At 53.3% G+C, this 70,316-nt stretch overlaps 1 long non-coding RNA gene and 1 pseudogene across 1 annotated transcript; both read right to left on the reverse strand.

Moving 5' to 3' along the window:
- Nucleotides 1–19,310: 19,310 nt before the first annotated feature.
- Nucleotides 19,311–45,188, reverse strand: LOC125612738. Its single transcript, XR_007343215.1, has 4 exons — nucleotides 45,176–45,188; nucleotides 44,749–44,757; nucleotides 39,529–39,535; nucleotides 19,311–19,429 (listed from the first exon to the last, which is right to left on the reverse strand). It is a non-coding gene; the product is annotated as an uncharacterized LOC125612738 (long non-coding RNA).
- Nucleotides 45,189–56,639: 11,451 nt separating this feature from the next.
- LOC125612764 lies at nucleotides 56,640–56,735 on the reverse strand (annotated as a pseudogene).
- Between the last annotated feature and the right edge of the window lie 13,581 nt (nucleotides 56,736–70,316).

A 70,316-nucleotide genomic window follows, 5' to 3' on the forward strand; every position in this document is an offset into this window, starting at 1 on the left:
AAGTGACGAGTTTCTTGGCAGAAGTTGCTTGAAAACCCTAAAACTGTCACACTGCATTCTCTGTACCCCAAAATGCTGAGCTGTTCTGACCAGCATGGATGTGCGCTTGGTGGTCTGCAGAGGGCGAGGGCCGCAGCACCAGCGTCTGTGACAGATTTTGTTGGCAGGCTGTAACTTTAATCACATTTATATCAAACCCCCTCGGACGCATCGTGGACGGGATGCAGAATTCCTGTGGTTTCCAAAACATGTCTCTGTATTCTCTGGGTGTGTGTTTTGGGGGATTGTAAGAAAGATATCTTTCCCGTCTGAGATAGGGGCACCCCTGTATTTGTTATCCTTTGGGGGGCATGTTCCCAGGCTGGGCAGGGCTGTGGGCGGAGGCTGGGGCTGTCTCTCCTGTCTCCGGCCCTTGCCATCAGCAGGGAGGACTTTCCTGGGTGGCCCATCAGTGCAGGAGATTGGGATGGAGACTCTGAACTCCACACGCCTCCTCACCATCTGAGGACCAGCCGGTCAGGACGCCATGGAGCAGCACAGACCTTCCTCTCGAGGGTTCAAGAGCGCTGCTCTTCAGAGGCCACAGACAGTGTCCCAAGCTCTGCATGTTCCCTCCCAGGGGACCTGAGCCAGGGGCAGCTGTGCCCAGTCCTGCTGCCTGGCTGAGAGCTGAGGGGTGGCTCAGTGGGAGGTCTGCAAGTGCCAGTGGGGCTCGGAGGACTGGCACTTCCGCTGCTCGGCCCCTCCTGCTGAGCACGGGCTCACTAGTGTTCTCCTTTAAGACTTTACCAAACGGGGCTTGAGGGCTTCCTGAAGATGATCTAAGTTTGCCTTCAACCCTGGAAAGGTTGCCTGTGGGGAAGGGGTGGCAGCCCATGTGGCCCTCTCTGGGTAGCCGATGAGGTCAGACTGAAGCTTGGTGACCTGTTCCTCTGCTCATGCATGAGGGACCTTGGCCTGGCCTCGCCCAGGTCTCCCCCTGCAGAGGAGTCAGGAGTGAATGTCATTCTCCAAGATCCAAACCACAAGCCCAAAGGCAGGGTCCCCTGCACCAACAGTTTTACAAGATTGAGCGTTGAAATGTAGCTTTCTGATCACACATCACGTGTGAAGGTCTTTTTAGGCTGTGCAGAACAAGCTGTGCTTGTTGGGTGACTCAGAATTGGATGGCCGTTTCTCCAGCCACGTGGGGAGGGCCACACCAATATCTCAGCCATTGGGATACACAAAGCCATTCGCCTCCATCTCAAACGGCCCCAGCCCGGGGGCTGGCTCTGGGCCTGTCTGCTTGTGCTTTCCGCGGGGCATCTGGAACGGCAAGAAGGAGGGAGGAGAGGGGCTGTCTGTCCATGAAGAGGTGTCCCACCAGAGACCATCCTGTGGGCAAGGACCATGCAGCCCCAGTGCCTGGCCTGGGGTGTCCAGCAAACCTCAGGTGGACAAGCGGCGAGTGGACGCCACCAGCACTGGCCCCGGGGAGAAGAGCTGGGCACTCTACTCAGGTGTTGTCTCTGTTTCCACCTTTGTTTTCCTGTGAATTCTGTCTTCTTTAGCCTCCTCAATACAACACAAGTTGAGCACTATCTCATATCTCCTCTCTGTTGTCGAACAGCTTGTGTGTTCTGGGGTGTCCCAGGGCTGGGGAGTCTGCACATGTCCCTGGAGCCTGACTTGGATCCACTCATGCAGTAAGGATGCATTCATCGAAGGCCTGCTTAGTTCAAGGGCCTGTGCTCTTTGTTAGTGGGTGGAGGTCAGAGGGTGGGCAAGGAGGGCACACAGATCAGATGGTGGCTCAGTGGGGAGTGGCCGAGGATGCAGCGGTCCACTAACCTATGGTGGTCAGCACCAGCTTACAAACAGCTCCACGGAACTGGGACGTGCATGGAAACGTTCCCCAGCCAGAAGCAAAGGTCAGTGTGACTGAGGGCGAAAGCACTGACTGGAAGGAAGGGCAAGGTGGCGACGACGTCCCTTGGCCCAGGGTGCCGCACCTGCAGCCCCCACAGAAACACACAAGGCAGCCAAGCTCCTGCAGGGACAGCTTCAGGGGCCACTTGGCAGCAGTGCCTGGACCCAATGCCCAAGGTCATGTGACCCCCCGACCCCCCACTGCCAGCTCCCTTCCTACAGCGCTCCTGCCGTCCAAACAGGTGAGCGTCCGGAGGCTGAGCTCTGGGTAGGCAATCCCGGGACGCCCGACCTGAATGCTTGAGGGACTCAGGGAGAAACCGGCTCGAGAGGCAGGAAGGCATGCACGGCCTTCCATAGCTTTGGAGGCCATGCCCGCAGAGCAGCCTGAGCGGCAGGTTCAGGAGGCGTGGAAAGAGCAGGCCCCTCCGATAAGTAAGCGTGGTTTAATCTTTGATTTTAAAGTTCAGTTCTGGGGAAGATTCTGAGAAGCTTGCTCTCTGGAGAGCTGCCCCAGAAGGCCTTCTCTGGCCTCACTCTTTGAGAGTGCTTGCTGCTGGAGTGGCCTAAGCAGCCTCTGCAGGTCACTATGTTGCAGGACTGTCCTTGCTGCCGTGGTCAAGTGCTCCAGGTGCTGTGGACAAGCGTGCAGACCCTGAGGACATCATGACACACAGCAACTTTCCACTTGCCGTTGCTCTTGATCTGTACCCACTATGGGGCTTGCCAGCCCTTTGACAGATGACTCTTTTGGGGGCCAAACTAAAACCTATCTCAGACTCTCAGGGAACTGCCAGGAGGTCAGAGCGCAGACTGGAGGCTCCGTGGGCACCCTCTTGACTGGAATCTTGACTATGATGGACTGGTAAGTAGAGGTAATGCCCTCAGTTTGTCACCTGCACTTTCTAAAGCTGCACAGGTCCTTAAGATGCAGGGTCACGTGACTGCTCCCTGTAAGGGGAGGGCGTGTCCCCTGTGGCACCTGGTCATCCAGGAGAGGAGAAGCAGCTGTCTGCCTCCTTGCCTAGGTGCGCCGGTGATTCTTCTGCAGGCCAGCTGCTGTGTGAGCTCTCCTTGCCCATCTGGACAGAGGTGGACGTGGCACAGTGAGGTGGAGATGGCAGTGCCAAGAGAGCTCGGTCTCCAGAGTCAGTGATTACACTGGAACTCTGCCCGGTCCCCTCCATGGGTGAGTGGAGGGGGAGGCTCCCTTATGCTGAGGTCTTCTTGTCCAGGAGCGAGAGATGCTCCCCTGAACTTCCCCACAGAGGAAGCCTGGCCGGGGCCTGCCTCACCCTGAGTGGAGCAGGAGTCAGGGCTGGAGATGGGCGACAGGGAGGCCTGCAGCCCCGCCCCACGAGCTCCTTGCTCAGGGCTGCGTCCTGTCTCTGGGTCTGGCTGAACTTGGGGCACTGGCTCTCGCTCCCCTGGCCCTTCTGTCTCCATGCCGTTGTCTGTGGACAGGGAGGGCCGCCACTCCATGAAGCAGGAGTTCCAAGCACAACGAGGGGCCTGAGTGGGATCAGACCGTCTCTGGAGTGTGGAGTGCCTTCCTGGAGCCTTGTGTCGGCCACCCTGTCCTAAAACTTGGGGGCCACGGGCATCTCCAGTGATGCACTAGGGTGTTGTCCTCGCTTGCCCCATCCAAGGTCAGGCTCCCCTTCCGGGCAGCCCCTGGGTGTGGACAGTTGGTCAAAGAGGGTGGTGGCTTCCCCAGACTCAGGGGCTCTTTCTCCCAACAAGACTCTACCATTCAGTGTTGCTGATCCGAGCTGGTGCTGCCAGCAGTCATGTCCTTTGGTCTCTCCTAGTCCCTTTTAGCCACCGATGGTGCAGGTTTGGAAATGGGCCGAGATGGTGTGTTGGCTCTGCAGCACCGCCGGTCACTTGAGAGCAGCGGTGGTTCCAGAAAAGGCAGTCCTAGGTGGTGTCCCCAGGGGGAGCCAGGCAGGAGATGCAGGTGCACAGGGACAAACCGACCCCACTGCAGCCCCTGCCCCTTCGTCTCTCTGCCCACTGCACAAACTTCTCCAGGAGGCCGCTCTCCTCTGCCTTCACCCGGTCAGGCTTGCACTGTGGTCTCTGCCCCACCCACCACCGGTCCCTGCGCTCTCCAAGGTGCTGACGCACCCGCGGCGAGTCCTCAGCAGCGGGGCTTCTCTATGCTAATGCTCTGAGGCTGAGCTAGTAAATCCTGCCCGGGAGCAGTAAGGGCAGGCCTCCCAGGGAGGGGCACAATCTCCGACCCTGTGGCTCTGCACACTGCTGGCCACCTCTGCTCCTCCTCAGCCCCTCCCCACCCCCAGCAGGCAAAGCCTCAGGACTTTGCATCCCCAAAACAAACAAACAAACAACAACAACAACAACAAAAAACCCTGTAACCCCGGGAACTCCTGGGCTCTCTCAGCAGACAAGGTCCCTCAGAGGTGGACAGGAGGAGCCCCCTCACCCTCCTATTAGGGGGGTCTTAGGTTGTGGGGAGGCAGAACTGGGAGGAGGCTGGACAGGAAGGCACATGGGGAGGACCAGCCCAGAGGGAGGCAGAGCGGGCAGGGCTCAGGCCAGCCCCAGCCATCCACACCGCGTCCTGGGGCCTGGTGGCTGAGGAAGCTCTTACGGGTTTTCCAAAACCCTCCATTGCCCTGTGTGGGAACTGAGGGGCTAGACGGAAAGCTCTGGATGATTTCTAGGTTCCACAGAGAAATTGTTCTCTGCCTGGAACCGCCTGCCCTGTGCCCTCTCTACCCCATCTGATTGTCACCCTGCCCTTCTTGGAAGCCTGGCAAGGCCCCATCTCAAAGCCCTGCTGGTTCTCCTCTATAGAGGGGTCCCCATTACACTCAGACCCCTGATATGGCTTGTTCTATAGGAACCTGTCCTCCTCCTGTCCCCAGTGGCCACCTGCGACACCACCTTTGGATCTGATGCTCTGGACCCATGTGGGGCAAAACATCTGTGCTGTAGCAGAGCCCAGCCCTGTTCACAGCCTTGCTTTCTGAGGTTGCACTTCCTTGTGGGTGGGAAATATTAATGCATGCCTCGGTTTTTCAGAGAGAGGGAAGGAGGGAGAGAGAGAGCACATTGTCATAACTTTTATTGCAGCATATGGTTATAATTGTTTTATTTAATTATTAGCTATTGTTGCTAATCTCTTACTGTGCCTAGGTCATAAGTTAATCTTTGTCCTAGGCACCCATGTAGAGGAAAGATCCCCACAGTGCACAGAGGGACGGGAACTATCTGTGGTTTCAGGCAGGTGGTTTTGGGACATGTGCCCGGTGGAAAAAGGTGTCTACTGAGACTGTGGTTGGAGAGGGGATGGTTGGCATCTGAACAGTTCTACAGAGGTCCCAGCTGCTGGAACATGCTCTGTTCTCTGGAGGACCTGTAGATTTTGTGTAAATAATTCTTTTTCTTGTTAATCCCTAGATGTTAGATGACTAGAGATATGAAGCACAATACAAATAAAGCCAGAAGCATCTTTCTTAATTAAATTTGAAGTGCTAGTAATTATCCATATTATTAAAGCACATCTAATCTACCTCATGTTGCTGACAGGATCAGCTCTGGAGGTTGGCACTCCCTCCTTCACAGTGGCTTAAACTACAGAAGACATTCAGCCCAGATGACAAAGCGAGGTCTTCTGGGTTCCACTGCCTGGCGTGTCTGTGTCCAGGGACACAGTGGGGGAGCCTTGCCCAGGAGTGTCCCCTTGTGTGGCTGCAGCGGCCCTGAGAGTCACGGGAACTGTGAGCTGTGCTTCTGGTGGGACTGGGTGGGCTCTGCCTCTTGGGGTCTGCATGGCACGAGTGTGTGCTGCCTCTTGTGTGCTGTCACCTCTGCCCTTGGCCAAGGTGCAGCCACCATCAGCCTACAAAGCAGGTGGCCTGGAGGTGCATTGTTTGGAGGTCTGAGGACTGTGATCTGGGGTCAGAATATGGTTGAAAGGCATGGCCAGTGGAAGTCTGGGGCTCAGGAAGTCTGTGGACACCTACTCCTGGTCTACCCTTCACAAAGAGGCAGGTACCAATGATGGGAAGCCTTAGACCCTGGGAGGCCAAAGCAGAGGGAAATTCCAGCGATGGGTGTGTGGAAGGCAAGCAGGAGACGATTGCTCTGATGACTCAGGACCTTGGGAAATAAAGACCCCAGAAGGCAGATGATTACTTACAAGAACTTTTAAAATGAATCTTGAAACCTCAATTCCATGGTTCTCTGGATCATCTGGAAAATCTTTTCTAAAATCTTTTTGCTAGTTAATTGTATAAGTATTAGATTTTACAATATTTTATGTATAAATACCAGGAATATTTCAGATTTAAATTAAATTATTTATATATGAATATACTTTTAGTTTTTAGGAATTTTCTCAGAGCTAAGCAAGATTTGGATGTGGAAACTTGATATCTGACAAAATAAAAGAAAACCTGAGTTTGAGGCAGCTTTGAGAAGCACACAGATGGAGATGCCGCTCTCTTTAAGCCTGGCAAATGCATTGCAATGTGCCATAGCACATGTGGCTTGTCCAGCTAATGAAAAAATGTCACTTTGCAGTTTGGGTCCAAGCCCTCGAGGACCGTGCATGCTGGGAGCCCAGCTGCGGCCAGGTGAAGGACGTCTGTGACCCCTGCCCTGCTGCGTCCATGGGGCCCTGGGGAATGAGGTGCTCCTTGGGCAGCGTGAGCCCTACACGCTCTGCACTGTGGACTGTGCTTGGCCAGCTCTTGCCCCTTCCTGCAAACACGCAGGTGTCTGGCTCTGGACTCAGTGCCCGTGGAGGACGTGGTGGGGAGCAGGCAGAGGGAGGTGGGCACTTTCTCATCTCTGGTCTAGCTTCATTCCAGGCTGGGGGAGCAGCTGTAGGAGGAGGAAGGGGGCTCAGAGAGCAGGGGGTGGGGGCGTTGAGATCTGTACCTGCGATGCCCTGAGCAGGAGGGCTGGGACTGGCTCTGTGGAGGAGAGGCCGTGGCTCCCCAGAGACACACGTGGAGGGGTGAATGTGTCGAGGGTGTCCTCGGGTGCTTCTGGGGGATGACAAAAGGGCACTGGTGTCCCCTGCCTCCCAGAGGATGCCTGTTCATGTAAGACAGGGGATGGCGATGCCACTTGAGGACAGGAGGAGGGACACATGGTGACACTCTGAAGGGCTGAGCTGCTGTCCCATTGCTGCTGGGGTTGAATTCATTGCTTCAAGAAAGTTCACTGGAGGCTGAACATAGTGTGACCTCACTTGAAAACAGGGCTGATAAAACTAGTTGAGAAGAGGTCATTTGGAATAGGGTGGGCTCAAATCTGGTCACTGATGTCCTTATGAGGAGAGGAGAAGACACCCTGAAAACATGCTCAGGTGACAACGGAGGCAGCAGTTGCTGTGATGGGGCCACAAACCAAGGAACACTGGAGCCACCAGAAGCTCGCTGAGGCAGGGGGGACCCCCTCGAGCTTCTGGAGAGAGAGAGGCTGGCTCACAACTTGATTTTGGATGGAAAGAACCAATTCTCTTTCAAGTTCCCCAGTTTGGGGTACTTGGTTACAGCAGCCATAGGAGTGGACCCAGCTGCCACAGAGGTGCTGGTGGAGCTCCTGAGATCCCACAGCAGGTGCTCGGTGGAGGGCACAAGGTCCCAGCAGGGACGCAGGTGGAACTTTCAGCGTCTTGAGGTGGTGCTGGACCTGGCCGAGGCCTTTAACTCGTACGTCTTGTACATCCAAGTTTGTACAGTCCGGTTGGTGGTGGTTGTGTGTCTTCCTCCTTTTCTTTTGTGTTCTTTCTATTTTTCTCAAAGACTTAAGTTTTTTAGAACAGTTTTAGGTTCAGAGTAAAACTGAGAGGAAGGTAGAGAGATGTCCCATCACTCCTGCCCGTGCATGGGCACCTTCCCCCACTGCTGACCCCCCACTGGAGGGCACATTTGTTATGAAGGACGAACCTGCATTGGCACATCATCACCACCAAGTCCACAGGTTACATTGGGGTTCACTTTTGATGGTATATGTTCCATGGGTTTTGAAAATGTTTAATGGCAGTATCCACCATTGAAATACCACACGAGAGTTTTGCCGTCCTAAAAATTCTCCGTGCTCTGCCTATTCATCCCCCTCTGCTCCTCAACTCCTGGAAACCAAGATCTGTTTGTTGTCTTCGTAGTCGCCTTTCCCAGGACTTCCCAGTTAGAATCCTATGGCACCTGGCCTTTCCTGACTGGGTCTTGAATCTGGCCATCTGCATTTAAGATCCCTCCATGTCTCTTCATGGCTGCGCGGCACATTTCTTTTCAGCATGGAGTCACATTTCCACTGTCCGGATGTCCCTCAGCTTCTCTCTGCGTTCACCTACTGAGGGACAGTTGGTTGCTTCCAGGTTTTGACAATTATGAATAAACTGCTACAGACCTCATGTGTAGGCTTTTGTGCGGACCTAAGCTGTCAACTCCTCCGGATAAATACCCAGAGTACAATTGCTGGTTGCATGAAAAGCATGTGTTTAGTTTTCTAAGAAGCTGCCAGGCTCTTGCAAAGCACCCCGGTCACTCTGCATTCCCACCAGAGACGACTGAGATCTCATTGCTCATGTCCTGACTGTGCTTGCTGTTGTCAGGGTCCTGGACTTTGGCCACTGTCACAGGTGTGTAGTGCTACCCATTGCTTTAATTTGCAGGTTCTCCTGCCTTTTTCAAACTAGTGGGATTTTCTCTTCTTCTAAATATCCCTCTAAGTCTCTGGGACTTTCTTCTGCTACTTCTGCTCACCCAGCTGCTGTCCACTTGGCAAATGATGCTGCAGGACAAGTCTGGTGCCCGGGTGGCCTTTTTGCCTACCCACCCCTCATCATTGCAGGGACCCTCAGATAGCTAGGCCTCTTGCCTTTCCATCTTGGAAATGTGAGGATTCAGAATAAGATTCCGTATCGGCATCCTCTAGAGGCATGGCTGCTTCCTGGGGTCTCTGCATGAGGAGTTGTCTTCTCCCGCCTGCTCCCTCTGCTTTCTGCCTCCCTGTGTGTCTGCAGCTGCAGCAGCATGACCAGGCTGCTCATGTTCCTGCCTGCCCTACCACCCCAGGGAGCCTGCTGGGGTCATAGTTTTAGAAGTATCTCCTTAAGTGCTCTAGAAGAAAGGTCAAAATGGAAAGTTAAAAAAAAAAAAAAGCAACAACAAAGCTAAATTGCAACTCATTTGTTCTCAGCTTGGAACGCCAGCATCTGTGCTGGGCAATTAGGCTTAATGGGATTGCCCCTCACAGAGGGCAAGTGGTTGACCGTGGATATTGGAGGTGCTTGGGTGAAGGGCACGGCAATACTTCTCCTCTTAGAAACACCTTGTTATCCCAAAACGTTAAAAAATTAGCCCTTGGGGGTGACCTCCTCCGTAGACTGTGGCCATCATTCTGCAGTCACACAGTGCAGAGCCCATAGGTTGGGGACTCGGGGCTGTTGGAGGAACTTGTAGTGAGGGTGATGATGGGAAGCAGGACCATGTGGTTTGCCCAAGTGCCCCACCTAAACACCACTTAGACCCAAGGCCTCAAAGCTCATTGAATAGCTGGGGAGGGGTGGGTCAGCAGCTTGCATCAGAGGCAGGGAGAGCCTGGTGAAAGGGGAAGAGGACCGTATCTCCTTGCCCTTTGAGGTTCAGTGTCATCCATGTGTGTCTCAGAAGGTGCTACCCTCTGAATCTCATGAGTGAAGTCTTCAAGCACAGATGGCCCTCCAGCTTACAGAAAGTGACGGCAGAGACATCCTGGGGAGGTCTGCCTTTGGCGTCTCTCCTCGCCCAAGTTCCCACTCTGGAAATAGGTTTAGAAAGCTCAGCCAGGGTCTCCTCCTGTCCTGCCCACCCCTCCAACACACCCCACCCCTCTTTTTCTTCAGCGTGTCCTGGGATGGAGCACACCTGAGGTCAATGCTACGTCGTGCCACCCAGGCTGCTGATCAGGAGTATGCTCTCTGGAAGGAAGCTAGTCTCCAAGGCAAGCTCCCGGGACACTGTAGACCCAGGTCTGCTAACTTGGCCAAGTGGGCTAGAGCTTTGGCTTGGAGCAAGGAGTGGGTGGGGGCTACAGTACCCCAGACTGCAGTGTGGACCCTGTGGGCACATGCAAGCCCTGACTTTGGTACTTCCTGCTTTCTTAATTACAGTGACCAGGATTCAGGCTCATGAAACGCCAGGTGCAAAGAGCTGGGCTTGGAACAGGGGCCAGGTGTGAATGCTGCTTCTGTCATGGCCCAGCTGCGGGTGGAGGTTTCCTTCTGGGTGTCGGGTCCTCGAGGACCACGCCTCCTGCACGAGGTGAGCATGCACTAGTGGATGCACCTTTCAGAAGCTGAAGATGGGGTGCTACCACGCTCGTCTGCTGGTGGGTGCTGCCCTGCAGTGATGGCACATGCCGCCAGCAGTTCGTGTCCAGCCCCTGTACGAGCCCTGAGTGGGTGTATGTCCCCAGAGAAGCTGGGGGGAGTGGTCGCTGGCCTGTTGCTCCTGCCCCTGGAGCTCCCTGCTCAGATTGGGGGCCCTTGGAGCAGTGCTGCTCGCTCTTCCAATACCCTGATCTCCACTCCATGAGTTCAGTTTTGGACAGGGATGAATTTATCTTGCTCAGGCCTCTGTTGGTGACAGTAGTTAATGAAGAGACATTTCAAGGCATCTTCTGAACTTGTGAGTTTTGAGACAAGAACAATAGCTTCCCGAAATCACTTCCTCAAACACATTTCTGAGCTGCAATTTACTTAATCAACAGGAGCCAATAAGCATAGCCTGGTCAGCTGGCTACGTCCCTGCGGCTTGTCTCGGCCCTGGTGAGTGAGCCCCAGCTCCACAAGCCCACAGCTCCTTCCAACTGCACGAAATCCACCACTGTGAGGGCAGAGAAACTCACTGGCTCTGGCTGGAATCCCAAGGTAGGAAGCCCAGCTCTGTACCTGTGGTCCCCGGGCCGTGAGGGCTCTTCAGCACAGGTTGAGCTTCTGTGATGTCAAGGTTCAGAGTGAGCCAAGAGAGTGTGGCTCAGTAACACACATGTGGAAGATGGTTGTTCTGCTGGGCCTGCGTCCGTCACCACTTGGTGTCCGCGAAGGCAAGCTCCACCCCGACATGTGCCCCACTATCGGGGAGTTTTAGGGTCCTGACATTGGCTCAGGGCACCTCCCTGAATGCAGCTGCCCGAGAGCCGGGGAAGGCTTTGCCTAGTATCCCAACGGTTCAGGCTGTTTCGTGTGGCCTTGTGTCCGGTGACCTCACTTCTCACATCTGCGTCTCAGTTTCCCATGGACACTGTGGTGCAGCTACCTGCAGCCTGGGTGATGGATCCTGCATTCTGGTGGCAACAGTGCCGTCCTCACAGTGGGAAAGTGCCGCAGTCTGGCTGGGCACAAAATAACCGAGCCGCCACACAGCCTTGTAGGTTCAAAACAGGAACTCCTTTATTCTCCACACGCCCTCGAACGCCACGCATGTGGCCTTTTTCCGGGACACGCCACACACCAACCGGAAATCCCACCTCCGGAAATCCCTCCTCCGGAAATCCCTCCTCCCACACTTCCCCAACCAATGGGAACTCTCCGGGAATTCCCCGCGAGAACTCCAAAGTAGCAGGCCTGAGAGGGACATCAGGGGTCTAATATACAATTGAATACACAGCCTAACATAACCATTATCATCTCAGTGGCTTGCTGGTGTCACCTCTCAACCACTCTGTTCTGGCAAAAATGCCGTTCATTCCGATTCGGCTATGGCTCTCAGCAGGAAAGGTCCTGGGTTGGAGGACCTCTGGGTTTCCCTCTGTTCGGTAATGTTACTGTTAATTCCGAGAGTCCAGCGGGCTGCTTTGGATATGAAAACACCTCCCCCTGATTTCCAGGCCCCCTGGATCCCCTGACATTTCCCCTTCAGTGGCCTTGCAGACACCCATGCCCTGGCCCTGAGGACTGAGCACACCTGACACGGTATTTTAGTCAGCTTTGCCACCACCTTGTGCAGGGACCAAAAAGCTGGACAAGAGCGATTTTAAAGGAGGAAGAGGTTTTGTTGGCTCATAGTTTTGGAGGTCTCAGGTGGGGGGGGACCCCGTGACTCTAGGCCTGAGGTGAGGCAGCAAGAGGGTCAGCACTGAGCCGGAAGGCACCTGGGCTGGAGGGTGGTGAGCTCGGGCACAATGGACTCCAGAGGTGGGAAGATGGCCATGGACGCTCCCCCAGAGCCTCAGAAGGAGCCGGCCCTGCCGACGCCTGGGCTTGGAGTTCGGCCTCCACCAGGGAGAGGCCAAGTTCTTCAGCCACTGAGCCTGTGGTGCCCTGTTGCGGCTGCTGTAGGGGACTGAAGCAGTGATCCCGACCCGCTCTGGGCAGTCCTGAGTGACATGCGGCTGGGTGGAAGGGGGCCCGTGAGGTTTTGTGTGAAGTCAGTTTCAGAAGGAGTGCTGATAAGTGGCTGCGGTCCCTCCTCCCCACTCCTCTGAGACGAAGCCCACTGTGGCCCCCAGCTCCTCAGCTGAACGTCCACAGGCACGGGCGATCTTGGCCAAGAGCAGTGTTCGGGGAAACTTCAGGACTGCTTTCATGCAGCCTCCATTGATGTGTTTAAAGTAAACTTTGTAAGGAAAACAGAAAAAACTGTTAGTGTTTTCAAAGATGCCAGAAAAGGCACGAAAGCGATGGATCCCGTAGATGCTCCGAGGGGGGAAGGGGCCCTCTCCTGGCTCTCAAACTTGCCTGTGGCATGAAAGGCTGTCTTGTGGTTAGGTTCCTTTTGGATCTCGTGTCTCAGCATGTCCTTTATTCACGTCCCCCTTGTGGACTTCATGGCAATGAGCTGGTGCCAGACACATCTTCAAGACGCCGCTGGAGAGGGGTGGGGTGAGGTCCTGGCTGAGTGGTGGGCAGCGCCTGACCCCTCTATCCCTTCCCTGCCTGGTCTTGGCTCTCCCTTCTGCAAAGGGCGGGGTCCAGTCAGACCACCCCAGGGTGGGCCACTCTGAATTCTGGAACTTCCTGTGCCATTTGAGCAAGAATTTAACAGGACACACATCGTCCTGTAGCTAGAGATTTCCAAAGGAGAGTCTTAGAGGTACGCTGTCCTTCCAGGTCTTCTCTCCTGAGAAAAATAACAACAACAACAAATAAGATTCCAAACATGTTAATAAGCTACCCAAAGACCACCATTCATCATTCTGATTGAAACCTTTTAAACTGCATAATTGTGCTCTGTTTTTCTTGGTTCCCGTAATGAAGTCACTTTGGGGGCAGCGGTGATTAACTGCAGGCCTGATAGAGTATGATCCATTTGTCTTGTGTCTGCTTTTTTGGTTTTGCATTTGTCTTAGCTCTCGATGTGGAGTGAATTGGATAGGGTGTTGGTGCTGCCAGCAGAATGACAATTACTGCCTCCTTAATTTCATCTGAAATTAGCAAGGAATGATGAAGCTCGTGTTTTCTCTTTAAATGTGTTGATTTCCCCTGCTCACAACTTATGCGACAGCTCACTGTAGTGTGGGTCCTTATTGATCTGTGCTTCAAAATGAAATCTACAACCCTATAAATACTGTATTTACAAAAAGTCCTAATGTATGACTTCTTCAAAGATTTATGAGGTTTTTCAACTAGATTTTGTATAAGGAAAGTACAGACCTAAATTTGATGCGTGTAATAAGATCAGAGGGACTGATTCATTGGATTTTTGGTGCTTTGTAGAGAGTCAATAAATACAGTTCTCTGACCCTTTGAGACTTTGGGGGCGTGAGTTCTCTATCACACTCAAACACACATTGCAGGGCAAGAATTCTTGTTGAAATGTTTCAAGAAAATGCATAATTCAGCAACCTTAAATGGAAGTCCTCGGGATAATCCACCCTTTCTGATGTGAACCATGTGTCACCCTCCTTGGAATTCCCAGCCTGAGAATATTATCTCCAACTCCGCAGGTCAAGAAGCGCTTTTGAGTCCCTTAATGGTAAGTCATAAAGGGAAAGGTGTAGAAATGATTGCTTGTGGCTTTGAGGGGACGTCTCTGAAATCATGCAGATCTAGATGGAATAAATAGAGTGTGAGATGGGAGAATGGCCTGCTCTGGTGAGCATGAGCTGGACCTGACTCCCGGTGAGAGCCTCCCGTGTGGGGAATAGACCGCAGAGCCCGACAGCAAGAGAGGCCAGGGAGAGGCCGCCCGCGGGTGGCAATAAAAAGGGCTTTCTTTGTTCTTTGCCATAAAACCAACACTGTGCTAACGACGAGACCTCAGAGCCTCCCGGTCACCCTGGGGTGGCTTCTCAAGGACCTGTGTTAGAGTGCAGATGGAGGCGGGCTGGGGCTGCTCTGCTCTGCGTGCTCAGCCAGAGCTGACGTAGTACCACACACACCAGACGCTCCATGGCCCCACGCTAGCCACAGCGGCCCTCAGAGGAGCTCTGGTTTCACGGAGAATTTGGCACCGTGCTACAGCTGATTCGCCTACACTGGTGATGGAACAGGCTGGCCCCTGAACCTGGATGCCACGTTCTCCTCGAAGCTTGATCCAGTGAGATGCAGACTGAACAAGGTCTTTGATAGGCCTCCTGGTAGGTTTTTCTGAAAATCATACGAGTGATTCAAATTTTTTATACAATTGAAAACAAGAATATACAGATATTTTAAAAATGAATACCTCTCCCCCTCCATTCACCCAGCACCTGTAGACAGATAAGTTTTCATCTTTCTCTGTGTGTTGTTTCAGGCTTCATTTTACATTGTTAAGATAAGGGGTTGACTTTACCTTGTTTTGCTTTTTAAAAAAAATTTTTTTTGTAGTTGTAGATGGACAGAATGCCTTTATTTTACTTACTTTTATGTGGTGCTAAGGATGGAACCCAGTGCCTCACACATGCTAGGCAAGTGCTCTGCCACTGAACCCCAGCTGCAGCCCCCTTGTTTTGCTTTTAACCAAGCTATAAGAGATATGCAATCAACTTCACTGATCTAGCAAATGGTTTGGTGCACCCAGGCAGCTGCCACTCACACAAAGGTAGCAAGCACTCCCACTACCCTGGAAGGTCCCGGAAGACTCCATCTAGGAGATAGGATGTGACGCTGTACTGATCGCAGCCTTTGAGGTTCAGGAGGCTCAGTTTTCCTGTTCTAGGGCTTCCCATTATGGAATCCCACATCACGCACTCTTGTGCCCCACTGGGTGTCAGCCAGATGCTTCTCTACTGTGCCACTGTGTCCCACAGACACCACAGCTGACAGCCGGTTCAGTTCTGAGTCAGGGTGTTGTGAACGTTGTTGCACGTGTCTTGCACGTGTCTTTTGGGGTGTATGCATTCCTTTTCTTGGGGACCTCCTCCAGGAGAAGCACTGCTTGGTCATATAATGCATACAGTCATCCCTCCATGTCCTCATGGGAGTGGCTCCAGGACTCTCCCGGACACCAAAGCCCACAGCCGTTCGTGCCCCTGGTGCGAGTTGCATAGTATTTGCATGGAGCCTACACAGTCCTCTCCTTAACTCATCTCTAGATTATTTGTAATTCCTACTATGACGCAAATGCTGCAGCCCCTGTTTTACTGTATTGTTTAGGAAGTCATGGCGGGAGACTAGTGACCTCTGAGATAGTGAACTGTCTCCTAGGCCCATTGTTTTTAAGTTCTGATCTATTTATTTTCTTCATTGCCCTGGCATGGTCTTTCTAGCACAGTCTCTAACGGAATTGATGGCCATGGTCTTCCCAAACCCACAGGAAGGGGGCTTGCTGTTGTGCATCAGGCGTGCTGTTAGCAGCAGGCTTTTCAAAGACAGGCTGTTCATGGTGTTTAGGAAGCTGCCTCCTGTCCGTCTCCCGAGCGTCTACACTGTGGTGTGGACCGAACACGGACAAGGGCTTTCCTTCATCTGCTGTCCTTTCCTCTGTTGACGAGGTGAATGACGTCTTTGGTACCTGAATGTTAACTTGACCCTGGTTCTGGAGTGAGCCCCCTTTGGTGGTGATGTGGACCCCAGACTCACCTTGCTAATGCTCTTCTGAGGATTTCTGTGCATGTTTGTGAATGACATTGGTCTTGGTCTATAGTTTCCTCTTTCTTTTGTGGTAGTATCTTTGTCATGTTTTGGTATCAGGATCATAAAATCAATAGGGAAGATTTCCCCTTTTTTCTCTAAAAGCACAATTTCAGTTGGTGTCACCCTTTGTAAAGGTCTGGAGAGATTCGCTTCTGAGTCATGGGCCTGGCTGGCCTCTGCCCCCCTCTCTCTGTCTCTGTCTCTCTTTCTCTCCCTTGGGCCTGGATGGCCTCTGCCTCTCTCTCTCTCTCTCTCTCCCTCCCTCTCCTTCTCTATCCCTCTCCCCCTCCCTCCCTTTTCCTCTCTCTCCCTCTCCCTCTCCCCCTCCCTCCCTTTTCCTCTCTCTCCCTCTCCCTCTCCCTCTCCCTCTCCCTCTCCCTCTCCCTCTCCCTCTCCTTCCCCTCCCTCCCTTTCTGCTGGGCTGGGCTGGAACCCACCAACTTCTGGGTTGTCTTTATAGGAAAGCTTCTCATTACTGCTTCAGTTTTTGGAAAACCAATCCAGGGCTATGTAAATCTTCTATTTTTCCCTCATGCCAGTTTTTGAAAGATTTGTTCTGGAAAAATTTGTCCTTCTCATCTAAGTTTTCAAATTCCTTGGCATAAAAATGTTCCTAGTATCCTTTGCTGTCTCTGGTGACACCCCGTCCCTTCAGGGTCCTGCTGACCCCTCCGCCTCTTTTGCTCACCGTGTGTAGGAGGGGTGACGCCAGGTTGTCACTGCTCTCTCATGCTGAACATATTAAAGCGACGCGGTGTGTCTTGACGTATATAGACGTAATTAGATGATTCCTACAGTCAACAAGTTGACCCATCCGTCTCCTCACTTAGCTACTTTTTGTGGTAAAAGCCCCTGGAATCTGCTTCCATGGCAGGTTCCAGCTATGATACGATATTATTAAGCAGAGTCCTCATGATGGACTGTCCATCTTTAGACTCGTCCTTCCTGCTAACTTGCGAGTTTGTTCCCTTTGGCCTCCTCCTCCCACCCCCTCTGGGGCCTGGTGATCCCTCTTTTGCTCTCTGTGTTTGGACTTTCACAGATTCCACAGAAACTCTTTCCTTTTGAAGGCTGGGTAAAATTCCTACCTGTCCATGTCTGTCTGTCTATCTGCCATCCCTCTAGCTGGCACTTTCTCTGACCATCCACCTGGTGGTGAGTGGTTGGGTCATTTCTGTATCTGGCTGCTGTGGACAGTGCTTCTGTGAGCCCGGAGTTCAGATATCCCAACAAGGTGCTGATTCCGAGGTACATTCCCAGGAGACGGATCATTGGGAGCTTTATTTCTAATTTTTGAGACCCCCATACTGTTTTCCAGACCCGTTTACCTTCCCGCCAACAGTGCCCGTCTCTTTCCTCCACACCCTCTGACTTTGTTCTCCCTCGTCTTCTTGACAGTGGCCATCCTAAGGGGTGCTGGTGACTTCCCATGGCACCTCCTCATGGTTCGTGGTGCTGAGCCTCTTCAGACACCCCCTGGCCCCTGGCGCGTCTTCTTAGGAAGATGCCTGTTCAGTTCCTGTGACGTTCCTAATGGCGCTCTTCCTGTTTTGCTTCAGAGTTGTGGCAGTTCCTTACCAGCTTTGGATGTGACCCTGAGCAGACAGATGGCTCGCAGACGTCCCCCCCACCTGGAGGCTCCTTCCACTCCCGCGGTCACTTCCTCTGCTGGGCAGGTGCTTTTAGTTTCGTGTCGTCCTAGTGATTGTGGCTTGTGTTGCCTGAGACCCCAACCTTCTTGGGAAGGCCCAGTCAAGGGCATTCCCGCCTTTTCCTCTGGACTTTGAGGTTCTGGATGCTGCATTAGATCTTCTTCCATCTGAGCTGATCTCTGCGTAGGTGTGAGGCAAGGTGCAACTCCTTCTTCTGCACGTGGACGTCCGGTTGCCCAGCGCTGCTTGCAAGAGAGACCGTCCTTTCTCCACTCTGTTCCTGGTGCCCTTGTAGAGGGTCAGTTGACAGCTGTGCTGTAGCTCACTTTAGGCCTCTGCTAGGCTCCGTTGTCTGTGTGTCTGATTTTTTCCCCACTTCACGCCTTTTGACTGCCCTGATGTTGGAATTTACTTTGAAATGAGGAAGTATGGTGCCTCCACTTTTTCTTTCCATGATTGCTTTGGTATTCAGGATCTTTTGAGGTACTGGGAAAGGTTCAGAATTATTTTTTCTACTTCTGTGAAAAATGCCATTGGAATTTTGATGGGGATTGTCTTGAATCTATATATTGCTTTGGGTAATATGGATATTGTAATAATATTAATTCTTCCAATCCATGTTCTTTTGAAGGTAATCTGGCTGTTTTGTCTGTCCAATAATAAGATTTTCCTCTTCAGCTGGGCAAGGTGGCACAGGCCTATAATCCCAGCGGCTTGGGAGGCTGAAGCAGGAAGATCACAAGTTCAAAGCCAGCCTCAGCAACAGCGAGGCACTAAGCAACTCAGTGAGACCCTGTCTCTAAATAAAATACAAAATAGGGCTGGGGATGTGGCTCAGTGGTCAAGTGCCCCTGAATTCAATCCCCAGTACCCCCCCCCCTAAATAAATAAAAATAAAACTAAAAAGATAATAAAAATAGATTTTCCTCTTTATCTTTGGTTTTAGTTAGCTGGACTATGACATTTAAATGTACTTTGCTTGTATGGGTCTTTCTGATTCTTGCTTCACTGGGGCTGTCAATCTGTGCATTAATGGCTTCCATCAGTTCTGAATGATTCTCGGCTCTTTTCAAATAGCGTTCCTGCCCCGTCATTTCTCTTCCACCCTTTGGGGCTCTAGTTCCACGCACGTCAGACTTGTGGCACGTGATAGTATTCCATGTCTCCCATGACCTGGTCTATTTCTTCTGTGTTTTCTTCTGTATTTCATGTGCCCCTTTAAGTTGATATTTCTGTGAGGTCACCTACTGTCCTCCTGCGAACAGTCTGTCTTTGATATGTACGTCCAGCGCCTTTTGATTTTAAGTGCTTAATTTTCGGTTTGGGGCCTTCATCTTGCCAGCAGCAGGACAGTCAGCAGCTGTCGCTCCCTGCGACAAGGGTACGTGGGAGACCAGCCTGTCGTCTCCAAGGCACCAGCTGTTGGAACCGCCCTCTGACAGAGGTAGTGAAGTACACTAGACCAGCTAGTGTCTCCTGGGCTGAGCGAGAGGGTAAGTATCGCCTGCCACCCAACCTGGCCCACAATCACACTGAGTCGGGAGATGAGTCAACCGTGAAGGTGCAACAATCTCAACTTTATTGTGTCAGGGACAAGGTTATATAGTGATAGGAGGGAGTAAGAAAAGACAGTAGCGAGAACCAATAAGGAGCAGTTACGTCACTATCACTAAGGGGCCTAGGCAGATTTCACATTAAGCCATTAGGCGGGACTGAGGTCAAAAGCCTGTGAACGCCGATCCAGCCAGGTCACATATACGGAAATGCTAACCCATGAGGCCGCCTCAGCCAACACCCAACAATGGCCGCGGTCCCAAGGGAGGTAAAAGGTCCCAACAAGCAGCTATGCTGGAATTTCTTTCCCTCACTGGCGTCTTCAGGGGGAACAAAGCCAGATCCTCAGACTGTGCCCCCAAACCTGCTGGTGGCCTCACAGGAGAATGCTCTGGTGGTTGTCAGCTCCCGAGGACTCCTCCCGTGACATCTGCTCATCTAGACCTTCCTGCCCCCTCGGCTCCCTCCTCTTTTCAAGTCTGGCTTTTGGTGCTTTCGTAGGCCATTGGCTGGCTGCGATGTCGCATCCTACACAGACCCCAAGTCCCACATCTCGCTTTGTAAGCTGTTTTTTTCCCTGTTACTATAACAGGAAACATTTCCCCCGTAATGAATTCATGTCAGCAAGCGTACTTCTGTAACTGTATTTTCCGAGGGCTGTAGATTTCAGCTGATCTTTTACTGTGGGATAGTTAGGTTGTGTCCTAACCCTGCCCATCCTGCGCCTCACGGTGGGCCTTAGAGCTGCAGGAGAAAGTAACTGCCTGGAGATGCTCCATCTCTGCTTCCTGGAGATGTTTCCGTCACTTGTGCCACCGCTACTGTCCTTTGTGCTGTCTCACAGATAAGACGGAGATCGCTGCCTGCCTTAAACAAGTTTGTTTCTCTGTCTGGGAAAATGTATGATTGCTGCGGCCACTTGGATGGTGGCTGGCTCCTTGTAGGTGGACGTGGCCAGCACACCTGGTGCTGTCCCTGGGAGCAGCTCTCAGAGCAGCAATGGCTTTTCTGTTGGCCACCAAGAAAGACCCGACTCACTGAACATCCTGTGCCTCTCACCCTCCCCTGACTCCTCACGGCCACTGCCGGCCTAGATGCCGTCTGCTGAGAGCGAGTGTGAGGGCAGGAGTCTGGAGCAGATTGTCCACAGGCCCCGGTGATGGCCGTGCTCCCTTGGACGCCTGCTCTGAAAGGCATGTGCTCAGTGTCTCCTCTGTCTTGGGGGAGAAGGGCTGGCAGTAGCACCTGCAGTGGAGGTCACTGTCCTCTTCAGGACCTCCTTTGCCTCCAAGGCTGAGGGGATGCTCTCAGGCAGGCACACCCAAGCAGATAGCAAGTTCTTGTTGCTGTCCCAGCGTCCAGAAAGCTTGGGGTTAAATGTCTAGCTCAAGGTTGCTTCTGTCCATACACCTCTCTCCCCGCCGCTCCCTCCCGCCCCTTCTGATTCTCCTGGTAAATTTCAGCTGAATTTGTGCCTCTCAGTGAGTGGTTTCCATCTTTTATGGCAGTAGGTGGTGGTGTAAATAATAAATTCATTATGAATTCATGACTCTAACTGCAGCAGGGCCATCAGAGTCACCTAATGGCACCATTACCGTTCTCCAGCCAGTTTACTCCTCGACTCCCGGCAATGGCTTTTTCACATCTGTTTCATTCTCTCCAAATCTCCCCAACTCTCCAGCTCCCACTCTGGCCAAACTGTCACCCCCGCTGCTGCGGAAGACAGAAGCTGCCACCTGAATCCCCCTTCTCCCCCTCACGCCCGTCCTCTCGCTCCTTCCTGTGGGAGGCAGGAGGCCACTCCCCTGTGGTTCTGGTGCCCTGCCTTGGTCCCCTCCTGTCACCCAAGCCCGCCCCGGCTCCCCTTAGCACCCTGCTTCTCTCCCTGCCAAATGCCTGCTTTTTTGCCACCTCTCCACCTGGGGAGCCACTCCACCTGCTTCCATCTGCCTCTCCCCAGTGGTGGCCCCAGTGAAGGCCACTTCCTCGTAGGCTGAGCAGCTCCAGACCAGGAAGAACGTGCAAGTCTTGGGCTCACGTTCTGCCTTGCCGGTGGGAGCTGGCAGCCTCAGCCAGCAACCTGCCAGCCTTGGCTCCCTTCACGATGGGCGGTGACCTCACAAGGCTGATTCTACCCCAGGGCTGCTGTGAGTGAGGTACATGGCCAGGCAGCAGGCATGGGGCAGCTTCCTCTCTGGCGCAGGGCCGGCGTCTGTTCTCATTGGTGAGGGTTGTTATCCTTGGCCTCCGAGCAGCATTTGACAAGGCTCACACTGTGGCCTCCTGAGCATGCTCTCTGATCTCCTCCTCTGGCCTTGGCAGGAAGGCTGCTCTCGTTCTCGCTGTGGTCCCCGTGCTCCTGCCCACATGCCCTGCTCCAAGGGTGGTGCGCACTGTGACCAGAGCTCCTGTGTTGGCCTGCTGCATGCCCTGCTGGTGACCAGAGCTCCCTGATGTGTGTGGGCAGAGGGCTGCTGGGACCCTGGGGACTCGAGCCTCTCTACCTGCTGGAGGGGGGCCAGCATGACCATAGCAGTGACCCGTGGCTTTTCCAGCCTTTCAGAGCTTGCCGATCTGGTCTGATTTTATTCAGATGCGTATGCATTCCTACGGCGACATGGTAGAACACATCGTGTTTGCAAGGTCTGGTGGCCTCAGGACCAGGCATGGGGATCCTACATCTTCCAGGGGAGCCCCCTCTCCAGGCCCTCCCAGGCCTTTCCCCAAGCTCTCTGGGGTGGGGTCTGTCTGTCGCTTCCTTTATCACAGCACTGGGGAGGGGTCTGTAAGCCCCCCTGGGGCTGCTGCTCCCCGTGGAGGCCTTTGCCACCAGGTGGAGGTGTGCGGTGTCCCCCGTGCTCATGCCCCGGGGGCTGGCGCTACACTGAGGAGGAACAGCAGACCTGTCTGGACGTTCAGACCAGGGGGATTCCAGCCACACTGGCTCCTCCTGCTGACAGAGGCCCATGTGCTCATCACCTGGGGACCCGATGCAAGAAGGGTGAGGGCGTGGGGTCCTCAGCTGCCCGGCACTCCTCTCTCCCTCAGGAGCACACCCTGCGGTTGCCAAGGGCGAGGCGCCTGCGGGATGGTTGGGACGAGTGCCGCGTGTGCTCTTTGGGGTGCCGTGTGGTCTGTATGGACGTGCAGGCCTTGCAGGTGTGACAGGCTGGTCCTCTGCCAGTTGGGTGGCCAGTGACCTGGTTGTTCCTTAGCGTTGTTAACGTCCTCCTGAACCTGCTGGCACATCCCATCAGCCAGCAGTGGCACTGCAGCCTTGAGCTGGGTCAGGCGGAGGCCTCTGGGCTTGCACCAGCCCAGGGCAGCAGCTTCTTGGAAATCCCCTCCACGGCGGGTCTGTGGGAGCTGCAGCGCCTGGGTGGGGAGGGAGGTGCACTGTGTGGATGGCACTGGCCTGCTCTGTCTGAGCAGAGGGTCCTCAGCTGTAGCATGGGCAGGCAGCAGGCTGGCTCCTCAACTGCCGCCCTGCCCTGGCCACTCCTGTACCTCTTCTCTGCTCTTTGCCAGGACCCAGTTTGGACTGGGCCACTGCTTGGTGACCTCAGAGCTGAGACAGTGCTGTTTGACCTTGACTGATGGTCGCTATTTCAGTTGATGGTCTAGTTCCCCAGATGGAGGGGCCTGTTCTATTCTATTCAGGGTGTGCTTAGTTACCTGCGAATTGAGAAGCGAGACAACTGGGGTCACAGTGTGTGGATACTGGCCACGGCAGGTGCTGCTGTCTCCCCAGGCTGTCCCTAGCCATGGCGCTCTGCTCTGGGAGCACTCAGGCCTGGGTCCAGCTGTGTCCCACCCTGACCATCACTGCGTAGCGTTCCATCCTCAACTTCTGGGACTTTCTCAACACTGTGGGAGCCAGCAAGCCTAGCCTAGCATTATGGGGATGTCCCAGTGGGGGACAGAAGAGGTAGATGAATACAGGGTCCCCTGTCCTCCAGGTGGGCAATTTCAGGAGGCTTTGCGGACTCTCCCTGCTGCCTGATGTTGGGGCCTTGAGCACAACACTTGTGGCTGGTCCTTGTCCCTGTCTCCCCCCACCCCTTCCCCATTCCCCCATCGTGGGCTCAGCTCCCGAGGACCCGTCTCCATCTTTTTTTCTGGAGGACTCCAGTGTAAGGTACTGACCCATGAGAATGCCCCAAGTGAGAGTGCCCCTATGGTGACCTTGGAAATGGGTGGCTTTTTGGAGAGTTCCCTGAAGGGCATGGGTGCTCCCGCTTCCAGAGGAGGGGGGATGTGGTGAAGCAGTGGGTGTCCTCACTGGGCAGCCAGGCTCCTGCCTGAGAGGACCAACTCCAAGATTGCTTCACCCTCCTGGCCCTCCTTGCTGACCCTCCTAGGGCGAAGATACCTGCTACCTCTTTCTGGGCACACACAGCAGGTTTCCTGTGACCCGGGACCCCAGACACAACTTTGGTTTCCTGAGCTTTGTCTGCTGGGGGCTCCGCTAGAGAGGACCCTGCCTAGGGACAGATGGTTGTTCCCTCTCAACCTTCCAAGATCTCACTGCACAGACCTTGCATGAAAAGAGACGTTATTCCCGGGACTTATGTCAATGAAGGGCCTAGCAGAGGCAGCAGCTCTTGGGAAGTCGCATATGTGACACATCTGACTGTGGCCCCTTGTGTCTGCCCAGCCCGGGGTTCTGAGGCGGGCTGCACCCTCTGAAATCAGCTGCGGCTTCTGAAGTGCCCTGGATTCCTGATGCTTGTGGTTTTCCCTCCTGCAGGAAGCTGAGGGCTTCTCCTAAGAAGCCGAGTAATGGAACACAGGGAGCTTCAGTGTCCTCCTTAATACTCACATCTCAGTGGGCCGCCTGAGCACCAGGCGGATATTTTTTATGCACTGGCAAGAGAACAAAGCTACATTAAACTCAAAGATGTTTGCTCATACACCATGGGATTTGTTTTGTTGTTGTTGTTGCCTTAAAAGTCTTGCAGCAGCCAAGTACTGGGTGCTGACGTGGTAAAGAAAAGAGGAAAAACAGCCCTAGCCAGGCCCAGCCACGCCACTCCACTAGGGCAGCTGAGCTCCGGGGTGGGCTGTCCATCCAGGGAGAATCACCATCACTGATGGCACTTAATTTCAGCTGAGGGTGTGTCGGAGGCTCTGGACCCTCTTCCTGGAAAATACTCATATTACATAGCCTTTGGGGGACTGCCGGGGGTTGCACATGCTGAAACACACCTATTTGCCCCAGCTGAAGAAAAATTTCCCGATTCCCATGAGAACTGGGTGGACTGTCCTGGGAAAAACAGGGGTAGAGTCCAGGCCATGCACAAGCCCCCAGGTCATTGGGGTCCAAGCAGGGTAGGAGCTCCATTTAAAATATCTGTGGATGGGAGAGCGTTGGGTGTTCCCTGAAGTTCCGAGAGGCAGTCATGCAAGGGAGGGCCGCATGTGCTCTCTGGCCAGACTGCTTTTTATAATTTTCTGTGCACATAAAATCAGGGCCATTCTATAGCATCAAGTGCTGCATTTTACAAAGACAAGTAAAAGATAATACCAGACTTCCTCTGTGTCTCAAGCCAAGACTGAGTATGTAACGGGGACGTGTGTGAGGCCCGTGCTCAGTGACTGCAGGGTGAGAGGGACATCACTGGGGTGGCCACCAAGGACAGCTGGGGCCTCCAGAGGGCTGGAGGACCACAGGAACAGGCCCAGGTCAGCAGCATGGCTGGGTATCCTGGGGGGTGGGCACTGGCACTGCCCCCTGAGACGACAGTATTCGGGTGGAGGGAACTTTCCAGATAGATGCTCAATGGTCCTGACACAAACGACAGAACTGCCAAATATCTACAAATGGGAACTGACAGAAGCTGCGGCTGAGGAAAGCGCAGACTGTCCCAGTTTCCTGGGAAAGCGAGGTGCCACTGTGGGGGACGGAGGCGCACCAGCGCCAGTTGATCTCTGCTTTACAAAGAGCCTTCGTGTGGCAGCTCTGAGATTTGTACAAGCCAATTAACTCCGTGTTGCTTTTAATGGTGAACACAGAACCTCACAAATGACTTTGTCTTTGGAGAAATTCCCTCATCAGGGAAAAGTTTGAAACATTCCATGAGACTGCGCAACCCTTTGATTGTGTTTTCTTTTGGAAGATTATTGATTTTCTTTTTTCCATTTTGACACACTGTTTAGAAACTAAAGATGAGCATGTAGCTTGTCCATGCAGGGTTTTTGAATGCTGTCTAATTCTGTGAGCTGTTAAAGTTGTTATTTTGTTTTTCCTAAGGTAATACAGAGTCCCCCAAACACTGAAGGGAAATGGTTCTAAGACAATTTGATAAGAATATTAACCTAGTGCACAGTTCAGGGCAATGCTGTTTACAGAAGCCACGCCGGGGGTGCTGGAGCCCCGTGGGCTAAGGGGGGCTGGCCGTGCCAGATGGGCACAGGATGGTGAGGCAGGGCAGGGGTCACCCCTGATTATGCCTCACCTCCTGCTCTTGTTCACCTGGGGATCACGGCCTGCAGCTTCCACGGTGTCTGTGGTTCCTGAATGAACAAGAGGGGTGCCCGACTCTTGTTTGTTTCCTATAATAAAAACATGTTGAAGACACTTGCACACGCCAACTGAAAATAGCTGCAAATGTGCAGAGGCAGCCTAAGGAGAGAGATGAAGTTCAATCCAAAAAAAAACAGAGTTAAGAAACAGGGCCGAGACCTATAGAAGAAGGGACAAGGAAAAGGCCACGTGTTCATGCAATGGAGTACCAGTCAGCCCTGAAGATGGAAACCACCACTCACAACTGCGCAGGGGAGCCTGGAGGTCACAGTACAGCGTGAGCCAGTCAGCAGAAGGTCACACGCCATGTGAGAGCATCCACATGAGGGATCTAGAGTAGACTGGTAGAATTGGAAGGTGCAGGGGTGGTGGCCAGGGTCCAGGGAGGGGAAGTACCCACCGAAGGTGCAAAGTTCAGTTGTGCAAGGTAAGTTTGCCAGGGACCTGCTGTGCAGCAGGGCTGCTCACTAAGAAGGTAGACCTACATCAAGGGCTCCTGCTAGGGCTGGCAGGAAGAGGAAGTAAACACAGACACAGAGGGGAGTTTCGGAGAGGATGTGTTCATGTCGTGGACTGCGGGGTGGCTTCATGGGTGCACGCCTACCTCCACACTCGCCAAGCTTCCCACCTTAAACAGGGACAGCATTTTGTACATCAATCCCCTTCATAAAATGGTCAATAAAATGTTCTGGATGAGAATTTATAAGGAACCACTCCAGTGCTGGGAGAGAGGGCTTGGTGTAGCTCCCCCCATCCAAACAGGGCAGGACGGGGGCTCCGAGAGTGGCAAGAGAGGGAACCCTCTGGGAGCTGTGCTGCTGGGCCAAGCCCAGGGACTCTTGCTAGTGCTTGTCCCCATGTCCCCATGTACACTCCCACCTGGACACAGTCCAGCCCCAGCCAGACTGGGATGGGGCAGTGTGGGCGAAGAGGCCATGCTCCCCAGTGCCCGTGGAGTGAGGGCAAAGGCTGCGGGCAGCTGCTCTCTGGGGGCTGATCCTGGAAAGGGAGGCCTCTGATCGCTTCCCTGAGGCGGCCCAGATCCTCCCAATTCAGGTGACGCCTTTCCTGTCCAGAGCATCCTGGGGGGGGGGGGGGGAGGAACATGATCAGGGAGTGGCGCTGCCCCCAGCCCCTCCCCAGCTGGCTTCACCCAATGCACAGGCTTCCCTTCACCAGCCCCCAACCGCAGCCAGCACACGGCACTCGTGCCTGGAGAGCCTGGGAGGGCCACAGTGGGGAACACCAGGAGCCAGGAGCACGCTGGGGCCCTGTCCCTGTCCAAGAGGACGTCACCATGATCGGATGGCCAGGCTGGCTCTGGTGGAACTGTAGCCACACTTGGGGTCACAGGGCATTCTATCCACCGACTCAGCCAGGGGCTTTATTTCTGCCGTTGTTGAGTAATCATCAAAGAATGTAAAATTCACGAGATAGAGCAACCTAGTCTTTTCCACTCAATTCTTTGGGTGTTTTGCACAATAATTTTCTAGGTCTGTAATATTCTGGAAGTTTCTATGCCAGTTTCTGTAAGAAAAATCCAGCTGTCTCCGAGTTGGGTTGGTGCCGGAGGCTCTGTGAATCTAGTATGCACAAAGGTAGAAACTGAAAAGTGTTATTATAAAAGTAGATTTGGGAACCTTTCATGAGCCAGTCTTCCAGACCCCAGTACCACTGTGTGGATCATGTGGCCTTGCAGAGATGACCTTGGATGTTCTCCTTAAAGTTCAAAAACCATTTGGTAGAGTCGTGAGCCACTTGTGGTGTTTCCTGATGGTGTTAGTCTTCAGCTGTGTGGGTGGGCTGGCGCCCTGCAGGAAGTCGTGGGGGTGCAGCCCCCGACCTGTGGTAAAAGGTGGGAAACAGCATCCGCTCATGACAGTGAGCAGTGGAAGGGAAACTTCGGGTCCAGCTCTCTTTCTTGGCCACGGTGGCGGGGGTGCTAACATGCACAACTGTCTGCCCGGAGAGGTTAGAATTTCATTTTCTTTTCATTCTGGTGCTTGAGATATGGCAATGGGGGCTAGAGTCCAGTCCACCTGAAGTCCAGTCTACGACTGACCATGGCCTACCATGCCTGAGCTACAGGGCCACCAGAGAAAGGAGTGTCTGTCTTTGCAGTAATGTGAGCCCTGCTGGACTGGAGACCTTAGCATAGTGGACTCAGCCAAAGGACAAAGATGAGGTGTGTGGTGCACATGGAGGGAGCAGGAAACATCGGTCACTGTGTGCCTGGACCCTCTAACTGGGAAGCTTGTTCTGCTCTGAGATGGAGCAATGCCCTGTGCCCTCCCAGTGTTGGGCCCGAGGTCCCCGGCCACTCCTCATGGAGAAGCAGGGCCACTCTGAGAGCACTGGACTCCACATTTGGGGTAAGGAAACCCAGGGCGGCCTGGAACACCCATGTGAGAAGAAAGGACGTGCTCATGTATTGGCAGAGGTGGCGACAGTGGAGTTGGATGAGGGGCTGTCACCAGCAAGTGTTAGTTTGAGCTTCAGAAACAACACGATGGTAATGGGTCCCATGAATCTGCTAATACCCATGAGTCTAAGAGGATGCTCCAAGGCGATGCGTGTTGGAGAAAGGCCACAGGCTGCTGAGTCCCAAATTCCAGGAGCTCCGTGTACGTGAGCCCCAGCCCCGGTTTCCTGACAAGTGGCATCTGCTGGGAGGATGCGAAGCAGAGGTTTGTGAGGCCCGCCTGGTACCAAGGAGAACCAAAGCCAGCCCACTGAGAGAGCTGAGGCAAGGCGGCCCCCCGGGGAGGTGGGCTCTCTAGGATGCTGGAGAGCTGGAGATGCTGCCGAGAGGTGCTCAGGCCTGACTCTGCCCCTGGTCTCTGGGAAGGGCTGTAGACTCAGTGAGCTTTGAGAGCCATAGTGACTCCCATGGTCGTGAGAATGTCTCATGAAGAGCAAAGACAATTTGCACAAGTCCTTCCTGGCTAGTGACTCTGACCTCCCAGCTCAGAGGACCTCAGCAAAGAACAGTCAGTTCTCGGGTCCAGAAGTTCTTCATTTGGCCCTTTGTGGAGAAAGTACCAGCACCAGCGATGTGCCCTCCCACCCCAGGGGGACCTCAGGGTTCCAGGGGGCTCTGCATGACTTGTCATCTCCACATCAGGATCTCGGTCTAACATTAGTGTGTGGGAGTGAATAAAAATGTGAGTGTGTGAATATGTGTGTATGTGAGCATGTGTGTGTGATTGTGTGAGTATATGTGACTGTACACAAATAACTGTGAAAGTGTGAGTGTGTAATGTGCAAGTGTGTGAGCATGTAAGTGTGTGTTCATACAAGTGTGCTTGCCTCTGTGTGTGTGTGTTTCAACAGATATATGAATGTGTGGCTGTGAGTGTGTGTACAAGACAGTGTGTGTGATAGCAAGTGTGTGAGATTGTGAATGTGAGAGTGTGCAAGGGTGCATGAGAGTGTGCAAATGAATTAGGGTGTGTGTGCATGAGTGAGTGTAAGTGGCATGTGTAAATGTGCTTGTGAGTGTGAGAGTTGTGGGTATGTGTGAATGTGTTACTATGTGTATCTGTGTGTATGAATGTGTGTATGTGAACTTACAAGTGTGTGAATATGTATGATTGTGTGATTGTGCAAGTGTGTGTGTGTGAGCTTGCAAGTGTTTTCATGTATGAGAGTGTGTTTGTGTGTAAGTTTGTATTTGTGCATGTTAGTATGTGAGCATTTGTGAGTGTGTATGTATGCAAATGATTGTGTGAGTGAGCAAGTGTGTTTGTGAGTGTGTGGTGTGTAATGTTTGAGTGTGAGAGTACATAAGTGTGTGTGTGTGTGTGTGTACGGTGTGGTCCTCTCTTACCACTGCAGACTCCCTCCAGGTTCACGAGGTCAGCCTGATGCAGTGAGGGTGGAGTGGGTGCCAGGCGAGGCCCCTGGAAGCTCCCTGTGGGGTGATGAAGCCGTGCAGCTGGGTGGGGTGTTTCTGAGTGGCCTTGACAGCCCAGGGAGGGATGGGACGTGGGCCCTCAGGAGCTGGGTGCCTGTGGGTCCTGCCTAGGAGGACTGGCGGATGATGAGAGTGACGTGAAGGTTTGGGACACGCTGTGGTTGTTGGGGTGCCTGTGGAGCCCCTTGTGTGGTTGGCAAGGTGGGGCTGTGCAGTGGGAAAGGTTGGGGTCAGTGTGGGTACTTGGAAGTGATGGCTGAAGGGGTGGACGATCATCTGGGCAGCTGGGAGAAGAGGGCCAAGGCCAGATCTCTGTGCAGTCCCAAAGCCCTGGGGGGCACTGAGAGAGGCCACTTGTGCGCCCGTCACCCTCTCAACTGGGAGAGGTGCCAGGGGCCCCACTCCCTGTGTTACCCAGTCCCTTGGTGGGATGGCACCACACTTGGTTAGCAGGAACCCTGGAAGTCATCTGGTCAGAACCTGGGCTCTGACTATGCTCTGACAGATGCCAGCAGGGAGAAATGGGTGAGGGGCTTGGGCAGGCGCAGTTTCCTCACCAGTGACTTGAAGACGCCAAGCGCCCTCCTCCCAGGGTGGTAGATGTCCAGGAGGCGACTGTAAAATGCTCTTCACAGTGGCTGGCACGTGGGGCCAGCTAGACCCGGTCCTCTCCTAGTGCTCAAACTCTTCCTCCCTCTGCGTCCTGGGCATTGGGGAGGGTGGGCCTGGCTTGAGCCGAGCTTCCCCTGACCCCTCAGAGGCTCCATGCGCACTCAGACAGCTGAGCCAGGTGGACTCTCAGGGCAGCCTTGGGCCAGTCTGCTCCTGGAGACGAGGCCCCCTCCCCAGGGCCTCATCGGGGCCAGGCTGGGTAGTTTGTGTGGAGGGCGTGGCCTTGCCTGGGGCGCAGTGGCAGGGAGGGCAGAGGAGAGGGTCTCCTCCACCTTGAAGGTCCTGTTGGCTCTCTGTCTGGGGGTCCCTGCACCATGTGGGCCTCAGCCGCAGACGCCCAGCCTCCTGGAGTCACCTGCCACACTGCTGGAGACCTTCTTTCTGAACGTAAATCCTCAGGGAAAACCGGGTCTAGTCCCAGGCCAAGCTCAGTGGGGTCTGGTTTGAGTTATTTCGAGGACACACTGTGAGAGCACAATGAAAGGGTGACAGAAGGGGGGCCCTGGTCCGGGGTGCAGAGGACGCGAGGACGAGGCAGCTCAGTGAGTATTTGTGGTAAGTGTGCTTTTGAAAAGCTGAATCTAATGGGTGTGAAACAGTCCCCTTGTTATCTCAGACCAGCTGGTGTTTCCTGGCTGTGAAGGTGGGTGCTGTCCCCTTTAGGTGACAGTCCTGATAGTTATGACTTTAAAGCACACACTCTTTCTTTTTGAGCTCTTCTTTAAGAGCCATTCTCCTTGCACCCTGCTCCAGGCGGGGAGGAGCAGACGGCGGCTCTGGAATCCTTGCCAACTTGCGCAGCCAGCCCCTCCTGCCTCTGCTGAGGTGCTGGCAGGTCTGCAAGGGCAGCACCTGCCCCTCTTCTGCCCTCGCCCATGGATCCTGGAGCTCTGAGGTCGGAGCGGTGGGAGCCCGCGTGTCCCCTCTGAGCCCTGTTGCAGGGTTTCCTGTGGAGCAGGAGAGTGGAGGCTCTGTGGGTTTTGGGGCAGTCCCTGTCACCCCAGGTCTCTCAAACATCTCTCTTTTATTACAGGAAAAGTGTGATGCTGTGTGGAAAAGCTGATGTTCCTGGCAACACACACGTTCCCACTGCGAAACTGCTCAGATAAGCTATTTTCCGTTTCCATTGTGACCCAGAGACTCCTGGGGATTCAGGAACTCTCTGCTTACATTTCTCTCTAAGCCTTAAAGTGCGGCTTTAGCCCTGGTGCTGTCAGAAGGCAGGTCAGACCATCTCTCCTCTCCCGTCCAGCCCAGGGAGGCTGGGGAGGATGCGGCCCCACCTTCCTCTCCATGGTGCCTCTGTGTCTCCCCAGGTGTGACCCCTCCCGTGCTGGCTTTGCTCCCGTGGCGGCCCTTGAGGTTGGACAGGATGAAGGCAGTGCCCGAGGCCGTGGAACTTTGGGCCAACAGGTCTAGTTAGAGGCAGCATCTGTGGACGAGCTCGCAGGAGGTGGGGTGACCAGCTCCTGACCAAGCCACGCTCTCTTCACATCCACAGGGTCCTTTCTGTGCCCTTCCTCTCTGAACCTACGTTGCTTGTGGATAAATCAGATGGGGGCTTTTGTTCTTGGGCCATGGGAGAACACGTGGGCCTCCTCAGGGTGCTGCGGGTCTGCATGCGCTTGGTTCCAGGGGCGCGGAGGGGACTGGCCGAGGTTTCTGCCTGTGCCTGGTGACCCTCAGTGCTGCACCAGCCCACCCCACTCAGACTGAAATGACCAGTCTGTCTTCCCTCACCACCAGATCAACTGAAGCCAGCTCGAAAAAAACCTGGATTAACTGAGTTAATAACCCTGTTTAATTGAGTTAAGAATGAAAACTCGGAAATTCCCCAAATTGACGTGTCTGTTCTGGTAGGAAGAGCCCACTGGTTCTGCAGGTGCCGGCCCTGCTCTGGCTGGCTGCAGCAACCCCTCACCAAGGCCCCTCCCAGCTCTGTGCTCGGGGTTCTGGAACACCGGAGTTGGTGTTTTAAATCCGGATCCACGTGTGCTGCTTTTCTTTGACCCTGTCCTAGCCCACACAGCATGGGGCTCTCTGTTTCCCTTTACAGCAGGTGCTCACCCACTGCACCCCGTTCTGTAGGCATCCATGATGTCCCTCAGCTCAGTGGGAGGATGAGTGCTGGGTCCCATCTTCCTTGCCCTGCTCTCTCCTGTCCTCCTCCAGTGTGATGGGACCTCACCTGGTGTTTGTGCCACTGTCTTACGTTGCCCGTGTCATCCGTCTTGGCACTAGGTGCCTGGCACGTGGTCACGTCTCAGATACGTATGCCCAGCACATCCGTCACTCAGCCTCCCAGCTCGCTAAGTAGCCAGTCTTACAGGGAAAGGCAGAAAGGCCGGTTTGCATTTCTATTTCTGCCCCAGGTGATGCTGAGGGGTTGAGAGTATCACCTGCCGACTGGGCTGTCTTTCGGCTTGCTGAGAGGGGGGCACATAGCTCCCCATCTTCCACAAGGTGGGTGAAGTCTGGAAAAGAAGGCAGAGCCACCCCAAGAGCAGTGCTGCTGGGGGCTCCTGGGGGCTAGTCTGTGAGCGTTTCTGCCTTCCTGCTGGGCTGGGAAGAGAGTGCAGGAGCAGAGGGGAGGAAGTTGGCCCGAGTGCCCACCGTGGGCCGCAGCAGCCTGGCCCCACACAGTCCTTTTGAAGCTATTTCACTGCAGAGGCTTGTTTTCTGCGTGAAAGTGTTTCTGTCCCAGGACAGGTCTGTCTTGCCCTGTTGATACGTACTTCCTGTGGCCTGGCTTAGGCAGGGAATGCAGTCCCTTGAATGTGCCAGTAGCTGATTGGGGGAGAGAAGATGGCCCTGCCACATCCCATTAGCAGTGGTGGAGTGTTCGCCTGATGGTGGCTCAGTCCTGCCTCTGGGCTGACCCGGGTGCAAAAAATCAGCACTGACTTTCCGAAGTGCTCTTGATTTCTTGATTCTGCCATTTGTCAGGTTTCCACCGTCTGCGCCCCTGAGGTGCCTGCCTCTGAGGGTGAGCAGAGCTTTTAAGGGAATAGACCATTTATTCATCTCTGGAAAACACAGCCTTGTTAGATGGGGGTGGGGATGGAAACCCGTGAGGACGCTCCTGCAGGAAGTCCTCCCCTACCCGCTCTCAGCTTCCAGGGGTCCAGGGGATAGGCCAGCGCATCAGGAAAAGCACAGCAGACAGGACATGTTAAGGGAATCATGTGTTTTTGTGAATATTTAGATTCCAACCTCCATTGAAATCTATTAATTCTGTAATAGATGTGAAATGCGTAACTAGTTTTTAAGCGAATAATGTAGAAAAAGAGACACATTAGTGTCTGGTTGTGCAGTGTGTACCTGCTGCACATGGCTCAGGTCACGGAGGGATCTAATGGCCATTCTTGAATGGAAAGCCCACAGGTGGACGGCATTACTGTAGCTCTTCCTAGGTTTGAATGTGCATGCATGGGCAGGTGTGGGCAGGTGTGGGCAGGCTTGGGCAGGTGTGGGCAGGCGTGGACACATGTGGGCATGTGTGGGCAGGCGTGGGCACATGTGTGCAGGTGTGGGCATGTGTGTGCATGGGTGGGCAGGCTTGGGCAGGTGTGGGCACATGTGAGCAGGTGTGGGCAGGCTTGGGCAGGTGTAGGCACCTGTGCGCTTGTGTGGGCGGGCTTGGGCAGGTGTGGGCAGGCATGGGCACATGTGGGCATGTGTGTGCAGGTGTGGGCATGTGTAGGCAGGTGTTGGAAGATATGAACATGTGTGGGCAGGTGTGGGCAGGCATGGGTAGCTGTGGGCACAGTAGGCAGGTGTGGGCAGGTATGGACACATGTGGGCAGGCTTCGGCACATGTGGGTAGGTGTGGGCTGTGTGGGCAGGTGTGGGCACGTCTGGGCACGTGTGGGCTTGTGTACCTGTGGACTGGAGGCACCCAGTGGCCCACCTTTGAGAACTAATGGCCTTACGAGTGCTTGGTGCTGGATGACCCCCAAGGCACCGAGCCGCCTCACTGACCTGCGGCAGGCCCAGAGCCCAGCGGGACTTGCTCCGCCCCAGGGCTCCTGTCTGTTGGTACTGCTCAGAGGAACCGCTGGTGGAAGAAGGAGCTGAGCCCTGCTGTTTGGCACCTGCAGCTTCTCGCTGGGTCCACTCATCAGCACCCAGGGAACGTCAGAGGCACAGGTTGAGTGCCGTTTCTCTTGGAAGCAGCCCTTGTTTGGGTCTGTCCGCTTCTGGGGGCTTGACAGTGGTCAGTGGCTGCAAAGGCACCTGGTGGCTGCAGTTGCCCCTAGTGCTGCTCATAGCATCTCTGGGACTTTTGCAGATGTCGACTGGGAGCTGCAGAGGCTGTTGCCCTGCTCTCGGCCTCCATAAGAACCGAGGATAAATGGCAGCTGGAGTGATGGCTGTGAAGGGCTGGGTCTCCAGGGACAGTGCCAGAGCAGGCTGTTTCCAAGCGTGAGGCAGCCTCCCCAGGGGGACAGTGACCTAAATGGGGGGAATTAGACTGGATTAAACGCCTCATTAAACACATCCTCTCTAGAAGCAGAAGTGTGAGCAGGGTGCAGAGCTGGGCAACAGCATGGGGGTGTGGGGGGCAGGGTGTGAGCTGGGGAGCAGAGTGCCAGCTCCCCTTCCTGCCAGCCTGGCTGCTCCAAGTCCCCCAGCCCTGGGGAATGTGGCCTGAAGAGCATGTCACTAGGAGCAAGCACACCCTTGGCAGTGCCTGCTGGGTAAAATGAATGAGTGAGTAGTGCTGCCAGGTGACAGTGGGTGACATGTGAGCCTGGTTTGCCTTCCAGGCCTGGGCTGACACCCTGTGGGCACAGCCTGCATCTCTCCAAAGGGCCCCCGGGAACTGTGTTTTTACTTTCTTCATCCCGTCAGTGCAGCAAAGGTCTTGGTCATCGGTGCCACCTTGCACTGTGTAAAACGAGGGCCCACACAGGCCACATTTGGAAGTTCAGACCTGCTTGGCTCCACGGTGGAACAGTGCCTGGCCCGTGTTGGCTCACCTCAAAGCCAGCACAATCCCTCCCCCAGATCCTGGCCCTCACCGCTGTTTTCTGACAAAGGTGACCAGTACCCCCCAAGGAGCACCATCTTGAAGAAAGAAAAGGGAAGCCTTGGAACAGAGTTTCATTGTCAGAAAGAGGCAATCCTTTCCTGAATGGAGGGATGGTCAGAGGAGAAAGGACCACCCAGGAGGGGCACTGCTGCCCAGCATGGCAACAGGAAGACGGGGTGTGCCGCAGTCTGGCTGGGCACAATCAGGAGCCACTTGTCAAAAGAAACTAACTTTATTTTTAGAACCACACACACCAAACAAAACAGCCTCTCAGGAAAAATCCTCAGAGCCTCAACTGCCACCACCGGCTTTCCACAAGCCTCTCTCTCCCACACAAGCTTCTCTCCACCTCCCACAATCCTCCTGCTCTTGAGGCCGATTGGCTGGGTCACGTGGGCGGAGCCAAAAAAGTCCCCCAATGAGCAGCTCCGTGGTCTGAAAGGGCAGGGAAACAGCCCAATGAGCATCACCGCAGAGGAGCCAATCAGCTAGATGTTGCTGGGGCCGAGGAGCCAATCAGCTAGATGTTGCTGGGGCCGCTGTGAGCCAATCATNTACCTGGAGCCTGTCCTACTGGTGGACAAGGACGTGCCGGGACAGGCATGTGGTTAGCAGGGTCTCAGCTTCTTTCTGTTCCTTTCCTGTCTCTGGGTGTGGACCTGGGCTTACTTTTGTGTAAACAGGAAAGAAGGATGGGGGAGGCCTCAGGCTGGGTGGGAACATGCCATCACCAGCAGGACGTGGGAGGGGAGTCTAAAACTTGGTGACCCCGGGAGTCACACACACATGAAGAGGATTTATGGAGTTCCAGGAGGGAAAATCACCCCAATGCACTAAGGAAGTGACAGCCAAGTCCCCAGCCCAATGCCTTCCTTCTAGGCTGGAGTCTTCAAAGTTTTCTGACCAGATCTGTAGTGAACACCACGTTTCTCTCTCTCTCTCTCTCTCTCACACACACACACACACACACACACACACCCCAGTGGGCCAGCAGGACCTACTGTAGGTGACAGATGCCTGGAGTGTGCACTCATCTCCTTACCATCTGAGAAGACAAGTCACATCGAGAGCACAAGGCCCCCCAGATGGCACCCCACTGTCTGAGTAGCCATCCAGCACCTGGCAGGGACTGGACGGAGCCTCAGGGCCACCTCTGGCCCCAGCTCTGGGCACCCAGCACCAGACTGCTGCGGACTGTGGAAGCAGGGCCTTGGGTGTTATGGGGTGGGTGGGGCCCAGGCCTGGGGTTCTTGCCACGCACCGGACTGGCCAGCAGGTGCTCCTTCTGAGAAGTCTTCGAGGCCGACTCTGTCACGTTGGAAGAGACACAGCTTCTCAGTGGTGGATGCTAATAAAAGAAGAAAGGAGGCCACTCTCATCCCGAAGGGGAATTTTGACTGTAGCCCAGGGTCTCAAGTGAAGGGCTGCTGTTCTGCTTTAAAGAGGCGGTAACACCTCCCTTGTGATGAATGAGTACTCTGTGCTGGGCTCTACCTACCGCACACGCCACTCCAAGAGTCCCCAACAGCCCTCGGCAGTAGGCCCTGAGGAGGGAGCACAGGTCAGCTTGGACAGGGGCATAATCCCTAGAGAGTGGGGTCTGAATCCACATCTAAATGCAAACACATTATTTCTTACAATGGCTCTTGTGTGGGATCCTTATGCTTTTCTTACACAGCATGGTGGTGGGGGGGGCACATTTCATTCCAGGGGAACAGGAGCCTGATTACTCTGTGCTATATAGTATTTATAAGTCCTTTCAATCTAACTTAGTGAAGTAACACGAGGGCCCCATACAGTTCGGGCTCAGCCATCTGTCTAGCCTCAGTTATGTATTTCAAAACACGTCAGTGCTTGCCCAGTACACACGCCACCCTGATTCATTATGCTTCCACTCCACTGTGTGGACCTGTCTGACTCATGAATTACCAATTTTCAGATTCTGAAATAAACATAGAATACTCAGAGTGCAATAGTGAAATAAGCACCTAATAGAAAAAAGTCATTATTTCTCTATCATATCGTTCTAGCTGTTAGGGATTAAGTCTCTATTACTGGGGGAAGAGGGGACCCACCCATCACCCCCACCTTATTAGAGCTATTGATTTCCAGCTCCTCTTCTCAATTTCCACGGCAGGTGATCTGCTTGGGAGACTTTGCATTCCACCTTTTCCTCCAGCTCCTTCCTCCTGTCCTGTTAACAAGCAGTGAAGGGCACAGGGAAGACTGCAGAGTGGGAAACAGCTGGTGGACATCCCATCGGGGGCTGCTGCCTGCCAACGTGCTCCCCACCCTTGTTATAAACAGGGCCACACCAGGCCTCAGCCTTCTGAAGGGCTGTCTGCCACTCGAGGCTCCTTCCGCCATCCTGCAGAGTGCTTCCCCGCTCTCGCCTGGAGATGGGGCTTCCACAGAGCACACCCCAGCCTGTGGGAGCATCTTCCTGGGTTCCTCTCCACCCAGGGACTTGTCCCCACCTTGTCCCTGCTGGAGCACTCCCACGGGGCTTCTCCTGGCTCAGTGCAGGACTGTCTTCAGAGGCTCGGGGGTTCAGGAAACCCTAGGGACGCAGACCTCGCTGGGTTTGATTCCATATTCCTGGATGAGCTGGGTGTTGGAGCCAGCCCCTGGCCCGTCCTGGCTTCAGCCTCCTTTGGAGGTCTTCATAAGGAGACTGCCGGTGTTATGCCTGTCTGGGGTTCAGCCCTGTCCTCTGTAGTCTTTTGTAGTGACGTGGGCACCCTGGTGGGTACTTGCTCTCGGTGGACACTCTTGCTGTGGGCAGTGGAGGTGGCTAGTGCCTCCAGGAGTGGGGCCCAGGCTGTCTGTGTGCTTGTTTATTAATTTATTTAATAAACCACCTGATGTGGTTCTGGGTTTCAGGAATGTGGCAACACTGAATTCCACAAAATCCATCTCTGAAGGGTGTCTGGTGGGGATCTGCAAGCCCTGCTACCACATGCAGTTGAGGAGGAGCCTGTGGGTCAGGGTGTCACATCAGCATGGTGTCCCATGGGCACTTGGAGCTGCGGGGCAGAGTCCGCTTCTGTCCATGTTTGGTGTTCTGGGCCAACATCCAGGGACATGTCCTCACCCTGGCCACAGAGAGGGTGTCACGGTGGGCTCTGCAGGGTGAGTGGCTACTGTCTGCAGAGTCTTTGGCAGGCCTCCATGGTGTTGACCTCATGCTATTTCACCACCTGGTCACCCAGATCTTAAGGGGAAGCAGGAACTGGGCAACGCACACTCCTGTCTAGTGACCATAGGCTGCCACTGGCTAGCAGACAAGAATCAAGTGTGGGCTTTGTTAGTGAGGTCTTCCTCCCTGCATCGTGTCCCCAGATGGCCCTAGTGGCTCCTGCACCTTCACGGTTTCTTCTGCTCTGGGGTCCTCCAGGCCCTCCGCCTGTGTCCTCCTCTTGATGATCTCCCTGGGCTGCGTGGCCTCAGCCTCTCAGTTTTCCTTTTTGGGGAGAGCTTAGGGTCCTGTCACTAAGTACCAGGGCTTGCCCTGTCTCAGTCCCTGCTGGCTGCTTTAATGAAGCCCCAGATTGGGTGACCTGCGAACAGACCCCTACTTCTCCATTCCTGGTAGCTGTGGGTCTGGAATCAGGATGCCAGCCTTATCTGGTCCTGGTGAGGGCTCTTTTCTAGGTTCTGTCCTGTGTCCTCTACAATTTGCTCAAAGGCTAAAACAGTGATTTAGCCCAGCACTGATTGCTGTGCTCAGAGCAAGGAGCAGCCCTCTGTCCTGGGAGGAAGGCGATGGGCAGAGGGGTCCTGGTCCGCCTCTGGGAGGGAGGGGCTCCCTTTGTGAGTGGCAGCCTCTGGAAGGCTGATCTTGCAGCCAAAACTGAACAGGTTTCCTTGGATGGCACAGGGGGCGCCTGCCCCAGGGCTCGAGCACAGCCGTCCAAGCACCTCCTCCCACAGCCTCCTTAACCTTTAAACCCCCAGACACTGCAGAACAAAACCCTCAAGTGGTTGCTAGGGAGAGGATCTTCACCTGTGCAGATTCGGGCCCAAGTTAGGTCCTGAGGGGCCCAGGACGTACCCTGTGCAGAGATGAGTGAGAACTGCCCGGGCTTTCCATGTGGTGAGCTGGGGCCTAGGCTGACGAGCAGCAAGGGGAGGAATCACAGAAGAGGTGCCGGCAGGATATGCAGGACCCGGGTGTCAGCTTCCCCTCCTCTCCCTCCCAGGACGGGTCCCACAGGCTCATTCCCCTTGCCCAAGCACGCATGGGCTGGCATGTGGGCCTTCTGCCTGTGGTTCTCACTGGGCCTGGTCACCCAGGCACCTCCGGACTCTCAGGTGGAAAGTGGGTCTCCAAAACAAACCCCAAGGTTTGCACAGGGAGCCACCCTTCAGCTGGAGGAAGCTCCTAAATCCAGATGCCAGATGCCTTCCCAGAGCCAGCCCCGCAGCAGACCTTCCCGACCGGGTGGTCAGGCTCTGGCCACCCTGGGACATTGCCTGTCTCTCAAGAGCTTGATCTCCTGGGAGAACAGCCTCTTTCTAAAACAGAGCCACCAGCATGTTAGGTGCTTGGCTCCAGCTATGCTCCAATGTCTAGCTCATCTCGACTTCTAACCCAATAAACACGACAAGCAGGAAACACTGACTTATGTGAGGATGCTTCGTGAAATTCTGGTGGTGAGGTGCAGGCCTGAGGTTTTATTCAAATGCACTGATAAAACCACAGAGCCTTAAAAGTCGACCTTAATCCCTGAATCAATATCCTCACTGTGCAGTTGATGGTTTGCTTTGGGGACTGAGTGGGCAGGTGTTGGCTGTGATGGTGGCTGCACAGGCATGGCTTCTGGCCGCCCCAGGACCCTGTGTGGGGTGCCTGTGACCCGTGCTTCCTCATAAACGAAGCCAGCCCGTGAGCAGTGTGTAATTGAGTGAAGAAGAAAACTGAACAATGAAATTGATTTGGGACAGAGTGGGGTTGTTAGAACACATGAATTTGGAGGCTTGTTGAACACTTTAAGGAAAATTCAAATTTCAAGTAATACTTGTTTTCCTTACTACACACCCAGGTGTGGCCACACTTTTTCCTGTAGTGATACGTCCATGGTGTCCCTGCCTGGCGCAGTCTCTGCTGAGCTCACGTTGACAGCCCTCAGGTACCGTGAGGACTCAGGGGCCAAAAGCTGTCCCTGTCCCTGGGGAGCCTGGTGGTGGTTTGGGCAGATGGCACTGCCTTTGAACTCGTAATTGGAAATGTCTTCAGAGCCTCATCTGGCTGCTTTCCATGAGGGACCCTGAGGGGACTCAGTGTCGGGTCAGCTGGTGTGGACTGAGGCAGGCCTGGGAGAGAGAACCCCAGCTTGGCCTCCAGACAAGTGTCCCAAGCTTTGTCCCCTTTCCTGCCTGAGGCTCGAGCTCTAACAGTACAGAGGTGCAGACAGCAATCCCAGAATGCACCTGCCCAGCTCAACGTGGCCCTCTGTGTGCTCTGGGTCCCAGACGGGTGGTGTGTAGCTGGGGTCAGCTGCTCCCCCAGTTTTCAGAGGACTTTCGCAAGGTGACTCCTGGTTTCCCCTAGATCACCATTCCGATTAACACCGGTGGTGATGGGTGTTTTTAAGTAGAAGGGTGACTGTGTGCTCCTCTGCTGGCAGGTGCATCTGTTAAAGAGAGGGACAGAGGTGTGCGGTATCTTTGTGCAGCATGTGGAAATACCAGTGTTGGGTGGTGCCAGGCAGGGTGTGTAGGAAGGAGGAGGGGGTGTGACGTGGTGACCCTGGCTCAGGCTTAGGACACCATTTCCTGGTGTTGGAGGAGCATCTCGTTACTGGGTGATGCTGTTGGAGCTGCCACCTGTCATACAGCTCCTCCAGGTGATGTCTAGGAGTTCCTGATGTCCTGATCTAGCCTGGAGAGAAGAGCCTTTAACTAGTAGCTGCTGGAGGGAATTGGGTGCTGAGCTGTATCAGAGAACCCACCAAATAGTTCAAAGATTAATTTTCATGATGACTGCTAGTTAGTAAAGATTATCCTTTATGCCATCCTGAAAAAAAATATGTAATGGGAATGATTTAAGTTACTTTGGTTTAATTCTAAACCATTAGTTATAGCAATTCTTTGCATTTTGATTACTGTTATAAGAGAACTGGCTGATTTGTGGATGCTGGATCCCTGGACATGGGTACAGCTGTGGGATACAGAGTCCCCTGCAGAGGAGCCAAGCTACCTGGGGATGCTAAGTGCCTGAGTTCAGGCAAAATCTCCTTCTGGTTGGTGGCACCTTGACAAGGACACAGGCTTCTTCTGTTCATCCATTTATTCAGTGAATATTAACTGAGGCTGAATTTAGAGAGAAACTTTGGATTGTCAGCTCACACTGTCAGCTGTTGTCTCCTCCATTAGGATGAATCCATGCAGATTTCCCCTGAGAGCCAAAGAGCCATTTGGTCCTGGTGTGATGTGGACTTTGGTTCTGCTCCAGTTCTGCTGTGTGGCCACCTGCAAGTCATGAAGCCTCTCTGAGACTCATGGTGCTCAGCTATCCAGTGTGGTAAGCATCTACCTGCCTAAGGTCTAGCTACAGGAAGGAAGCCCCCCGAGGGGTGCATGTGGTTCCACAATGGTTGGCTCATGGCAGACCCTTGGTGATGGCCCTCCCCTCCTCTTAGAGCTGGCTATCGTGACACTCACCTGCTCCGTGGACAGCATGGTCCCTGCACACACAACTGGACATCTCGGTGGACAGGTGGGTCCTCTCTGCCTGTCAGGTTTCCTAACACACATCCCAGAGTCCCTGCAGGGCTGAGGATGAAGCAGGTCCTGCCTCATGTCTGGCGCTAGAAGACAATCTCGTCCTGCGTTTGTAGAACTGGAAGCCAGGGAGACGAGTGACCTGCCCATGGTGACCCCGAGTGTGGCCAAGGTCCTTGGACTCCCTGTCCAGCCATTTCCTGCCTGACTCCCCAGTTTGACCTAGAAAAATGCTTTGTGGCCTCCCACCCACCTGAAGCTTTTCCCCACTTTCCTGGAGAATGCAGTGTCCCTGAGCTTTGGTCCCCATTGTCCTCGGCAGGTGTGACTCCAACAGGGAGGAACCCTTGGCTCTTCACTTTCAGAACACTAAAAAATTAGGCATTTGTCATTAGAAACAGTGACCAAGGTGAAGAAAATATGTTGGGAGGAACGGAGAAGAGATTCCAAACCCACCCACAGCGCACTGCTAGCCCAGGGCTCAGGAGGCTCCTGGTGACACATCTGTGTCCTGAAGCGACAGGGATTGGTCAGCTTGAGCTCCAGCCCCGCGGGTGCCAGGCCAGAAGCCGAGGCTGGCACCTTCCTGGAGGATTGGTCTGCTGGTTTGGGGGGCCCTACCGGGTGTTTCTGCCCGCAGGCTCGGTCCTCAGTTGGTTTCTCCTGGGAGGATTTGCTGGCGCTCCTGTGACTGTTGGAATCTTTGCCTGAACATAGCAGGACCCCATGTCTTCCCAGGGTTGCTGAGTCATTGGGGACACTTGTCCCCAAGGCCACAGATTCAGGATTCTGATCCTCATGAGGGAGAGTGCTTTGGAGCGATGTGCAATGTCTTGGAGAACACGCAGGCCAGGTTCTGTTTGTGGGAGGCACAGGCCAGGGTCTGCAGGGCCGTCTCTGGAAGCTGCTCTCCCCACTCAGGCCTGGGAGTGGTTTGAGCAGCTTGTTTCATGGATGGTGGTTGCAGGTGGCTGCACTGAGCACCCATGACCTGGGGAGTGAGCCCTGAATGGAGGCCCTGCCTGCCTGGGGACTCAGGCACCATGCCTGTCTGTCCAGGCAGGCGTGGCCGCAGGTTAGCTGGCCTTGAAGGGATCAGTCCTCATTTCCTCCCTCTTGATTCTGTGCTCAGACACCTGATCACCTCTGATTTAGTGCCTGCTCTGCAACAGCTGAAGAGCATGGACAGCCACCTCCTCCTTCATGAAGGGTCATAAAGCTTGATTATGTTGCAGGAGCCATATGGAACCAGGTGCCAGGAATCACAGCCTGAGGGAGGGCTTGCTGAGGGCTGGTTCTTGGCCAGGAGTTATTTGGTTACAAGGACAGAAACCCAGGAGAGGCAGCTCATACAAAGAAGGCTTATTCCCAGGGTACAGACCCTCACAGAATCTGAGTAACAGCTAAGCCTGGGGCAGGGCCTGGCTTTGCTCCAAAGGGAACCCCAGCAGGCAGATCCAGGCTCTTTGCACTTCCCAAATCCAAATCCAGATGCCCCAGGAGGGAAGTCTGTGGCTGAGATACATCCAGGAATCCCTCAGTACACCCAGGTGAGCTGGACACGACATGGGCACACATCCACTGGGGCATGACTGTGGCTGCCCTGAGCTGGCAGATAAACAATATCTATTAAATGTCACAAGTGGATAAAACTTGAGACACAAACATATTTTAATGAGAGCTTGACACTTCAGCTTGTGTCTTAAGATTGACTCAGGTCTGTGACCAAGTACTTGCTTCTAACAGGAGCCTGGGACCTGTGACACATAGTGCCCATGACACCATTCAGCATGGGGCAGGTCGGCAGGTGCAGACGCTGGGCAGAGGGACGAAGGGCGGTGGAGGGCCTGGGTCTACTGTCATTTTGGAAAGGCCTGGGGCTTGAGGAGTTGGTCTGGGAAGGGAGGGCTTGGGGGCCAGGGAGTCCCAGGGAGGGGACTGGTTCTGACTTGGCCCAAGCCCTGCACTGTTCACTCTCACTGGGTCTGCATGGGCGGGTCGCACGTTCTTGCACCGTCAGCCACCAACCATGGTAATGCACTTTGTCACTGAGCCACTTTGCTCCTGATGGAGCGGGTTAGGTGACTCCCTGTGTAGCAGTGGAGCCGTGCTGGTTGTGGTGGCTGTGGCCACCTGTGTGGCCAGATCCTGAGCTCCATGGCCCTGTGCTCAGGTTCAGCAGTCTCCCTGTGGGCCGACTGCTGGTGAGCTCAGGCCATGAGGCACCTTCTGCCAGCGCGGGCCATGCAAGCTGCTCCTGGAGCCAGATTTACACTGTTGCTGTTTTCTTTTATGAAACCAAGCCCCTGTAAGGTACCGTTTGTCTCCCTAAGAAAATGTCCCAACAACGTCCCCCGCCCCTCCTCTGGGGGTGAGGAGACCCGCACAGCTGTGTGTGTTAGTGTTGCCTGCACAAGGCAGGGGCAGGGAGAGCCCACGGTTTGCCCTTCTTGTGTTGCTCCTTGATGGTGCTGGTCAGGTGCTGCTGCCCTGAGCTGCTGGAACGGCATGGTGTACCGTTGGGTGGGGTGACCTGTGTGTGGGAGTGGGGTCCCAGGCTGAGGGGCAGCAGTGTTCCCTGACAGCTGGTTAATAACTGTCAGTTGGTAACAGTGACTCCCCTGTCCCTGCTCGCTTCCCTGTCAGCTACTCTTCTCTTACAGTGTCCAGCTGCCACCAGGAGCAGAGCTGGCCGGCGAAGGTGCCAGCAGCACCCTCAGCAGCAGGTCTAACAGCGGGGCTCTTCGGGGAGCGCTGCCGGCAGGGTGCCCGTGGCCTGATAGCTGCCGAGGGCCACCGTGCTCTGCAGTTGTCAGCTGTGACTTGAGCTTCCTGATGGACGCATGGCGTGATGGGCGAGAAGGCAGGTGCTGGATGGCTACTGTGGACCCCGGGAGGGAAACCCTGGCTCTCGGCATTTGCCATCCTCCGGGATCGTCCTGCTGCTCTGCAGAGGCTTCCCCTTGATTTTATGTCACTCTACTCACCCACAGTAAGGAAGTGCCACAGAACAGGAGCCCTGTTCACACAGGTGTCTTCTTGATGAGGGGCCAGGCACGGGTGGACTCTCTGCTGTAGGCACAGACCCTGTGCACCATTCTGTCCCTAGCCTGGCCAGGCCACATGAGGACCTGGAATCCTTTTCTCTGAGCTGAGAGACAGATGGGAAGAGGGGGCGTCTGCAGCTTGGGGGTGCTGACCTATAGCAGAAGCCCTGTCTGCTGGCTCCTTGCCAATGAGGTGGGAGGTCTGGGGAGCAGGATGAAGGAGAGGTGAGAGTCAGGAGTCCTTGGTCTTGTAGGGACCCACGGAGTGAGGGACTATCTTTCCCCTCCAGTATGGGCAGGGAGGGTGGGCTCCTAGCCAAGGCAGGGCATCCCAGGGAAGGATGAGTGGGAGCTGCTGTTCCTGAGGCTGGGTGCAGCTCACTGGCTGTACCTGGGCCGCCCTTGGGTTTGATGTTTTCATACAGACCCAGAGCGCATGTCTGCAGCCCTGTGCCTGCCCCTTCCTACTGATTTCCAAGGGCAGGGGCTGCACCCAGTGGGCAGGTGGGAATGGGCACTAGTGTGCTGGGAAAAAGAGGGTGGGCACACGCACCCTGCAGGCTCAGAGGGCTAGGAGAGGACCTGGGACTCCTGAGCCTCCAGAGAGGAACAGGAGAGGAAAAGGGCTGGCGAGGGCTGCATGAGGGTGTCCGGGAGTGGAACTCGGCTCAAGACAGACTTTGCTCTTCTGAGATGGGGCTTTGAATACAGGTGTGCCCAGGACTGCCACAATAGTGACGCAGGTTGGCTTAGGGTGGCAGAGGTGTGTTCTCCAAAGCTCTGCAGCCGAGATGCCTGGTCCAGGTGCTGGCAGGGCTGCGCTCCTCTGAGGGCTCACAGACAGCAGCTTTCCCTCTGTTTCAGCTCCTGGTGTTGCTGGTGGCCCTGGGCACTTTTAGCTGCCTTATTCTGGTCTCCGTTTCTGTGGCTTCACTGTGTATCTCTGTTCTCATGGGCTTCGCTGTGTGTCTCAGTCACCTGTGGCCCCTGTCTCTGTCATCCTCCCCCTGGGGGTTCTATGATCCCATGGCCCCCGTCATCTCTATCATCTCATATTCTTATCAGGACTCCAGTCACTGGATTCAAGGTCCCTCGAGTCAGTGTGACCCCCTCTTAGCTAAATCCATCTGCTGAGGTACTACTTCTAATTTCGATTGTAGTCCGAGGTTTCGAGTGAACACGAACTGTCGGGGGATGATATTCAATCCAGGACAAGGACGTTTTCCAGACTGACAAATGGGACGGTGCCCCAGGTAGCGTCCTGGTCAGAGATGCTCCTCCTCAGCACCCCTTGAGCCAGGTCTCCCCATTTCTGCCATCCTCAGCCAGCCGAGCCACTTGAGCTGTCCTGGCCCCTCATCCTGCTCTTGGAAGCCAGCCTTAGGTGTGCAGCCACGTGGGCATGGGGGTAAGGAGTGACACACTCAGGGTACCAATGGCTTCTGACCTTGATGGCCTGCCGGTGGAGCTCCCCCAACAAGCCCCTGACCTGGACTCTTGGTCTCAGGTGTCCTGCATCCTGGTGCCTCTCTCAGCTTCAAGTCCTTCCAGAACCATGTCTGAGCTGGTGCTGGGGTCCAGACAGACCGACCTGCCCAGATGCTGCCACACTGTGACTGCCCCTCCCCTGCTGTCTCTCCAGATGCCAGCTGGGGAGCAGGTGGGTGGTGGGCTCTGCAGGCCTGAGCCAAGGTGGGATGGACTGAGCCAGCGCTCCTGTGGCTGACTTGCACCAGAGCCACCCTGTTCCTGCTCCCCGTGGTTCCTCTTTGCTGAGATGCTCTTACCTGGAGGTGCTTTCTGAAATGGCAGGCCCTGCGTGTTGAGTTGTTGTCTTTTGAAACTCTTCCATTTCAAGAAAATAGACTCTTATGGGAGTGTTGGCACATACCTGTGATTCCAGTGGCTCTGGATGGTGAGGAAGAAGGAAGGTGAGTTCAAAGCCAGCCTCAGCAACTTAGCAAGCCCTAAGTGAGACCCTGTCACTAAATAAAATATAAAAAAGGGCTGGGGATGTGACTCAGTGGTTAAGTGTCCCTGGGTTCAATCCCTGGTACCAAAAAAAAAAAAAAAAAGGCACTCTTATCAGGCATTTACCATATTGATTTTGTTTTATTTAATGACCTTTATTAAAAGAGAACCTCTGTGACACTATGCATGGACATAGTGTTTTCATGATGTCACTTTGCATTTTTTACTTTATTCATTTAGGGCTAGGGACTGAACTGAGGGCCTCTGCTCTCCCACTTAGCAACAGCCCAGTCCCACCTTGTACTTTTTAAATTGACTTTTAATGAAGCATTTATGGTGCTTTATTCAGCTTTTTTTGTCACTGTGACTAAAATAATGGACAAGAAAAACTTTAGAGGAGAAAAAGCTTCTCTGGGGTCCATAGATGGCCAACTCCATTGCTCTGGGCCCCAGCTGAGGCAGAACCGTGGTGGAAAGGTGTGGGGTAGGAAAGCAGCTCAGGACATGGCAGCAGGAAGCAGAGAGAGCCTCGCTCACAAAATGTGAGCCCCGAAGTCATGCCCCAGTAACCACCTCCTCTGGCCACACCCTGCCTGCCTACTGCTGCCGCCCAGTTAACTCATCCAAGTAGCTTGGTGTGTGATTGGGTTCAGGCTCTCCTAGCTCCATCATTGCTCCTCTGAGCCCCCTGGTACCGTCTCACACATCAGCTTTTGGGGGACACCTCATATGGAGGCCATAACACATGGTACTTGGTGTCAATTGCTTTCCTTGGCATTTGGCATTGAGATGACACTTCCATTCTTAGGGAGTGCAGGCAGTGAAGGGGCAAGGGCTGGATGCCACCAACCAGCTTCGGCTCCATCTGGACGCTGTTGGGATGACATAGTCCCAGTTCTCCAGGACTCATGGAGTGAGGCGGGCTGACTGGAGAGGCAGTGGTTCTCCCAAGGGGTCAGGAAGAGACAGGGAAGGGTTCAGCTTGAAGACAGCAAGTATCTTGAAGATAGCAAGATACCTGGACAAGGTTTTGTCTAGCAAAAAAGTGTTATTTTTTTTTTTTGACTTCTCTGCTTTAGGAACAATGACATGTGTGCTCCTTAAATGGTATGCAGTGAGGACAGCTGTGTGTCAGAAGTTGTGAAGGGCACTCACCAGTGTGCATCTTACCTGGAGGCTGGGCAAGGGTGACCCCAGGAAGGCCTCCTATCATGTGCTGCTAAAGCATGAAGCACGCGTGGGGCATTTCCTTCTGTTCCTCAGAGAGGTGCTCTTGATCGGGACCATTGGTCTGTCTTCTGAAGATAAGCTTCTCCCCACCATCTCTTCCCCTCCTGCTACTCAGCCCGGCTCTCCTCTGCTGCTTGGTGTCCCTTGGATTCCTTTAACACAGGATTCCCTGGCCTTGGCTGGAACCAGGCACACCCAGACCCACTCGGAGACTGTGGGTGAGACGGAGGCATCTGCCCGTTTAAGTCTCTCTGCTGCTCCCAGCGTGCAGCAGGGTCGAGAGCTGCTTTAGCCTCTGCAACTATGTAGGAGGATAAGAAAATAATCGATTGGACCAGTTAACTCTAGCCACCGTGAGGGATAACCTTGTGCTGTCATGCTCTGACTTGGGCATTGATTGACGGGGGCTTGAAGTGTCTGTCCTTTGTTGCAGAGCCCGGAGGCCAGGCCCAGCAGCACCATGGCCTGGGCTCTGCTCCCTCTCGGAGGCCTGGTGTGTGAGGCTGGGCCTGTTTTCCTGCGAACCTTTCCCAGGGCCTCCCCAGGGCCTCCCCAGGCCTTGTGGACCCAGGAGGTGCTCCCTGCCGAGCTCAGCTTCCCAACAGTCCTTCATCTGGAGAAGTCCTTTCTCAGGGTTGGCCCAGGCTGCATGTTTTCTAGCTTCTGCCAAAGCCAGAGCCATCATTTTGAAACCAAGCTGTGAATTGCTCATTCCTCACTAATTCCCAAGTGGGAGTTGTGATTTTTGTTTGCTTTCTTAAAAAATTCACATTTAGCCTGAGGCTTGGCGGGAGGAATTTTAAACATTCTTTGAAAGCTATAAAGAAGAGTTGGGAATGAAATGACCACTCAACTTCAACTAGAGCCATCATTTTTTAAAAAGCATGTCATTAAGTGGTGGGAGCATGGTGGTGACTGAGCAAAGATCTCCAGCCACCAGTGGAATGCTAATATCACTGGACGCGTCTCTTGAGATGAATTATGGCTTAGGAACAATGGCAGAGTCAGGTGAAACCCCATTACGACGGATGGCACTATGATTCAGTGCGCCCAGTATTTATAGAATATTAATTTGGTCAAGAATCATGCTCAGTGCCGGGCACTGGCTCTGCCTACAAACCTACTACTGCTGGGTGGGGAGACGAGAGCTAGGGGTGCGTTCCTTGCCACTAGCCATTACCCGAGATCTATAAGCCCAAAGCAGTAAATGCTTCTGCTCAAGCTGAGAAACATCTGGCGGCTGGAAGTCCTGATTGTGATTTGCTTGTCCAGGAGTGTCCAGCTTCTTGCCTGGCTCTCACCGAGGCCCCAGCTGCTCGGTCATATTTCACAAACTGCCCACAGAATGAAAGATCATGGAAGCTTGTGCTGGGAGAAGGAAGAGCAGAAGCACCATGGAGAAGGCCCAGACTGCTGTTCAGGGAGCCCCTGGGGCCAAGCGCCGCTGGCTCCGCTCTGCGTCCTGGCTAGTGGGGCTTGGAGCCCCGAGTGTGGATACTGGCACGGACTCAGGGTGAGACCTGGAGCGTGGGGCTCTGAGTGTGCAACGCTGGGTGTGGGTGCCTGGCACAAGTCAGGGTCCCTCGTTGCCCTTCCTGGTGGCACTGTGTACTTCCGGCTAGACTTGGATCTGTGAGATAAGAGGGTGCTCCCTGTCTCCCCACCACCACCCTGGGGTTTGACCTCCGTGCCAGGGTGCTGAGTTTTGTTTGGTTCCTCTGTGGAGGGCTTGGGACAGAGCTCAGAGGTAGAGCCCTTGCTTGCATGAGCAAGGCCCTGGGTTCTAGGGATCCCTAATACTGGGTTGGATCCCTAGTACTATGGAGAAGGAAAAAAAGAAAGAAAGAAGGGAGGGAGGGAGGGAGGAGAGAGAAAAGAAATCAGTCCGTGCTGTGGGTCTCTGTTGGGCTCCCCCTCCCATCTGCCAATGGGCAGCCCTCTCTGGTGGGCTCACCTGCTGCCCTTTCTGCCCGCCCACTCCACGTGGGAGGTGTGGCTGCCCGCTCTTCTACCTGCTCCCAGCTGAGCATCGTCTACTCTGTTAAGATGCAAAGTAGAGGGGAGGGATGGGGGAAGTGACACCAAGGGGCCTTTCACCTAGGCCCTGGACCTGTGCTGAGCCAGGCACCTGCTCTCACCACACACCGCCCCTGCTTCGCCAGCAGATGGCGGCAAGGCAAGCTGCGAAGGTAGGACGGGCTCCAGCTGCAGATGAAAGAGGGGCTGGCTCCATGCAGACTCTGCCCAGGGAACTATCCCTGCAGCGCTGAAGTTCAGCGCGAAAAACAAGCTTGAGAACTGAGACCACAGAGGGTGCTCTTTGGGATCTGCTTGCTGAATTCACAAAACACGAGACCTCTCTGTGTCCTATGTAACCAGAGTTCACATGCAAATAGCCGTGTGCTTGGGCCTCTACTGAGGCCAAGGGGTGTCAGGAGCCTCAGGGTGAAGCTGATCTTCCAGTTCAGGAAGATTGGGGCTCAGGTAAGAGCTCAGCCTGGCCTATGTACCCACTGCTGGCTCTGTGACCTTGGCCAGCTCCTTCACCAAGAGGGGACTGGTGTTTGGACATTCAACCGATAATAAAATTACTAATTGATAATTACTATTAATTACATGCTTTCAAGGCACTAGACACTGCATTAAGCATTATGTGCATTTTAAAATTGGAAACTCAAAATGGCCCTGTGAGTAGACATTGCCATTGACATTCACAGAAAGGAAGAGGATCCCAGCTTGGTGCCGGCTGGGGATGGGATCCCGGCTGGCCAGTGCCGCTGGCCAGTGCCACTCCCCACCTGCCTCGCCTGGTCCCAGAGAAGAAAATGGGAGCACAGACTGGGGTGAGGCTGCGCCTGGTGATGGATGGGGCCAGGCAGAGGACGTCTTCACTTTCATGCATGTTTGAACATTTCTGTAAGAAGCAAAGTTGAAAAATATTATCATATAGATGGGGAAATGCAAGCCTTGGCCTGAGGGTGACAAGCAAGAAGTATTTACTAGTTTGAACCAAACTTGTGGCCACATCCCTTTTCTGAGGACAGAGGGTAGAGTTGGAGGGCCTGGCTTGGGGACTCAGCAGGGGAGAGGGCCGATATTTCCTTAGGGGTCTCACTTGTCAGGCTATGGGCACCAGGCTCCCCCCCGCCCCCCCCCCACACTATAAATCCAGACCTAGAGAAATATTAGCAATTATACCACAAGTAGCCACTGCTACAGAGTCTCAGGTACATGCATATATGGGTGTATGCATATGTTCATGTGTGCATTTGTGTAAACACATACACACATGCATGTGTTTGCAATGCACATGTTTGTGCCTACTTGTGCACACACACATGAATTTACATAGGTATGCATTTGTGTACATGTGAACTACAAGGGTATAGTGTGCATACGTGTATTCGCATATATGTATCTGTGCATATGTATTAGTGTATGTATATGTGTAGGAAAATAGTTGTTCTCCAGTGTTTAGCCAAGAACAAGCCAGGGCCAGGTGCCTGACTGAGCTCCACAGACATGAACACCCACTCATAGCACCGCATGAAGGCGCTTTTCTGAAAAGCAGCGAGTGGGCCTTTGTTTGAGTCCCTCGGGGGTGGACATGGCCACCATTCTCTCTCCATTTCATTCTGTCTGTATGTGGAAGAATCACTGGTGCGGAGAATCACTCAAGAAGTAACATGCAGTGCAAGCCTGGCCCGACACCGCATGCCCTGTGGTGCTTAGGGCACAGAGCTTTGTGGGCACCTGCCCCAGGCCAAGTGCAGGACTGAGGCTCGGAACCCAGAGTGAACCAGGGCTTCCACCTGGGGAGTGTATGCTGTGACAGGTGACCCCAAGCATCAAGCTGGTGGGGGGCCCAGAGTGAACCAGCCCAGGGCATCCACCTGCGGGGTGCACACTGTGACAGGTGACCCCAAGCACCAATCCCGTGGAGGCTGGATTTTCAGTGCTGGCACCATTGGCTGCCATCGGGAAGGCTCGACTCCTGTGCACCCCAGGGGGTTCTGTGGAAAATGCAACACCTCCCCCATGAGGACTGGGGAGAAGGGCGAATGGCAGTGACACAGTGACTTGGAAAGCCAGCAGGCAGACATTCAGACCTGCCCTCAAAGTGGCCATGCCCTGGAACCCCTCTGTTCCTGAGAGGGGACTGGTACCTTCACTGGCCTCCAGGAAAAGTGACCGCCTTGGCTGTGGTTTCCATGGGACTGAGGGTGGACCATTCCTTCACCTCCTACTTCAGAGCCCAGGTCATCAGTGACCAGGGGTCCATGGGCACAGGGTGGGAACTGACCCCGACTGCTCCCAGCTGGAGGGAGAAATGCATGTCTTGGGGGAAAGGCATGGCAGGGACAGGCAGCCTGACCCAGGTTGGGCATGTGAATGCTTATGCCCTACACTGAGGACCTGCAGGCCCAGGGTAGACCTGCTGGGCCCTGGGCCTGGGTCCCCGGGTGAGAAGGGTGCATTGCTTAGGGCCAACCCACCAGGCTCAGAAGAGCAGCCCTGAGGGCAGGTGGCCTGAGAGCAGCATGATGGTCCACTCTGACCAGACCCTTTGGAGGGCGTCACAGAGCCGAATGGAAATGAGACCCTCCTTCCCTTCCCCCACCTGCATGCAGCGGCTGTGGGACCTGCCTGCGCCTGTCAGGCATGATTCGTGGTGCTCTGAACTTGAAGGTGGGGTGGTGAGATGTGTAAGTGCCACCAACCACTTGCTTTCTCCTCTTCTTGCCTAACACCCAGTTTCTGAAGCGTGATCAGTGGGGACAGTGGTGAGGAGCAGCCTCTGGCTCAGTTCTCTAATAGCTCCCTGTTGACCATAATGGACAGGGAAGGACTGCCTGGGCTGGCTGGAGAGACCTCCTCACCAGGACACTCTTGGGCCTGGGCCCCATCTCCAAGGGCCAGTTGCTTCTTTCAAATCTGCTGATGATGTTGGACCCTCTCCATCCACACAGTTTGTGGCAAAGGAGAGTGAAGACAGAGGAAAGGACCCGCGGCTAGTCCACACAGACAATGACCTTGGGAGTACTGGCCTTGTGATGGAAGAGGAGGATTTCCTATCAGTGACTTTGCCACCTGATGCCTGCTATGTCTGCAGGACTCTGGCATCTCCGTGCAAGAGGCACGTCCCCACAGGACCCCCCTCGGAGCGTCCTCAGATTTGGGCCTAGGAATTACGGCAATCACATTGTGTTCTACAATACTTTTTGTGGATTATTGATGGCATCTTATGAAAGTAAATTGCATCACTCCCACAGCCCCGCGAGCCGACAGTGTCAGTCTATTAGCGTCTCGTTGCCGGAGGGGACAGCTCACTGGTTGTTTGAGCTGTATGAGATCCCAGAGGGCAGAGAAGTGTGCTGAAAATGCAGAAAATTTAGCTTTCAATAAACATATCAAATCATTGCAATTTGTTTATGATGGTGGTTCACTCAGACTTAAAGTTATTTTCTTTTCCGTTTTGCAAACGCTTTGATGTCGCCCAAGGATTTCACAGTGTGCTGCACAGGCAGGACAGATACGTCACGTGCAGGTCTGGGCTTTCTGGTCCGCAAGATAGAAGCGGGGCCTTGTGCAGGGACAAAAGCGTCTGCAGTCTCTGAACAGCTGATCCAGACCTGTCTTCCCCTCCTGGCTGCTTGGAGGGCCCTAGAGGCCCCAGAGCAGGTGCCGGGACACAGGTGGCTCATGCCATTGGCAGGCACGGCTGCAGTTCCTGAGCAGGCTGTCTAGGAGTGGGGCGTGGGCAGGGACCATGTCTGGCAGGATATTTTCTGGAACCTGGGTTTCCTGAGTGGAAGCACAGGTAACATTCAGGGGTCTGCCATGGTGTGGAAGGATGACCTGTGGCCACAGATCTGGAGGCTGTGGGGAAGAAGTCCCTTAAGAAACCTGTCCAGGCAGGGTCTGTGGCCAGCTCAGGGCTACCCCGGTATGAGCGCGGCTATAGCTGGGCTGGGCTCTGCTCTTTCAAGAACAGGCCGATCTCCCTGGCTCTGCACCTTTTCCCTCATTGTCATCGGCCCCCACAGCAGTGGTGGACCCCCCCCCCATTCCCCGCCCCCCCACCGGCTCCGTGTCCTCATGGAGAGGGACAGAGAATTTCCAGGACTGGGCCAACCTGGGTCCTGGGGGAAATACCCACATCCTCGAGTTAAGGAACTGAGTGCAGGACAGGTTAAAGGTGGGCAGGGCAGGGACGGCCCAGAGCTCTGCTCTGGAGAGCAACCCTACGGGGCTTTCACCATTCCTTAGAGTGAGACACGTGAGCGTTAGTGGAAGGGAGAGACAGAGGGGCGGAGGCCTCCAGCCAGGAGGCACCCTGCAGGGAGAGGGTGACGATGGGGCGGCGGGATGGGTTCCACGCTCCACCTCTCAACAGGCTCCCCTGGAAGGCTGTGGGGGTGGCCTGGGGACCAGGGTGGGGGCCAGCTAAATAGCTCTTGCAAGGCAGAAAGCTGGTGGGGCTGACCTTGGTCAAAGTCCACTCTTTCTTCTTCCCCCTGTTCTCCACTTCCCCTTCCGTCTCTCTTCCTCCCCCTCCTCTTCTCTTTCCTCCCCCCCCAGCCCTCATTGCTCACTCAGGGGAAGCCAGCTGCCCAGCCAGGAGGGAGGCCCGTGTGTTTTAAGTGTCTTCATAACTGGTCACTCCCTTTGAAAGTGTGCTGTAAGAGTCACCTGAGGGAAACTGCTCTGTGACTTTCCTTCTGGTCCCTGTCTGCTTTTGGTATTGAGTTACCTAGATAATTTTTTTGGATGTCTCTTCTAGTTTACTAATTTTCTCTCATCTACATCTAATGCACTGATTAATCAGATCATTGAGTTGTGTTTCATTAGATTTTTGAGATAATAGTAGGTACATGTACAGTTGGAGCAAAGTCCAGGGAGGTCCTGGGATCCTTTGCCTGGTTTCCCCACTGGTGGCCTCTTGGAAGATCTCCACTGCACCGGAGCTCACCGACCTCCAGGACCATGCCAGCCTGACCTCACCCCCCTGTTGCTGCAGCCACAAGCCTGCTGCCTGGGTCCATCTTGCCACCTGCAGGGTGCATGAGCAGGCTGTATGATGAGTAACATTTGGGGATTGGTTTCTGTCATTGCACACAATTCTCAGGATTCACCAGGCTGCTGTGTGCACCTCTGGGTCTTTCCTGTGCACTGAGATGGAGGCTGCTGCCTGCTCAGAGGGACCACAGTTTGATATCCATTCACCAACCATTGTTATGGCTCAGATGCGGTGTCCCCAAAAGCTCAAGTGTGAGACAACACATGGAGGTCTGGAAGAGAAACCACAGGGTCATAGCGTTAACCTAATCACTGGATTAATCCCTGATGGGATCCACTGAGTGGTGACTGAGGCAGGTGGGGTGTGGCTGGAGGAGGTGGGCATTGGGGACTGGGCTTTGGGTACATATTTGTATCTGGTGAGTGGCGTCTCTGTTTCCTGATCTCCATGTGAGCTGCTTCCCTCTGCCACACTCTTCTGCCATGTTCTGCCTCCTCGGGCCCTGAGCAAAGGAGCAGCCTCCTATAGACTGAACCTCTGAAACTGTGAGCCTGGATGAACTTTTCCTCCTCTACAGTTGTTCTGGTCGGGTCCTTTAGTCACAGCAGCAATAAACACGGATTAAAACACAAAGACTCCTGGGTGTTTCCCGTTTGGGGCTGATAAAACACATTTTTATATGAGCAGAAATTTTCATCGTTGATGTTATTCCTGAGCCTGGAGAAGACTTTTTGGAATTTTTAAAGTTACATTTTCAAATTCTAAAGAGCTTTTGGACTTTTTAAATCATCCAATTCATGTGGGGTGAGTATTTTCTCTTTTGAGTGCATTTTTTGGTAGAATTGGTCTGTTTTGTCTAAGATTGGAATTTCTCTTGTAAAGCATTCTGTGTGGTATTTCCTTATTATCCTTCTGAAATCACCCTGTGGTATTTTTGTCTTGTTCTTGATGTGGGAATTTGCGTGTTCCCCCTCCTTTCTTTGTCTGTCTTTAGAGCCTGTCGATTGGCTAGACCTTTGCAAAGGACAAGTCATTTACCTCATTTTTCTCTATTGCTGTTCTGTGTCCAGTCTCATTGATTTCTGCTCTTATCTTTCACTCTCTTTCTTCTTTCTTTTTCCTTTGCTTTACTCTGTTCTTCTTTTTTCTGGGGTTGGAGCGGGAGCCTGGATTGCAGAAGTGAGACGCCAGTGGTTTTTTTTTTTTTTTAATTTGTTCTAATTAGTCAGTCAGACCTGGCAGTAGAATGCATTTTGATCCACTGTGCACACATGGAGCACCACTTCTCCTTCCTCTGGCTGAAGGTGGTGTAGAGTCACACTGGTAGTGTGATCCTACATGTATATAGGGTAATAAAAAATATGGAATGAATTTGCGTGTCGTCCTTGCACAGGGGCCATGCTAATCTTCTCTGTATCATTCCAGTTTTTCTATACTTGCTGCGGAAGCGATCCCTGGTTTTTTGTTTGTTTGTTTTGGATTTTTTTTAGTTATACATGACAGTAGAATCAATTTTAATATAATTATACAACCATGGTCTTATTCCAACTAGGACCCCATTCTGTGGATGTCCATGATGGTGGGATTCACTGTGGTGTATTCTATACGTACATAGGAAGATTATGTCAGATTCATTCCACTGTCTTTTCTTTTCCTATCCCCCTCCCTTCCTTCACCCCCCTTTGCCTAATCTACTGAATTCTGTTCTCTCCAGTCCTCATTGTGGGTTAGCTTCCACATTCCAGCAAAAACATTCAACCTTTGGTTTTCTGGGGATTGGCTAATTTCACTCAGCTTGATAGTCTACAAATCCATCCATTTACTGGAAAATTTCATGAAGTCATTCTTCTTGATGGCTGAGTAGTACTCTATTGTGCATATACACCACATTTTCTTTATCTGCTAAGGGGCACCTGGGTTGTCTCCATAGCTGTGTGGTTGTGAATTTTGCTGCCATAAGACTCCATGTGGCTCTGGGGCTGTGCAATCCCCTCTCTGTCCTGCTCCAGCAGGGCTCTAAGCAGTTGGTGTGCTGTTTTTTCACCTCTGTTCAGTTCAGTGTATTTTTAATTTTGTTCATGAGTGTGGTTGGTTTTGAACTGTGGATTTTTATTATTCAGTTCCACATGTTTGGGGCTTTTTGTGCTATCTCCTGTCCCTCCAGTGTGGCTCCACTGTGGGTGGAAAAGGCAAACTTTTACATTTATTAAGTCTGGTTTGTGGTCTACTTGGTATGGTAACATGGGTGTTCTGCCATTGGGCAGAGTGTTCTAGAAATATTGATCACATGCCATTGGCTCTTAGTGTTTCGAGGTCTTTTATATTATTGCTGATTTTCTGCCTAGTGTTCCAACTGTTGTTGAGAGAAGGATATTGACGTTTCCAGCTATAATTGTGCATTTGTTTATTTCTCCTCTCAGTTCTCAGTTTTACTTCATGCATTTTGTAGTTCTAGTCTGACAAAGATGTATCGAGGGTTGCTATGTCTTAATGGTGATTGACTGTTTTATTATTATATAATTCTTTGGTAATTTCCATTGTTCTGAAGTCTGTAAGTCTATCCCATGTTAATATAGCCACCCCTTGACTTTGATTTTTTTGGTCTGATCTATCTTTCCCTTCTGCTCACTTCCAGTCTGCCTCTATCATTATATCTAAAGGGAATTACCATTAGACAACACACAGTTGGGTCACATTCTTAAATCTCCTTTGACAATTTCCCTGATTTAATTGACGTTTCTTGACCATTTACATTTAGTGTAACTATTAAAATGTTAGAGTTAGAACTCATCTTTCACATTTCGGGTTCCTGTTTGTTCTCTCTGGTTTTCGGGTCTTGTTTTCTTTTCCCTCTTTTTCCTCAGGGGTTTCTTGAATATTCAGAATTCTGTCTTGATCTGTTGTGTTTGAAAGCTGGGTATTGAACTGGACAGCATAAGTTGTCATGTCTCCTTGTGTTTTTCATTCATCACTGTGAGTGGAAAGCAGAGATCTTACCTACCTTTACGTCCCTCTATCTTGCTCCACTTCTAATTGTCCAGGAGTTTTCTCTACATGCACTTAGAACCATATAAGAGTTATAATTTCTGTTTCAACCTTTTACACAGTTTAGAAGACTCAGGAGAAGGAACTTGTGGTGTTCGCCTCTTTTTTTTGTGAATTGTGTTCTTCTACCCTAAGGTTCCAAGTTTCCTTCTTTTACTGTTTCTTCTATGTTTGGAAAAATTCCTTTGACCATCCTCTGGTAACCAGTTCTCACACTTTTCTTCTCTCTGAGAAGGACAGTTTTTGCTTAATTCCTGAAGGATATTTTCACTAGATGTAGAATTTCCAGGACTGAAAAATGTGTGGTGCTTCTTTCCTGACCTGCGTGGTTTCTACTGTTGTTCCAATCATTCTCCCTGCTAGGGATTCTTTCCTCTGCTTCAAGCCTTCTTTCTGGCTCTTAGTTTCTAGAAGCTTGACTGTGACATGGTTTCATGTGCCTTTCTTTGCTCTCATCGTTTTGGGGATGTACTAAGCCTCTGGAATCTCTGAGTTAGTGTCTTTTGCCAAATATGGGGAGTTTTCCCATTGCTTTTTGGAGTTCTTTTCTGGTCAGTCTGCGCTGACACCACTGTGAGAGCCTTAGCCACAGTCCTGTGGGCCTGAGGCTCTCTTCATCTTTAGTCTATTTATTTCTGTGTCCAGCCTGGGCCATTTCTGTTTCCATCTTCCATTCCACTATTTTTTTTCCTTTGCTCCCACCATTTTTTTGGGTGAGTCCAACCACTGCACTTTTTAAATTTCAGTTATTACATTATTTTCAGTTCTAGAATTTCCATTTGCCCCCCCCCCCTTTCTTTTAAACTATAGCTTACGTTTGTTAAAGTTTTCTATTCCTTTCACAAGACTGCCCTTTTTCACTTATTTCTGCGTGTTTGAAGTCCGGTGGTGGCTCTGACCTTGTGTCAGGTAGCTGTGACATCTCTACCACTCAGTGTCAGCTGAGTATTGATCGCCTCTTTACATTCACTCTGAGAGCTTCCAGGTTCTTCTGACGGTGCCTGGCTTTCATTGAGTCCTGGACTCTCTGGGTGTTGTCTTGACACGGGGACCTACTAGGAGTGGCAGGTCTGGCTGGCTTACTCTGATCCTCTCTGGCTGGAGAGGGGGGTCTCATTAGTGCAGGTGAGTCAGGGCTGCAGGCCCTCCGCTCCACTCATACCCACTCCTCACTCCTGTGGGTGGGGCGCTTGCTTCGACTCCTCAGCCGTGGTGCGGGGCGTGGGAATTCCTCAGTACTTTTTCCATGTGACCAAGAGGAGAGATGGCCTTGGTATCACTGGATGCTGGTGAAATTCCTGACTTTCTCTCAGGTGTCCTCTGTTCCCTTAGAGGGGAGAAGAGAGGGGTCTTGCCCCATCGCAGGGTAGGGGGACGTCCAGGCTGCCTGCACAGTACTTACCATGTCAGTGGGTGAACATGGTTCTTTCTGTGATACCTGCTGGAGTGGTGCTGCCACCCTGGACATCTCTGGCTTGCTAGGCTCCTTGTTTCTAGATCATTACTAGAGAAAGCAGCTCTTGTTGGGGCTTCTGTCTGCACCCGTTATTGTTTCTGGGTTGCTGGCTTATTTGACTTCGGGTCTGAGAAAACCCAGAGAGCTCACCAGAGTGCTGCTCTCAGACCTCAAGTCTGCTGATCAGACGGTCCTCTCCACACTCCCAGAATCTTCCTATGTAGTGAATAAAAGGTATTTAGGGCCTTAGTTATTTTTAGCTGAAGGAATTGTATACTAGTTTTGTCTTCTGGACAAGGAGATCATTGAGATTTTTCTTTTAATTCTCATAGTTTTATTTCTAGAAATTCTTTTTTTTTTTTTTAAAATCTGGTGTGCTCTTTGTCTGTATGTTTCACTTTTATATCTTTAAAACATCCATCACAACGAGCTTGCAGCCACTGAGTCCTCACTTGGAAGGCAGCTGCTCTGTGCCTTGTCTTTGCCCATGGCCTTCTGGATAGGCTGGGGGCTTCTTTCTTCCGAGAGGCTGCCCTCTCTCCCTTCTGCTGCCCAGGGCCTTGACTGAAGGTGCAGGCAAATTTGGTGTCCAGCTTGAAGGTTTCTGGATCTGCAACAATGTGAATTCAGACTGCACACCTGCAAGAGGACAGCTGGGGGCTGCCAGGGATGTTTTTTCTCCTCTCATGGTAGGGAGGAAACCAATACATTGCTTTGCTACTTCCTGCATGGTGAGGACTATTTCTTACTTATACTTGAAGGCACATGTAGCCCTTTAGAGTCTTGACTTGGTGTGGGAAACTCCTTTTAGATTCTCATCCTTGGGTGTTCCATGGGTTTTATCTCCTTCCCCTATGTCTCTCCTATAGAGCCACCACAGAAGCAGCTCTGGGCCAAACTTTCTTGAATTTCCCTTCCTCCCAGAATTCCTGTTTACATTATAGTTTTGTCTTTATAGAATACTTGTATGTTGCCAACACATTAAAATAACCTGAGCTTATGAATCACTAACCATCTGCATTGATGGGGTATTTGAGGTGTCCTTTTGAGGGCCACTCTGGGGAATGACAAGTGGGTAGGATTTCATGTGCAATGGACTTTTCAGCAGAGCCAAGGTTTAGAGGCTGTACCTAGGAAACACTGTGTGTCCTGGGGAACTGGAGCACCTCCTAAGGATTGTATTGACTGTGACACGGGTGAAGGTTAAGTCTGGAGATTTCCCCTAGGAAGGGACACCCACCAAAATGACATCTGTAGGGACTGGGAATCTAGGCAGTGTGGGTTGAATGGAGGTAGATGGGAAATGCAGAGCCTGGGAATATGACCTTGGCAGGAGCAGGTGAGCTGCTGAACTCAGCAACAAAGGAATGCAGGGTAGGAGGCATTTTGCAAGTGCTTAGCCAGAGATCCCACATGTGAGTGAAGCTGAAGGCAGAGCTGGGCAGCTCAAAGGTCTGAGGGAACCACCGGGAAACGGGGGAGAGGGGAGAAACTGATGGAGACACGGCTGGGCAGAGGTGGGAGGTGCCCTCAGGTCGGCTCATGTCTGGAAACAGTGGGCCTTGCTGTTGGGTTAATGAGCTCATGGGAATGTGCCCAAGCTGCAGGAGTGTCAAGGGCTGAGGTCCTGGAAAGTCATCACAGGGCACCCTGCATCCTTGCAGAGTTCCACGGAGGAGACGGGTTGCTGGCCTGGTGTCTAGGGTGGAGCATGGTCCTGGGTGTCCCTACAGCAACACATGTGCTGTAGGGTAGCTCCCTCTGCCTACACCTGCTTCTATGGGAGGTATTTGGGGCAGGTGTTTGGTTCCTCTGTCTGTTTGTCTTCAAGGATTTCGGTTTACGTCAGACTTGTGGGAGATTTGGGGAGGGATCCAGGACTGGACTCCTCCCTTTCAATATCTTCATCAGTTCCCGGGGCCAGGTTTCTTCTGGCTTTCCTGACTCCCCCTTGGGAGAGCAGACTTCCCATGCAAACCCACATCTTCTGTCTCTTCCCTCAGCAAGAGGTTAGGAGGCCAGAAGCTGGGTGGGTGTTGAAGGGGACCTGGTCACCATGTGGTGGGATCCATGGAGTCGCTGTTCCCTGTAGGGTGGAGAGAACCCTGACCAGGTGTGGGTGGTACCTTCCTTAGGGAGAGGCAGGGACTGCTGGGGTCATGTCACTGTTGGAGCCTCCTTGGTGGAGGGATGGGGCCTCTTTCTGCTTCCTAGGTGCCCTAGCATTGGCTGCTGGGCAGATGCCCATGCATGCAGGGGGACAGACACATGGAAACCATTTGTCAAAGATAGTCTAGCCTCCCTGGACCGTCTAGTTAATCAGGTTCTCAACTGTCCACATGTGCTCGTCCATCAGGGCCATGTGGGCGTCTGCCCCCTGCCTGGCCATCTGCCCCTCTGCAGGATGAGCAGCTGACTGTGACCTCAGCAGCTGCCTGAGCTGGGTCACTAGCCACACGGGCCCTGTTAACGGGCAATGGACCTCTCAATTTTGCTATGATTGCAGCAAATGAGGTGAGTGTTGGGAGGCATTTCCACTCAAGATTTTTGCCCAGCATCTCACAGTAACGGGCAGTTTCCTAAGTCCTGGGTGAAGTAAGCTCCGAGGCCTCCAGGAAGTGGTGGCACCATTACTTGGTCCCTATGGCAGAAGCAGAACTTCTGCCCTGGAGCAGAGATTCCTGAGCATTCCTTCCAGGCCTCAAATTCGAGCCACTCCTTCCTGTCTTAGAGTCTTGCCCTCGCAGGGGAGGAGAGAATGAGCAGCGTGAAGGCCATCATCTCCCAGCCCTGTTAGTGCTCAGAAGCATTTGCTGAGGGTAGGAGGAGAAGGTCCCAGCTGTACTGCTGGGCCCAGCACCACGTTTGTGGGTTCTCTGCTTCCTGAGCCCCCTTCTCTTTCCTTGTTGGCCGTGAGCTGACCCGGCTATAGGCAGGGTCTTACTGGCCCTTTTCTTTGTCAGACAGACCCACCTCATCACTTTCAGCAGGTATTCACTTGAGACCTAGGGGCCCCAGGGAATGCTTGCTCTGAGGTTATTTGCCGGTGAGCTCTGCTACTAGCCTGTTCCCCCCTCATACTGGTTTCCAGGACCCTGGGCGTCTGGCTGGATTCACAGTCATGGCAGTGGACGGGCCTCCCTGCTTGGATGCTGGTATCTCCTCTTCTGTTCACCTCTGCATCTCCCTAGATACATCGTCTAGTGGGAACTGCTTCCGCTGGCTTGGGGAAGAAGAGGTGGAGGAGGGAAGGAATGGGAAAGGAAATGACACCTGCATGTGAGCTGTCTCCACCTATGGGTGCTGAAGCAAGGGCAATGGCCCCCAGCCAGAGGCAGATGGATGAGGCCTGTGGCCCAGACAGAAATGAGGCTCAGACTCTGTCTTTGATGCTGCTGGACCAGTCCCTCACTCAGGGCAGCTTGAACAGTGGACAAGTATTTCTTGGAGTTCTGGAGGCTGGAAGTATGAGATCAGATGCCCCCAGCTGGGTTCTGTGAGGGCCCTACTGTTGCAGACAGCCCCATCTTTCACAGGGACACTAATACCATCCTTTGGGGTTCCACCCTCGGGAGCTGATCTCCTCCCTAGGCCCCATGACCCACACCACTACATGGAGGGGCAGGGCTTCTACTTGTAAATTGTGGACACACATTCTGCCCGTAGCACCTGTTCCAGGGCAGGTGGACTGTAGGAGGCGGGGAGCTTTGGGTCAGTGTTGACGTTTGGCTCAGGTGTTGCTTAGCCGAGGGGCTCCGGGTGCAGCTGAGTCCTGGCCTTCCTCCCCTGCATACACTGGATGCCCCAGCAGAACTACTGTCAGCCCTAGAAGGTGACGAGCACAAGTGCAGTCAATGTGACCCCATAATGGGGTGTGACTTTCTGGCATGGCTGTTAGGCAGAGGCCCAGTGGATTTCCTAGAGCCTGTTTCTCAGAGGTTCCTGGTGGCAGATGAGCTCCAGGACACAAACCATGTGCTCCCCATAGCTGCTGCCCCTTGCCAGGTCTCCCACAGCCTCAGGCCTTCCCAGGGGCAGTGCTGCCTCCCACACCATGGTCTCAGGAGCCGGTGACTGACAGCACTCAGAGCAACTGGCCATCTGCTTTATGCCCATGGAAGTTTGTAGAACTCATTTCCCGATTGTTCACTTTGACACAATGTTGGATTTAGTCTCAGGCTAATTTGAAATAGGGGTTGCCAGGATGGCCATGCTGGTGTCCTTGGCAGTGCTTATGCTGGCTGACCTCACTGGCTCCTCGGGGCAGTCACCTCAGGAAAGTGCTGGCATGGAGGCTGCGGGCCAGGTCTGCACTGCCGTGGGTTCCTGCTAGTGCTGTGTGCAGCTGTTGGCTCTTAGGTTCATGTTTGTGGTGGAGGAGGAGGGACGTGCCCCCACAGCTGCTGCTGCGGTGGTGCAGGGGTTCAGGGACAGATAGCACCTGCCACCTGAGGCTGCCGGGCCTCTCGGTGGCTGACATGGGACAGCACCATAGGATGCCATGCAGGTCCAGTCCTGTTCTCCTTCCTTTCTGCATCCTCCTGGGAAGGAGTGGTTGCCTGCCCCACCCTGAGGGCACACAGCTCTGTCCTGGTGGGTTTGCTTTCTTCCTCTGGGAACCACCCCAGGAGGTAAGCCCAGATCAACTTGGCTTTATGGATCTAGGCAGAAGGACTGTGGCCCGTCCGTGGCACCTCTTACTCAGAGCTCTGTGCTTAGTTGGCACTGTCCACTCCTCTTGAAGGACACTTTGAGCTGGGGGTGTGGGCTGCTGGCAGAGTGCCCCTCCCCACACGGCCCTTTCCCTCTGGCAAGTGACCTGTTCTGGGCTCCTCACTCCCCGCGGCCACCTGCTCCCTGGGCACTCTCAGCCTGTGGTTTTCAGAGCGTGCTGTAATTTCCTAGTGAACTCAGTGCAATGGTCAGGAAGCCTCCCGCCACCGAGTATGCTGGTTCATTCCCATCGTCCGCAGCCCACAGCATGCCTGGGCTCCTTGTTGTCACTTCTTCCTGTTTCCCACCTGGGGAATTTCACTGTCCCAGATAAAGCGACACTTTGAAGCTCTGAGACAACGGGGAACCCAGCAGAACTTGATGAACTTCGGATCCTATGTGCAGGTTCCAGCTGCCCGTGCCGCTTGATCTCCGTAGGCATTTGAAGACTCAAAAAATTGGAGATGAACCAAACAACAACCCAAATGGTAACTACCATGTTCCCACACCTGCCATTGTCAGACACGGTGGTTTGGACCAATCAATCCTCCACCGAGAACAAGAAGAACTGGAGAAAGAATGGAAAATTCTTTTGAAAGCCTTGGTGAGCTCTCCTGATCTGGGACAGGAGGGAAATGCAAATATCCAGAGTGGGTCTTACCCTAGGGGTGTTTGTGGGCTTTGAAAGTGGTAGCTCAGCGCCTAAGACACCAGACAGTTTTCAGTAGGTACTGAGAACCGAAGAGCCCAAATCAAAGTGAAACACTGATCATCAAAGGATGCAAGTTGTGATCTCTAGGAAAAAGGCAGAAGGAATTATAAAAGAAATACAGCTATCTAGCCAACAATGTCATAAAAAATAATACATCCAAAAGACAGCAAAGAGATAAGGAACAAGGGGGTGGCATGGAGGGAAAGCACCCAGATGACTGGTATCAGTTTCAGTGATCAGCAGCCCTCAGGCATTTGCTTGGGACCCTAGTCAATGCCCACTGTGTTGAATCACCTCGGGCCCTGACTGGACTAGGGGTCAGCCATCACTGGTCCCTGTAGGAGACAAGGACAACCACAGGCTTTCTGAAGGAAGATGCTTTATCAACATTCTCCAGTAATCTGCTTTATTTCTTATTATGTGAAGTTTTGCATTTCTTTAAAAACAAAGAGCTAGACGTGGGAGGAGGTGCAGCTCACATAACCCCACATGAAAAGCACAGAGGGAAAGAAAGCAGACACACTTGGTGTCCAGAAAACGGAGGGATCAGACGTGAACTCAGACACAACAGCTGGAATAGCCTCATGAAACATACTAACGTGAAGGAGAGCTGACTCCTGACAAAGAACTTGGAACTGAGGGAAACCAACATGGTGACTCTACAACGGGAAAGTCAATAACCAAATTCTAACTCTCAGTGGCTGAGTGTAGCAGCAGACTGGGCGAGCTGGAGATTCCGTGACTCTTAGATACAGATTCTCCAAACCTCGCCATTGAGAGATGGATGAGAAAAACCACCTAAAGTCCCCGGAAACGTGGCCAAACTTCAGGAGGCGCTGTGAGGATTCTATGGTAAACAATGACTGAATGATTGAACCCTGACAATTTCTCATGGCCCAACTCATAAAAAATGAGTTCTGAAAGAGAAAAGATAAAATGAAAGTAAAAAAAGACACAAAACGGCCACTTCAAGGAGCACTTTAGGATAAACACCAAGAATCCGCGACCAAGAGGAAATCTTAAAGGAGCCCCGAAGGAAACCACAAGACCAAGGCAGGTGGCCCTCAGAGCAGTGGGAGTAACAGCTGGCTTTTCGTCAAGACGACCACAGCCTGTCGGCCCGGAGGCTTGGGGACGCTGAGGGGAGAGCTTCCTACCCGGGATGGTGTGCCCGGCAGGGCTGAGCTGAAGGGAGATGGCTTCCTACCCAGGATACTGTGCGTGGCAGGGCTGAGCTGAAGGGAGATGGCTTCCTACCCAGGATACTGTGTGTGGCAGGGGCTGAGCTGAAGGGAGAGCTTCCTACCCAGGATACTCTGTGCCGCAGGGCTGAGCTGAAGGGAGAGCTTCCTACCCAGGATGCTGTGCCGCAGGGCTGAGCTGAAGGGAGATGGCTTCCTACCCAGGATACTGTGTGCCGCAGGGCTGAGCTGAAGGGAGAGCTTCCTACCCAGGATGCTGTGCCGCAGGGCTGAGCTGAAGGGAGAGCTTCCTACCCAGGATGCTGTGTGCCGCAGGGCTGAGCTGAAGGGAGATGGCTTCCTACCCAGGACGCTGTGCGCGGCAGAGCTGCTGCCCCAGAGAGGAGGCCTCGAAGGTTCTGAGACAAATGGAGTCATCAGCACAGACAGCAGCCAAAGAAGCCCCCACTCACTTGGCTCAGCGCCCCTTCTCCATGCTTGCGCGACCTTCCCGAGGTGCGTGCCTGAGCTTGACGGGGTGCCGAGGGCTGTCCCAGGCACCTGCCTCTGGGCCCTGATTTTGGTCAGCCCACCCAGTCCTGCGTCTGTCCGGCCGGCTGCTGTCTCTTCTCCTGAGCGCTCCTCCAGCCGGTGGAGCCTCGTGGTCTCACACACGCTGCCCGTGCCAGGGCCAGCTTGCAATCCCCACCCCCTCGGCTTGGACCTGGCTCCAGGAAGAGGGCTTGAGAGCTCTGAGAAAGAGCCGCAGGCTCGTGGAGCACGTGGCCACTGAACAGGACCTGAAAAGACACGTGGCTTTAGTAAGTGCAGACGGGATGGGGGCTGGGTGTTTGGAAATGGGAACACAGGTGTGGCTGGGGTTCCCACGGCAGCAGTGACCATGGGTCAGAGGGAGGGCTGCAGGTGTACCTGAGACGATGTTTAGTCTGGGAAGTTGTAATTCATGCATATGTATTAGATAAATACATGGCTTCTTTTCTAATATGTATTGTGCTTTTAAAAATGAATTACTAAGCAACTCGGTGAGACCTTGTCTCTAAATAAAATACAAAATACAAAAAAGGGCTGGGGATGTGGCTCAGTGGCTGAGTGGGGTTTCTGCTCCCCAGGTCCCTCGTTGCCTGCTGATGGTCAGCTCTGCGGCTGCCGTCACTGGGCCTCGGTTTCTGTGTGACGGGGTCTCTCCTGACTGTACGTTCTCACCTCCCCTCACATTTCTCTGTCTGTCGTCTGTTTCCTCCATCTCTGCTCTCAGTTGTTAAACAAAGCAGGCAGTAAGCATCCGTATGAGAAAACATGGATATTTGTATAAGAAAACGTGAATAAGGCCATTTAACAGGTCTGCATGAAACTAAACTTCAGAACAAAAGCACAAACTGATGATCAAAGAAGTGAAATGTAAATAAAAGATCAAGAAAACACAGTGGTTAAAAACAAACCAACAAACAGGACATGGGCAAGAATGACCACAGGGTGTAAATGATACCGAGCCACACGGGTGGAGCTGGCCGTGGGCTGCTCCCCAGAAGAGACAGCATCAGGCCCCTTTCAAGCCTCTCACAGAAATTGACTCAAAGGGTCCACAAATCTAAATGTGGATGCTAAAATTCTACACTTCTTAGAAGAACTGTCTAAGGAAAAGGGCCTTGGGAGCTGGGGATAGATAGGGACTTGTCACAGGCATATCTATGAAGGAAAGCACCTTTTGGAACGTCACCAAAACTAAAACACATAGAAAGACACCACCGAGACAGCAAGGGGACAGCCCACGGTGGGAGGAAGAGCTTTGTATCCAGGACACACTTGCACTGATGACAACCAGTGACACAGGACAGTTAAGGAAGGGCAGAGGTCTGAAAGACATCTCACCAGCGTGGACTCACGAGGGGCAAGGAGCACTAGGAGAATCCCAGATCACAGCACACTGGGTGCCCCTGTGCACACCGCCGGCTTTAACGGGAGACAATCCCATCCTGGGAGGCTGAGGGCGGGAATCCCGGCGTGGGGAGGCACAGGCAGGCATTCTGGAAGAGTCGGGCAGGTCCTTATAAGTTAAGCACATATACATCCTAAGACCAGGAACTGCTGTCCCAGGTCCCTAGACAAGACAATGGAGGCATGGGTCCACATGGGTGTTCATAGCAGTGTTCCTAACAACAGATGGGAAGTGCCTGCATGTTCCAGCCAGAGACTGGGTGGATAGATGTGGCATGTGACGCGCCAAATCAACATCTGGTAACTCCCTCACGCTCAAAGTAAGACACACAGGACACACGGCAAAATTTGGTTACTATGAGGTCAAGAAGGAAACGTCAGGGAGTCCGGGGGGTAGAAATGGCACTAAATGCTCCCAAGGCATTAGAAGCAGAAACCACGAGCCCTCTACTGCAGAATCACCACTGCTGTGAGAACTCGGTCAGGTTCTGGGTGTGCACCTGGCACGTTGTGAGGACAGGATTGACGAGTGTCACGCACTTGGCATGCTTCCTCAGGGAGCTCTGGCTGAGAGGTCGTGTGTTTAATTATTCAAGAGCAAGTGCTGGGCTGGTGGTGGAGGACCTGCTCTGCACTGGCCTGGACGTCGCACCCTGCTTGTCTGTGGCACACTGCTGCCCCTTGGGACCTGAGTGGGCCCTTCCAGGACTCTGGGAAAACTCGGCAGAGAGGTCTGCAAGGTCGGAGACTGTGCCTCCAGTTGATTGTGTTTTTGAAGGGGCAGAACTCAATTTCCCCGAGGACATCAGTCTCTCACATGCTAAGTGAGAAAGCCGATGGGAGACTGCAGCCCGAGGTAGCCTGACACTCACTCTGGCAGCTGGCAAGGAAACTGTGGGAGTCTGAGCTACATCACAGAGAGGAGACCCAGGTTGAAAGGAAGCAGCGGTGGCAGGTGGCGCAGAGGGAGGCACAGGGACTGGTTCTGCTGCACAGTGGAGAACAAGGGCCATGGTTGCAGCGCCAGGTGTGGCCCTTGGTGTTTCTAGCTTCAGCTCCCAGAAAGAGTGGACCACAGTGTGCAGAGCCCTGGCCCTCCAGGTGACAGACAGCGTCCAGCTCTGGTGAGGAGCGGGGGCAGGCCGCCTGGGCACAGGGCGGCAGCAGCCCGGGAGCATGTGGGGAGAGCATCCCCATAGCCCCCCATTCCCATAGAGCACTGTCTACATTTTCAGATAATTCAGTAAATTTTAAAATGAATTGTGATGAATTATATAGAGCTGTTTTATTTCTCTTACATTTTTGTGTAAGAAAAATCATTATTTTTATGAGCAGATTTTATACACTATTTAGATTTCTTATCTTGTAGCGTTTTATCGTGAGCATCTTACAATGCTACTGAAGACTTTACAAGACCATTATTTTTTAAACGTTTGTTATTTTCACACACGTCAGCCCTATTGAGGTGTAATTGGCGTATGATAAACTCACACATTTAGAACGTATAATCTGGTAAGTTCTGACAGGTGTACACCTGTGAAGCCACTCCATCACTGTGCTGCCAGCGGGGTCCAGCATGTAAAGCTTCCACTGTCCCCGGCCCTCAGCCCACGTGCCCTAGGACCTGTCCCTGACGACCCTTTCCTGCTTTCTTCCAGCACTTCAGGTAGATGGAACCAGAGGGCATGACACTCTGGCTCCTTTCATTTGGAATACTCACTTGGAGGTTCCTTCCCGCTGTCCGGAGCGCCCCTTTGTTCCTGCTGAGGAGTGCTCTGTGGTGTGGATGTATTCTGCCTTTTTATCCACGCCAGGGCTCAAGAATATTCCAGTTGTTTCCATTTTTGGCTATTGCAAATAAAGCTGCTGTGAACATTCATGTGCAAATATTTCTTGTAAGAAAACACAAAAAACGACTTCATATCTTGAGAGAAAAGCCTGTGAGTGGAAGGGCTGGATCCAGCGGTGT

This window comes from Marmota marmota, unplaced genomic scaffold (genome assembly GCF_001458135.2).
Source record: "Marmota marmota marmota unplaced genomic scaffold, marMar, whole genome shotgun sequence".
Taxonomy (NCBI): Eukaryota; Metazoa; Chordata; class Mammalia; order Rodentia; family Sciuridae; genus Marmota; species Marmota marmota.